Genomic DNA, 70894 nt, shown 5'->3' with positions numbered 1-70894 from the left:
ACCAGGAGACGTCACCTATCGACATGAACAGGACAGATCCTGGTTGATTCAGAGCATAGCGGAGGTCTTCAAGGAGTCTCAAGGGTTTTTTGTGCTGGAGTTACTTACCGAGGTAAGGGACGCAGGAGACATGTTCTCCTACCTCTGCATCTGGTGACTCCCTCCTACATCTCTCTGTATATCGCTGGGTGTCTTAGCCAAGGCTGTGATCTGGAGTGTGAAACATTTCCCAGTGTCCACAGGGAGAGAGCTGCCTCCCTGTAATACAGACAGCTCAGACGCCGGACCTGGTTCTCGGGAGCTCCGTGGAAGATGACCTGGACTCTGATCACTGAGAGCATGGACGCCCCTATCACAGTAATGCACCTTCACTCTCTCAGCCTAGTAGGTCGTTCTGTAAGTTGAACAGTGTCACTATCTTCCCGAGCTATTGTTTCACAGAGGATGTGGACACTTAATTCATTTCAGTGTGGACTGACATGGCCTCTCTATAGATTAGCCTGGTTCTTTATTTGGCCAAAAGAAAACTGTCTCTTCAGTCCTTTTGGTCTCTTCCAAAGTGCTCGTGCAGTTACCCTCTGCCATACGACATTGGGAGACTGATGCTGGACTAGTGCACCCACTGCTGGGGTGTGTGTTTTGTAAGAGGAAGTTGAAAGGTTGAAGAGGGGGCAGAAAACAGCCCCAAGGATGATCCGAGGGCTGGAGAAAATCCCTGGCAGTGGGAGACTGAAAGAGCTTTCCAAAAAGAATCATAGAATCATAGAATATCAGGGTTGGAAGGGACCCCAGAAGGTCATCTAGTCCAACCCCCTGCTCAAAGCAGGACCAATTCCCAGTTAAATCATCCCAGCCAGGGCTTTGTCAAGCCTGACCTTAAAAACCTCTAAGGAAGGAGATTCTACCACCTCCCTAGGTAACGCATTCCAGTGTTTCACCACCCTCTTAGTGAAAAAGTTTTTCCTAATATCCAATCTAAACCTCCCCCACTGCAACTTGAGACCATTACTCCTCGTTCTGTCATCTGCTACCATTGAGAACAGTCTAGAGCCATCCTCTTTGGAACCCCCTTTCAGGTAGTTGAAAGCAGCTATCAAATCCCCCCTCATTCTTCTCTTCTGCAGGCTAAACAATCCCAGCTCCCTCAGCCTCTCCTCATAAGTCATGTGTTCCAGTCCCCTAATCATTTTTGTTGCCCTTCGCTGGACTCTCTCCAATTTATCCACATCCTTCTTGAAGTGTGGGGCCCAAAACTGGACACAGTACTCCAGATGAGGCCTCACCAATGTCGAATAGAGGGGAACGATCACGTCCCTCGATCTGCTCGCTATGCCCCTACTTATACATCCCAAAATGCCATTGGCCTTCTTGGCAACAAGGGCACACTGCTGACTCATATCCAGCTTCTCGTCCACTGTCACCCCTAGGTCCTTTTCTGCAGAACTGCTGCCTAGCCATTCGGTCCCTAGTCTGTAGCTGTGCATTGGGTTCCTCCGTCCTAAGTGCAGGACCCTGCACTTATCCTTATTGAACCTCATCAGATTCCTTTTGGCCCAATCTTCCAATTGGTCTAGGTCCTTCTGTATCCTATCCCTCCCCTCCAGCGTATCTACCACTCCTCCCAGTTTAGTATCATCCGCAAATTTGCTGAGAGTGCAATCCACACCATCCTCCAGATCATTTATGAAGATATTGAATAAAACCGGCCCCAGGACCGACCCTTGGGGCACTCCACTTGATACCGGCTGCCAACTAGACATGGAGCCATTGATCACTACCCGTTGAGCCCGACAATTTAGCCAGCTTTCTATCCACCTTATAGTGCATTCATCCAGCCCATACTTCCTTAACTTGCTGACAAGAATACTATGGGAGACCGTGTCAAAAGCTTTGCTAAAGTCAAGAAACAATACATCCACTGCTTTCCCTTCATCCACAGAACCAGTAATCTCATCATAAAAGGCGATTAGATTAGTCAGGCATGACCTTCCCTTGGTGAATCCATGCTGGCTGTTCCTGATCACTTTCCTCTCATGCAAGTGCTTCAGGATTGATTCTTTGAGGATCTGCTCCATGATTTTTCCAGGGACTGAGGTGAGGCTGACTGGCCTGTAGTTCCCAGGATCTTCCTTCTTCCCTTTTTTAAAGATTGGCACTACATTAGCCTTTTTCCAGTCATCCGGGACTTCCCCGGTTCGCCACGAGTTTTCAAAGATAATGGCCAGTGGCTCTGCAATCACAGCCGCCAATTCCTTCAGCACTCTCGGATGCAACTCGTCCGGCCCCATGGACTTGTGCACGTCCAGCTTTTCTAAATAGTCCCTAACCGCCTCTATCTCCACAGAGGGCTGGCCATCTCTTCCCCATTTTGTGATGCCCAGCGCAGCAGTCTGGGAGCTGACCTTGTTAGTGAAAACAGAGGCAAAAAAAGCATTGAGTACATTTAGCTTTTTCCACATCCTCTGTCACTAGGTTGCCTCCCTCATTCAGTAAGGGGCCCACACATTCCTTGGCTTTCTTCTTGTTGCCAACATACCTGAAGAAACCCTTCTTGTTACTCTTGACATCTCTGGCTAGCTGCAGCTCCAGGTGCGATTTGGCCCTCCTGATAACATTCCTACATGCCCGAGCAATATTTTTATACTCTTCCCTGGTCATATGTCCAACCTTCCACTTCTTGTAAGCTTCTTTTTTATGTTTAAGATCCGCTAGGATTTCACCATTAAGCCAAGTTGGTCGCCTGCCATATTTACTATTCTTTCGACTCATCGGGATGGTTTGTCCCTGTAACCTCAACAGGGATTCCTTGAAATACAGCCAGCTCTCCTGGACTCCTTTCCCCTTCAAGTTAGTCCCCCAGGGGATCCTGGCCATCCGTTCCCTGAGGGAGTCGAAGTCTGCTTTCCTGAAGTCCAGGGTCCGTATCCTGCTGCTTACCTTTGTTCCCTGCGTCAGGATCCTGAACTCAACCAACTCATGGTCACTGCCTCCCAGATTCCCATCCACTTTTGCTTCCCCCACTAATTCTACCCGGTTTGTGAGCAGCAGGTCAAGAAAAGCACCCCCCCTAGTTGGCTCCTCTAGCACTTGCGCCAGGAAATTGTCCCCTACGCTTTCCAAAACCTTCCTGGATTGTCTATGCACCGCTGTATTGCTCCCCCAGCAGATATCAGGAAAATTGAAGTCACCCATGAGAATCAGGGCATGCGATCTAGTAGCTTCCGTGAGCTGCCGGAAGAAAGCCTCATCCACCTCATCCCCCTGGTCCGGTGGTCTATAGCAGACTCCCACCACTACATCACTCTTGTTGCACACACTTCTAAACTTAATCCAGAGACACTCAGGTTTTTCTGCAGTTTCGTACCGGAGCTCTGAGCAGTCATACTGCTCCCTTACATACAGTGCTACTCCCCCACCTTTTCTGCCCTGCCTGTCCTTCCTGAACAGTTTATAACCATCCATGACAGTACTCCAGTCATATGAGTTATCCCACCAAGTCTCTGTTATTCCGATCACGTCATAGTTCCTTGACATCACCAGGACCTCCAGTTCTCCCTGCTTGTTTCCAAGGCTTTGTGCATTTGTATATAAGCACTTGAGATAACCTGTTGATCGCCCCTCATTGCCAGTATGAGGCAGGAGCCCTCCCCTCACAGACATTCCTGCCTGTGCTTCCTCCCGGTATCCCGCTTTCCCACTTACCTCAGGGCTTTGGTCTCCTTCCCCCGGTGAACCTAGTTTAAAGCCCTCCTCACTAGGTTAGCCAGCCTGCTGGCAAAGATGCTCTTCCCTCTCTTCGTAAGATGGAGCCCGTCTCTACCCAGCACTCCTCCTTCATGGAACACCATCCCATGGTCAAAGAAACCAAAGCCTTCTCTCCGACACCATCTGCGTAGCCATTCGTTGACTTCCACGATTCGACGCTCCCTACCTAGGCCTTTTCCTTCCACGGGGAGGATGGACGAGAACACCACTTGAAGAGTGAGAGGTAACAACACTAAAGCAAAAGTGGCCATCTAAATAAACCAGCTTCCTTTTCCCAGCCAAATTATTCAACACCGTGTCTGATCCCCTCTAAAGCCAGGGATTTTCCTTTGAAATGACTCTATCCAACTAAATGGGGAAGGGGATTAAAAAATGTGACTGCCTTGACTTTTTACCTTTCAAACGCTCTAGCTGTTTTCCTTCTGGTGTGTGTGAAACAAAAGGCTGGAAGTTTGGCATTTTATTTAAATGTGGATTGTTGGAGCTCCCTGGCTAGGGCTGTAACAGATCAGATCCTTCCTAGCCAGCCACAGAGGGGACCTGGAACATGCACAGGGCATTGGAGCTAACACCTCAGGCATGGGTGTGTAAGGGGACTGTTGCCCCCTTACTAACATTCAGTGGGGGTGTTTTAGATGCTAGCTCCCAGTACTCAAAGGAGGAGGGGTTGATGGGGAATCAGGACCCTGAGCCTGACAGCCCCCAGGAACAATGGGGAGAGGTCAATGCTCCAGGTCAGCCTGAATGACAGGGCGGGTAGGCTAATCAGAGAGTCAGGAGGCCAGGGAAGTCCCGTCTCCCATGTGAGCTGGAATTGCCTTGTTCAGACAGAGTGGGTCCGAGCTAAGAGAAAGCAGGGGTGCGAGCTGAGCTGGGGAGCAGAGCTGGGGAGCCAGACCCAGAGAGAGCAGACTTGCCCTGGGAGCAGAGCTGCAGCAACCAGAGCCAGAGGGGCCAGAGAAGCAGCCCAGGGAGCTGGAGGCCGAGCAGCAGAGACCGAATGGTGGAGGTGGGGCTGGAGCAGTCCGGAGCTGGGTGCGGTGAGCAGCTGGGGAGACTGAGGGGGACCCTGGGCAGCGGGCCCAGCACAGGGAGATGCCTCAGCGAAGGGGCTCTGCAGGCCGGGATTGGATCGTAACCCCGACAGGGCGGGAGCGACACTGGGCAGAAGGGTCCTACCACTGAGAGCCTGAGAGCGTGTGGCCACCACCAGAGCGAGTGTCCAACCCACAGCATCCCTGCAGCGCGGCCAGGGCCTGAGAAGGAGGCCTGGGACAAGAAACAGACTGTGAATGGCCCTGACGTTCCAGAGACACTGTTTGTGATGTTCCCTGCCACTGTTGCGAATTATACCTGATAGGTCACGCGCCGTTCGAGTCTCGGCTGAGGCACACAAACAAAGTCCACAACTGCAGAGTTCCCAAAGATATTAAGTTTATTATGCTCGAGCAGTCAGCGTTACCTTCTGGGCAGTCAGTCATTGCTTAAAATATCTCCTTTTTATACTAATACCCTCGTTAATGGCAGGCAAACCAGAGGAACTTCCCATATTTTCTTGTATTTGTTTCATAAGCAGCCCAGGTTTCAGTGGCTTCTACCTTATCAGTTAGGTAATTTACATTAACACAGATGCTTTCCAGCTTGCTTTTGGATCCAAAGCTATCCACAGCTTAAAGATGCTTACTTTAAAAAGGGCACAGTAAACTTTACCAGACTTTCGATTGCCTTTTACTTTTAACTCCTGCTGTCAAACACACAGCGACCTGAAAAGGAAGACACCACCTATTGTAGCCCCTTGGAGCCTGATAAGATAGTAATTAAGTCGCACTGTATAATTGCATTCCTTTGGAGAAGGCCCCATTTTCCTCAAAATGGCTGCAAAGAAACCAAGAATTCTTTTTCTTTCTCGTATTTCACAAAGTTCAACTGCTTAATTCCCTCCAGCAAGGACAGAGTTAACTTCTCACTTTCCTTTCTTAAATCACTCACTTATCTCCCAAAAGCACACCCATTCAACTCAGATTTTACCATTCCAAGCATTATTCCGGGATTTACGTTTCTCATTTCTGTAATTATTTACTCCTCTTTTTCCACTATCCCCTCCAAGTTTCTAACCTGTTTTCCAATCTTTCTATCTGTTGCCTGCCCGCTTGAGCGTGATCCTGTTTTTCTCTCTGAACTGTCCCTTCCATGACCCCCAGTTTTGTCCCACTACCAATTTCACAAGGAGGGTGGGCTTCTTAACTAGCCCCCAGCCCTTCTGCTCTCTTCTCTTAAATATTCTCACTCACAAGAGCCACCCAAGTCCTCCCCCATGAGGCTTGTCACCTGGACAGAATGCACGGCCAATTGGTGGTTTAACTATTTAATTTCCTCTTATGGCAGACACACTGCTGTTACGGCATATGCTGAGCACAAATGGTGAAATTTTGTCAAGTCTCTGAAGGACTGGTACTTGCTTAGCCAGTGCTTCCTTTTCTGCCTGGAAGTCCTGTCTAAAGGCTTGCAACTGGTCCTGGGCACAGGTCGGAAAGCCGAGGGTAAGCCGGAGTAGGGGCAGAAGCAGACATAGCACAGAGCGGGGCTGGAGACCCCTGAGATGAATAAGAAAAGGAGGAGGAAAGAGGACGTCCTTTTGCACATGCATAAGCCCAGTTGTTCCATACATACCAATAATCCATCTGGGCTGGAGCTTTGTCCTCCACCGTTTTCCTAAGCGCCGTTAATTTTTCCCCAGCAAAGGACCCATCCGGTGGCCATTCGAGAGGTGTTTGAGTTGTTAGTGCTGGCCACTCAACCTTGCACAAGATTACAGCTTTCTTTTTACCTAACCCATGGGTACCAGAAATATTCCCCCAATTCTCAAGAATTTCAGCCAAAGGGGTCCCCTGACTTACACTCTGCCCAGAACCCATCATGGGCTACCGAAAAGGACACCAAATGTGCCACTTTATCGCCTAAGCGACGGCTCACACTCCCGCTCCTCGGAGTTCTCAAAGGTGAACTCACCCTGTGCCGGCTGGAGCTGTCTGAGAGGAGGAGTGCAGTCTCGCTCTATGGGGCGAGCCTAGAGTCCCATCTGGGTCGCCAAGAACTGTTGCAAATTATACCTGATAGGTCACGTGCAGTTTCAGTCTAGGCTGAGGCACACGAACAAAGTCCACAACTGCAGAGTTCCCAAAGATATTAAGTTTATTACACTCGAGTGTGGTGCGCCCCTGTTAGTCAGAAGAGGACCCCGAATGCAGGTTATACAGAGATTATATACCTTTTAGCAAAGCATGTTGCCCTCATGCATCAGAAACATTAGCCAATAGACAAACCCTGCCCTTCTTTACCACCTATCCCTGCTAGGTACATTCCCTGTGCTAAACCATTACTTCAACTGCACAACAGGCCCTAAAGCAATGCATCAGTAACTTTTCTTGTCAGGATGGGATGCCCACATCACAACACCAGGAGCCAGGGAGTTAGAGACAGACAAAGAACAGAAACCAGGAGTCGAAAGAGGCTGGAGACAAGGGGGAGGCTTTTCACAGGAATGCAGTATCTAAGGAACACTCCTCCTGGTGCATGATGTGCTTGCTTTTAGACAACGGTGGGCCCCAAACCAAAATGGAGTCACGTATGCTAACTTTTCCTTAACAGTCCCCCCTTTTCTTTTGGACGTCAGTCAGCGATATCGGGGCTGAGTAACCGCAATGCAGGGTAAGCAGTTGCCGACAGCACAGACCACACCATTGTAGACATACAAAAAATAACACAAAAGCAATAACCGCCAAAAGAATTAAATACAAAATACACCGTCCCCAAGCCCCCATGTCCGGTAGCCATGAGGTGAGCCAGTTCCAGACCTCCTGGAACCCAGCGCTGGTATTGTCAAGGCTGGCGTGGTGGAATAGGGCTGCCTGCTGCATGAGGATGTGGATGTCAGTTTCCACCCTGTGGTGCTGATTTACAAATACACAACAGCTTGAGTTAACCAGAGCACAAACCCCGCCCTGGTTTGCAAGGAGATAGTCCAGGGTTAGGCGGTTTTGCATTGTAGTTTTGGATAGCTTAGTTACTTCAATTTGAAGGGCAGATAAGGCATCTGCAATGACATTTGCCATTAATTCCAAAGCAGCTGGAATGTTAACGATGGCATTTTCTAGCTCGTTTACTCCTAGCCATGGCAGAAACCAGCGTGCAAAGGAGTGAAAGCCGGTGGGCCGTTGAGAAAGAGGGTTTAAAGGAATACGTCATTGGTTTCTCCAGACTAGATTGCGGATCTCTCCCCGGGTCAGGGTCTGGTGTACTGTCACGGCGGGTACTATGGCCCCTCAGGTACATGGACCGCAGCATCCTAACGGGAGAACCTTATAGGCTGTGTGATTGCATAACCAATGCCAGCCAGACCCCTCAGGGACTGGCCACAGGACCCTGGAGTAGGTGGAGGGGCCTGCCGCACCAGAGCTGATCTGGGTGGTGTCCTTGCACCCCTCAAAATTCCCCACAAAAACTGTATTTTCCCTGCCCTTACGTCGTGACAGCTGCCGCGGCACAGGAGCCAGCAAACAGGGCTGTAAACAGGGGAGTCTGAGGGGCAGTGTGAGGGGGAGTTTGTCTTGTGGTGCTTGTTTGGGGTTTGTTGTTGCTGTGGGGGGTGGGGTTTTGGTGTGGTTTGTGTTTCCCAGATTAACAGGATTTAGGTGGGAAGGCGATGACAGACACAGAGGCAGCAGTGGGAGTGACCCATGTTGTGGAAGACACAGTGGAGATGACTGGCTGTGGAAGCTGCCGTATGTCCACGATCCTGGAGGGGGGACCTTGGTAAGAGTTTTGTCTGAATGAAATGCCGTCTGCTAGAGCTAATGGAGGAAAAGATCCGAGGTTTGGCGATGCAGGTGGAAAGTCTGGTTGAGTTTAGAAAGGGTTTCGAGCAGAGTATGGAGCAAAGACATGAGGTATCTGAAGGGAAAAGCTCAGACTTGCAGATGGAAGCAGGACTGGGGAATTCTGAGGGGAGACTGCTGGGTGAGGAAAGTGGTCAGTGGAAGCATATGACTAAAAGAATCAGGCAGAGGAAAAGACGGGTTAGTGAAGGAGAAATAGAGCTCAAGAATAGGTTTGCAGAGTTGGAAAATGAAGAAGGGGCTCAGCAGGTAATCACTGAAGGTGGAAGGGCAAGGAAGAAGAGAAGAGCGGCTAGTCCTATAGGAAAAGGGGAAGAGTTAATGGAGACTACACCAAATATGAGCCTCAAGAGGATACAGGATGGGTTGAAGAGGATTACAAGGGAGAGTAGGAATGGAAAGAACTTGCAGCCAGAGGGAACAGGGGAGACTGGAGAATAGCACCGTCACCAGGAAAAGGCAGGTCTATGTGATCAGGGACTCTTTACTGAGAAGAATAGACAGGCCTGTAGCCAGAGCTGATCCAGAGAATAGAAGGGTATGCTGTCTTCCAGGTGCTAAGATACGGGATGTAGACCTGAGGTTGAAAAGGATTCTAAAGGGAGCAGGAAAGAATCCCCTAGTTATCCTCCATGTGGGAACAAATGATACAGCTAGATTCTCGCTAGAAAGTATTAAGGGAGACTATGCCAGGCTGGGGAAGACGCTTAAGGAAATTGAGGCTCAGGTGATCTTTAGTGGGATTCTGCCTGTTCCTAGAGAAGGGCAACAAAGGTGTGACAAGATTATGACTATCAACAGATGGCTTAGGCAGTGGTGTTAGAAGGAGGGCTTTGGGATGTATGGCCACTGGGAAGCATTCATGAACAGAGGACAGTTCTCTTGGGATGGCCTTCATCTGAGTAGGGAAGGAAATAGACTTCTAAGATGGAAGCTGGCACAACTGATTAAGAGAGTTTTAAACTAGGAATTTGGGGGAGATGGTTGGGAGATGTCCAGGTAATCTCCACGCCGGATTTTAGCATTGAAGGGGAAGAAAACGAAGTAAGAAAGGATACAGCCGTGGGTAGGAGAATGTATATAAGGAGGAAGGGCAGTGTGGATACCAGTCCAATAGGTTCTACTGGCTGTAGAATGACCGTGCCCAATCGGGTAAGGAATGTGAGTGAGGCCAAACAGCAAAAAATAAGTTGTTTGTACACCAACGCGAGGAGCCTAGGTAACAAAATGGAGGAACTAGAGCTCCTGGTGCAGGAAGTGAAACCAGATATTCTAGGGATAAGAGAGACAGGGTGGAATAGTCGTCATGGCTGGAGTACGGGTATTGAAGGGTTTGTGCTGTTTAGGAAAGACAGAAATAAAGGTAAAGGGGATGGAGTAGCATTGTATATCAATGATGAGGCAGAATGTAAAGAAATAAGAAGCGATGGAATGGATAAGACAGAGTCCGTCTGGGCAAAAATGACATTGGGGAAGAAAACTACTAGATCCTCCCCTGGGATAGTGCTTGGGGTGTGCTATAGACGGCTGGGATCTAATTTGGATATGGATAGAGCCCTTTTTAATGTTTTTAATAAAGTAAATACTAATGGAAACTGCGTGATCATGGGAGACTTTAACTTCCCAGATACAGACTGGAGGACGAGTGCAAGTAATAATTGGGCTCAGATGTTCCTAGATGTGATAGCTGATGGATTCCTTCATCAAATAGTTGCTGAACCGACTAGAGGGGATGTCATTTTAGATTTGGTTTTGGTGAGTAGTGAGGACCTCATGGAAGAAATGGTTGTAGGGGATAATCTTGGCTCAAGTGATCATGAGCTAATTGGGTTCAAACTGAACGGATGGATTAAGAAAAATAAATCTGCAACTCGGGTTTTTGATTTCAAAAGGGCTGACTTTCAAAAATTAAGGAAATTAGTTAAGGAAGTGGATTGGACTGAAGAATTTATAGATCTAAAGGTAGAGGAGGCCTGGGATTATTTTAAATCAAAATTTGCAGAAGCTATCGGAAGCCTGCATCCCAAGAAAGGGGAAAAAATTCATTGGCAGGAGTTGTAGACCAAGCTGGATGAGCAAGCAAGCATCTCAGAGAGGTGATTAAGAAAAAGCAGAAAGCCTACAGGGAGTGGAAGATGGGAGGGATCAGCAAGGAAAGCTACCTTATTGAGGTCAGAACATGTAGGGATAAAGTGAGACAGGCTAAAAGCCATGTAGAGTTGGACCTTGCCAAGGGAATTAAAACCAATAGTAAAAGGTTCTATAGCCATATAAATAAGAAGAAAACCAGGAAAGAAGAAGTGGGACCGCTAAACTCTGAGGATGGAGCGGAGGTCAAGGATAATCTCGGCATGGCCCAACAGCTAAACAAATACTTTGCCTCAGTCTTTAATAAGACGAATGAGGATCTGAGGGATAATGGTAGCATGACAAATGGGAAGGAGGATATGGAGGTAGATATTACCACTTCTGAGGTAGAAGCGAAACTCAAACAGCTTAATGGGACTAAATCGGGGGGCCCAGATAATCTTCATCCAAGAATCTTAAAGGAATTGGCACATGAAATTGCAAGCCCATTAGCAAAAATTTTTAATGAATCTGTAAACTCAGGGGTTGTACCGTATGACTGGAGAATTGCTAACATAGTTCCTATTTTTAAGAAAGGGAAGAAAAGTGATCCAGGTAACTACAGGCCTGTTAGTTTGACATCTGTAGTATGCAAGGTCTTGGAAAAAGTTTTGAAGGAGAAAGTAGTTAAGGACATTGAGGTCAATGGTAAATGGGACAAAATACAACATGGTTTTACAAAAGGTAGATGGTGCCAAACCAACCTGATCTCCTTCTTTGAGAAAGTAACAGATTTTTTAGACAAAGGAAACGCAGTGGATCTAATTGACCTAGATTTCAGTAAGGCGTTTGATACCCTGCCACATGGGGAATTATTTGTTAAATTGGAAAAGATGGGGATCAATATGAAAATTGAAAGCTGGACAAGGAATTGGTTAAAAGGGAGACTACAACGGGTCCTACTGAAAGGTGAACTGTCAGGCTGGAGGGAGGTTACTAGTGGAGTTCCTCAAGGATCGGTTTTGGGACCAATCTTATTTAATCTTTTTATTACTGACCTCGGCACAAAAAGTGGGAGTGTGCTAATAAAATTTGCGGATGATACAAAGCTAGGAAGTATTGCCAATTTAGAGAAGGACCGGGATATCATACAGGAGGATCTGGATGACCTTGTAAACTGGAGTAATAGTAATAGGATGAAATTGAATAGTGAGACATGTAAGGTCATGCACTTAGGGATTAATAAGAAGAATTTCAGTTATAAGCTGGGGACGCATCAATTAAAAGAAATGGAGGAGGAAAAGGACCTTGGAGTATTGGTTGATCATAGGATGACTATGAGCTGCCAATGTGATATGGCCGTGAAAAAAGCTAATGCGGTCTTGGGATGCATCAGGCGAGGTATTTCCAGTAGAGATAAGGAGGTTTTAGTTCCCTTATACAAGGCACTGGTGAGACCTCACCTGGAATACTGTGTGCAGTTCTGGTCTCCCATGTTTAAGAAGGATGAATTCAAACTGGAACAGGTACAGAGACAGGCTACTAGGATGATCCGAGGAATGGAAAACTTGTCTTATGAAAGGAGACTCAAGGAGCTTGGCTTGTTTAGCCCAACTAAAAGAAGGTTGAGGGGAGATAGGATTGCTCTCTATAAATATATCAGAGGGATAAATACCAGAGAGGGAGAGGAATTATTTAAGCTCAGTCCCAATGTGGACACAAGAACAAATGGATATAAACTGGCCACCAGGAAGTTTAGACTTGAAATTAGATGAAGGTTTCTAACCATCAGAGGAGTGAAGTTTTGGAATAGCCTTCCAAGGGAAGCTGTTATAAATATAAATGGAAGGGTAAACCCCTTTAAAATCCCTCCTGGCCAGAGGAAAAATCCTCTCACCTGTAAAGAGTTAAGAAGCTAAAGGTAACCTCACTGGCACCTGACCAAAATGACCAATGAGGAGACAAGATACTTTCAAAAGCTGGGAGGAGGGAGAAAAACAAAGGGTCTATGTCTGTCTGGATGATGCTTTTGCCGGGGACAGAACAGGAATGGAGTCTTAGAACTTAGTCAGTAATCTAGCTAGGTATGTGTTAGATTATGATTCCTTTAAATGGCTGAGAAAAGAGCTGTGCTGAATAGAATGACTATTCCTGTCTGTGTGTCTTTTTTGTAACTTAAGGTTTTGCCCAGAGGGATTCTCTATCGTTTGAATCTAATTACCCTGTAAGGTATTTACCATCCTGATTTTACAGAGGTGATTCCTTTATTTCTATTAAAAGTCTTCTTGTAAGAAAACTGAATGCTTTTTTCATTGTTCTAAGATCCAAGGGTTTGGGTCTGTGATCACCTATGCAAATTGGTGAGGATTTTTACCAAACCTTCCCCAGGAAGTGGGATGCAAGGGTTGGGAGGATTTTGGGGGGAAAGACGTGTCCAAACTACATTTTTTTCAGGAACCCAGATAAAGTTTGGTGGTGGCCGTGGAAGTCCAAGGGTAAAATAGTTTGTACCTTGGGGAAGTTTTAACCTGAGCTGGTAAAAGTAAGCTTAGAAGGTTTTCATGCAGGTCCCCACATCTGTACCCTAGAGTTCAGAGTGGGGAAGGAACCTTGACAGAAACAGTGGGGGCAAAAGATCTATCTGGCTTTAAAATTAAACTCGTTAAGTTTATGGAGGAGATGGTATGATGGGATAACATGGTTTTGGTAATTAAATATTCATGGTAAATAGACCCAATGGCCTGCGATGGAATGTTAGATGGGGTGGGATCTGAGTTGTTACAGAGATTTCTTTCCTGGGTATCTGGCTGGTGAATCTTGCCCATATGCAGGGTTTAGCTGATTGCCATATTTGGGGTAGGGAAGGAATTTTCCTCCAGGGCAGATTGGAAGAGGCCCTGGAGGTTTTTCGCCTTCCTCTAGCATGGGGCACAGGTCACTTGCTGGAGGATTCTCTGCTCCTTGAAGTCCTTAAACTACGCGTTGAGGACTTCAATAGCTCAGATATAGGTGAGAGGTTTTTCGCAAGAGTGGGTGGGTGAGATTCTGTGGCCTCCGTTGTGCAGGAGATCAGACTAGATGATCATAATGGTCCCTTCTGACCTTAGTATCTATGAATCTATGACACACATAAAACATAATTACCCTGGGCCACCATATCAATAGACCATCTTTGGATCATAACGTTCCAGTTGAATGTAGCCTTTGCCCATAGCTTAGCTTGGTGTGTTTGATTAAGAGGGATAGGTACCCCTACCAACGGGACCTATCGTGTGGCCCCCACCACCTAGTGTGTGGCCCCCACCAGAGCAAGTGTCCAACCCACAGCATGCCTGTAGCCCGGCCAGGGCCGGAGAAGAAGGCTCGGGACTTACCAGGAGCAGACTGTGAACTGCCCGGACGTTCCAGAGACACGGTTTGTGATGTTCCCTGCCACAGAGGGGGGTGATGTGTTTCCTTTAACCTTTCCCATTTTCCCTTCTTCTTTTTTAAATTAATTGTTGATGAAATAACTTGCGTTTGCTTTAACTTGTATGTAAGGGTCAGTGGGTCAGAGAAGTGCCCAGTGCAGAGAGAGGGCCCCGGAGTGGGGACACGCTAGCCCCTATCCTAGGTGACCACAGCAGGGTTGGGGGTCAAGCCCCCCAGGAATCCTGGGCCCAGCCTCGTTGGGGTTACGAGGACTCTGCCAGGCAGAAGAGTGGAAGGGGAGTTCTCAAGGGCAGGGAGGCCACTGGGTAAAGGAAGTGGGAGCGAGGACTCAGATCCTTTCGCTAGCCCACTTCGCCTGGGTAGTGCAGAAGCCAGGAAAGTTCCCCACAAGAGCAGGACTATTCCCCTGCTTACAGGTGGGCAGTTCACACCTCTCAGAGTTACTAACGATGGTTAAACCAGTGCAGCCCCCTGAGGGGAAGCTCTTATTCTGGTTTAAGAGCCACGTATTTTGGTTTACCTTCGATCTGCTCCTAATGGATTTAGGGTGAACTGAAAGAAGGCGCGTCCACACAGGGGTCTCCACTGGTTTGACTGAACCGATGCAAGTTTGTGTGTGGACAAGGCTGGAGATGCTGAAATCAGACACTTCATTCAATAACTGATCATTATTGAAACTGTGGTCACGACATTAAGACACCTGTTCCCAGTGACTCTTCATGTTGAATCTCACCCAGGGAATTCAAGGGGTTTGAGAAACAGATTTTGAGGCGGAAGAAAACTTACCAGGGAAATATAAACTGAGGCCCATTTTCCAGAGCTCGCTGAGGAAGCTGCCCTTTCTGAAGGTAAGGGAGCCGCTCGTTTCCAGCCCCGACTCTGCTGGGCCAGACACAGAACTGAGGTGTCTCCAGTCACCCCCGTTATCCCTCACCAGAGCGAGCGCGGGGCCGGAGGCAGGACACACAGCTGCTCCCGCATCAGGGGGACAATGCTGAGAATGGAGGATCCTACGTCCTGCCCTGTGTTGGGTGTCTGGGTTAACAACAAACACCATGTAAAATAGGGAGTTTAGTCTTTAACAAACAAGGGATAGATTGATGCTTGGCGAGCACAGCTGATATGGAAACTTCCCAAACCCACCTCATCTAAACTCTGCTGGTGCCCTCACTCCTGAGCCGCAGCCCCTGCTAGCCCAGCCCTGGGATCTCCTCCCCCATGCATGGCGTGTGCACCCCCCATTCGGGGAAGCTAGCCCCGGCCCCATCTCTTCCACCCAAGGCCCTGCCCCACTCTGCCCCCCACCCACCTGCTCTCACCAGCTGGCCCACTGAAGGAGCCCAGGCCTGAGCCGAGCCCTTGCCGCCCAGAGGAGCTCTATGTCCCGCCATGGCCTGGCCCCGGGGCGACGGTGGGGACCATTAGCGGCGGTTTGGGGAGGCTTAGCCTGCCCCAGCCTCCATTCCCCACCACCCCGGGCCTTCCCACAGCTCTGCTCTGCTGCGGATCAGCAGGTTACCAGTGTGGCAGGGTTCCCTGTTTTGTAATTGTAGTGTTGTTCTCTTCAGTTTTACTTCTCCCTCGGAGGGAAACGCGATGCATTTGTTCAGCAAAAAACACAAATCTGCTGGATAAAACAGATTTTGGACAGGGTTTGAAATTTAAACCGTGACAGGCTGCTTTTCTCATGCTGTCCTGGTATTAACCGATCTACCCTAGTGTGTTTTTGTTTCTTTTTGTTTTGTGTGTGTGCCTAGGCACCGACTCTGTGGGTGCTCTGGGGCAGGAGCACCCACGGGGAAAAATTAGTGAGTGCTCTGCACCCACCAGCAGCCAAGCTTCCTTCCCCACCCCCCCCCGCCCCACCTCACCACCATCCCCGTTTGTCCGCCTACCTCCCAGCGCTTGCTGCCGCAAAACAGCCATTTTGCGGCATAACAAGCTCCGGGAGGGAGGGAGGGAGTGGAGAGGAGCAGGAACGTGGCACGCTCAGGGGAGGAGGCGGGGCCGGGGCGGGGATGTGGGGAAGGGGTTGGAATGGGGGCGGAGCAGGGGTGGGAAGGGGCGGGGCAGGGGTGGAGTCGGGGTGGGGCCGGGAGCAGATGGGGGTCGAGCACGCACCGAAGCCAGCTGAACTCAGCGGCTTTGTGTGTGTGTGTGTGTTTTTCTTTCCTAGGATGCTGGTCAATCTTCTGGCAGGTAAGATGTTTGCTGAAGAATAAGTTTAACAAAGAATTGACTGGACAATGAAGTACTAGTTGATTTACGGAGGGACCAAGGGGCTGCCACCTTCACCCCTCCCTCCCGGGAGATATACTTTGTGTTATTTAATGGGATCTCTTGCTAATGTCTCGTGGCCCAGCATGTTGTGACGGGAGCAGGTAATGTTGCAGGTGATCACATCCAAGCCCCCATTCAGACAACCCCTCGGGCGCAAGCTTCACTTGGAAGTCAGTGGAACTACTCCAGCGCTTACAGTTAAGCATGTGCCTTAGTATTTTGCTGAATCTGGGCCAAAATGTGTCCTGTCTCTGGAAAAGCTGAGGTCATTCACAGTTGCCCATGTTCCCACACTGCTCAGGGCTCATCCCCTCCAGCAGGGGCAGGGGCAGGTGGGCACACACAATAAAGATGTAACCCCCCGCCCTCGCTATGGCAGGAATTGTATCACCCCTGGGAGCTTCAGCCACTAGATGGCGACATTGATCACACAAACGCACACACACGTCTCTTTTCAGCCAGCCAGCCCCCGACTCCAACAACAGCCAGGTCGGCAAGGGCTCATTGGCACTCAGGGACTCATGAAGGAGCGTGCGGATACCCTATTAGCCATGGTGGGGAAATACCCCTGCCCTGCCCTGGGGGATTTCAACACAGCTAGTGACAAACCTCCAGGGGCCCTGCCCCTCGAGCTCTCCTGGCCCCCTCCTTTCCGTACCCTGAGCTGGCTGTGTGAGTTGCAGCTGGTCCGATTTCGTATCTTCACTGTGCCTGGCTGCAGCCCCTCTTCCGACTCCTCCAGAACCTCTTATTGCGGTTCTGGCTGCGCTTTCCCCCCCACTTGTTTGTGTACGCACACCCCATCCCTGGTCCCGCGAAGTCCAGGGACCTCCTCGTTCACCTCCTCTTAGCCATGGCTAAGGTGGCCATTTATAACACCAGGGAGAGGCTGTTGGCTGAGGGGGCCCTGTGTCTGGGGGGCCTGTTTTTTGTTCTTCCATCCGCTCACATATCCGGGCAGAGTTCCTCTGGCCGCATCCGCTGGCTCCTTGGATGCTTTCGAGGAGCAGTGGGTGCTGTCCGGGGCTCTCTGCTCAGTGTCCCCCTCAGGTTCCCTACTTTTGGCCCTATGGCCCCCACGTCTGCTCCTGCTTTTTGCCTTCGTTGTCCCCCAAATCAGTTGAGTCCTGGTTCAGTAGCTCCCCTCTGAGGCTGAGGGAGGGGCTTTTAGCTGTGTCCTGGTTTCTCAATAGGACAAAGCTTCACCTGCAAAACCCAGGCCCTCAGCACCTCCTTTGCCTCCCCAGCCCGTGCACAGGCCGGCTCTGGTCCGACCCCCGTGGCTGGCCACATCCTGAATCTGAATTTTGGGTTACTTGTGAGACTGAGAACATCTGAGCTAAGGGGGCCAGACCCCCAGCTGGTGAGAGTCAAAGGGGCAGATCGCTAGAACGCCTGGGTTCTCTCCCTGGCTTTGGGAGGGGAGTGGGGTCTGGTGGGTTAGAGCAGGGGTGGGTCTGGGACTCCTGGGTTCTCTCCCCTGCTGCACGTAGCCCTGGGACCGGGACCCCCAGGGCTCCTTCTCTGTTTCAGGCCTGCTCCCACTGTGATCTCCAGCATCACCCCATTCCACTCAGTGGGGTCCCTGCTGATCTGCCCATAGCAGAGAACCTGGTAACTGCTGCCTCTCACGCCAGCCTGGGCTGCGAGCGACCCACCGGGGGAGCTGAAGAGCCCTGTGCAGTAAAGCAGGGAATTTCCTTGGTTTTTTACACGAATACCATGTGTGCCTCAGTTTCCCTGTGTGCCGTGTGTGCAATGAGGTGGGAGGGGGTGGTTGTTGCGGAGGACCAGGGGTGACCTTCCCCAGGGGACCCCAGCAGCTGGTGACATGGTGGCTGGGGCAGGAAGGTTGGAAGGCAGCCGACTAGGACCAGTGTAAAGACAAAGGGCAAAGGAGAGAGGACCCCGGTGAGCTGACAGCTGGTTCTAGCCTGAGGGGGAACAAAGGTAGAGTTGCCCAACTTTCTGATGGCAGAAAACTGAAAACCCCTGCACCGCCCCAAAGCTCCGCCCCTGCTCCCACCAATGCCCCGCCATTCTCCAAGGCTCCAGACCCCCTCCCTCCATCGCTCATTCTCCCCCACTCTTGCTCACTCATTCATTTTCACCTGGCTGGGGCAGGGTGTTCGGGTGCGGGAGGGTGTGTGGGGTGTGTGCTCCCGGAGGGGATGCAGGGTGCGGGAGGGGGCTCAGGGCTGGGGCAAGGGGTTGGAGTGTGGGAGGGCTTGGGCTGGGGGTGAAGGCTCTGGGGTGGGGATGAGGGGTTTAGGGTGTGGAACAGGGCTCAAGGCTAGGGCAGGAGGTTGGGGGGGCAGGAGGGGGTTCAGGGCTGGGTCGGGGGGTGGGAGAGTTTAACATCATCACAGGTCAATATTTACTAACACCTGGCCACTAAGTTCCTGGAGTCAGGGTACTGCTGGCCAGGAGCCAACGTGGGGATGTTGGAAATCTGGGACAGGGAGTCAGGGATTACGGGAGGGTGTGACGCTCTGTAGCTGTAAGGAGCACCCTGGAACCACAATATTCACCACTGTGCTATGATTACGATCTGTGTTGTACAAAGTACGCCTGGTGAGGGATAAAACCATAGAGTCTCAGGGTTGGAAGGGACCTCAGGAGGTCATCTAGTCCAACCCCCTGCTCAAAGCACAACCAATCCCCAATTTTTGACCCAGATCCCTAAATGGCCCCCTCAAGGATTGAACTCACAACCCTGGGTTTACCAAACCAAGGCTCAAACCACTGAGTGATCCCTCCCTCATTTTGCATGTCTTGATCTGTTGAACAGTAAGACCCTGTCGGACTGTGTGAGCTGTCACTGGATGGGGAGTTACGAAGTATTGCTCTATGAGTTACTGAAATAAGTGGTGAGGTTGGGAACACCCACAAACAGCCTTTCAGTTCCAACAATGCAGGGACCATCAATAGCCAGAAGGCATTAATGGCTCATTGACACACAATCTGGTTCACCATTGTCCTGTGCGATTTTGGCATCGATGTCAATGTTTGTTCTGCTGGTTCGAAGCTCTGCATGCAACAGACTCTTCTTCCCACACAGCCATCAAATCCAGTGTCTCCTGTATGCTCCATGCTGGAGCGCGTTTGTGGCCCTGGGCAGGCATGGTCAGCTGTGCTGGTGAGCTCTCCACGCTGGTCAAACAGGAAATGAAATTCAGATGTTCCCGGGGCTTTTCCTGTGCACCTGACTGAAGTGCAATGGAGTTGAAAGTGCTGTCCAAAGCAGTCACAGCAGAGCACTCCAGAACATTATACATTTGACCTGACGAAGCATATGTTGACCTAAAGCTGTAGTGTAGACCAGGCCTAAAAGTTTAGGATTTAGGAGGCATGTTTACTTTTCATTTTCTTCAGGTAACTAGCTCTGACTTCTACGCTGACCACTTATCAGCACTTACAATCTGTCAGTCTGTAGTTCATAAACCTGTTTTATATTTTACCTAAAGCAGTGTATTTTGGTTGAAGTTCTTGGGGAATCTCATCTTAGGTTAACAAGGGCTGTTCATAGAACAGAATCATAGAATATCAGGGTTGGAAGGGACCTCAGGGGGTCATCTAGTCCAACCCCCTGCTCAAAGCAGGACCAACCCCAACTAAATCATCCCAGCCAGGGCTTTGTCAAGCCAGGCCTTAAAAATCTCTAAGGAAGGAGATTCCACCACCTCCCTTGGTAACCCATTCCAGTGCTTCCCCACCCTCCTAGTGAAAAAGTGTTTCCTAATATCAAACCTAGACCTCCCCCACTGCAACTTGAGACCATTGCTCCTTGTTCTGTCATCTGCCACCACTGAGAACAACCAAGCTCCATCCTCTTTGGAACCCTTCAGGTAGTTGAAGGCTGCTATGAAATCCCCCCTCACTCTTCTCTTCTGCAGACTAAATAACCCCAGTTCCCTCAGCCTCTCTTCGTAAGTCATGTGCCACAGCCCCCTAATAATTTTTGTTGCCCTCTGCTGGACTCTCTCCAATTTGTCCACTTCTCTTCTCTAGTGGGGGGCCCAAAACTGGATGCAATACTCCAGATGTGGCCTCACCAGTGCTGAAGAGAGGGGAATGATCACTTCCTTCGATCTGCTGGCAGTGCTCCTACTAATACAGCCCAATATGCTGTTAGCCTTCTTGGCAACAAGGGCACACTGCTGACTCATAGCCAGCTTCTCGTCCACTGTCACCCCTAGGTCCTTTTCTGCAGAACTGCTGCCGAGCCATTCGGTCCCCAGCCTGTAGCGGTGCATGGGATTCTTCCATCCTAAGTGCAGGACTCTGCACTTGTCCTTGTTGAACCTCATCAGGTTTCTTTTGGCCCAATCCTAGGTCTAGGTCTTTGTCTAGGTCATTCTGTATCCTATCCTGACTCTCCAGCGTATCTACCTCTCCCCCCAGCTTCGTGTCATCTGGGAACTTGCTGAGGGTACAATCCATCCCATCATCCCCATCATTAATAAAGATGTTGAACAAAACCGGTCCCAGGAACAAGTCTTGAGACACTCTGCTTGATACTGGCTGCCAACTAGACATGGAGCCATTGATGCCTACCCGTTGAGCCCGACAATCTAGCCAGTTTTCTATCCACCTTATAGTCCATTGATCCAATCCATACTTCTGTAACTTGCTGGTAAGAATACTGTGGGAGACCGTATCAAAAGCTTTCTAAAGTCAAGATATATCAAGTCCACCGCTTTCCCCATATCCACAGAGCCAGTTCTCTCATCATTGAAGGCAATCAGGTGGTCAGGCATGACTTGCCCTGGGTGAATCCATGCTGACTCTTCCTGATTACTTTCCTCTCCTCCCAGTGCTTCAAAATGGATTCCTTGAGGACTTGCCCCATGATTTTTCCAGGGACAAAGGTGAGGCTGACTGGCCTGTAGTTCTGCAGATTCTCCTTCTTCCCTTTTTGAAAGATGAGCACGATATTTGCCTTTTTCCAATAGTCCAAGTTGTGCCCTGGAACAACCATTTACAAATGTGGTAGGTACATGCAGTAAACTGGCAACAGAGGTACAAATCTCTGGTCACTTTCCTTTGGAAGATAAGTAGCCTTAATTTGGGTTACCTTAATTCACTTCTAAACTGAAAAACTGCATCTCAGCCCTGGTCTACACTAGGAGTTTAGGTCGAATTTAGCAGTGTTAAATCGATGTAAACCTGCACCTGTCCACACTATGAAGCCCTTTTTTTCAACTTAAAGGACTCTTAAAATCGATTTCCTTACTCCACCCCTGACAAGTGGATTAGTGCTTAGATCAGCCTTGCCGGGTCGAATTTGGGGTACTGTGGACACAATTCGACTTTATTGGCCTCCGGGAGCTATCCCAGAGTGCTGCATTGTGACCGCTCTGGACAGCACTCTCAATTCAGATGCACTGGCCAGGTAGACAGGAAAAGCCCCACAAACTTTTGAATTTCAATTTCCTGTTTGGCCTGCATGGCAAGCTGCAGGTGACCATGCAGAGCTCATCAGCAGAGGTGAGCACGATGGAGTCCCAGAATTGCAAAAGAGCTCCAGCATTGACTGAAAGGGAGGTACGGGATCTGATCACTGTATGGGGAGAGGAATCCGTGCTATCAGAACTTCGTTCCAGTTTTCGAAATGCCAAAACATTTGTCAAAATCTCCCAGGGCATGAAGGACAGAGGCCATAACAGGGACCTGAAGCAGTGCTGCATGAAACTTAAGGAGCTGAGGCAAGCCTACCAGAAAACCAGAGAGGCGAACGGCCACTCCGGGTCAGAGCCCCAAACATGCAGCTTCTATGATGAGCTGCTTGCCATTTTAGGGATTTCAGCCACCCTACCCCAGCCGTGTTGTTTGACTCCTTCAATGGAGATGGAGGCAACACAGAAGCAGAGATGAGGAGGAGGAGGTTGTAGATAGCTCACAGCAAGCAAGAGGAGAAACCGGTTTTCCTGACAGCCAGGAACTGTTTCTCACCCTGGACCTGGAGCCAGTACCCCGCGAACCCACCCAAGGCTGCCTCCCGGACCCGGCAGGCGGAGAAGGGACCTCCAGTGAGTGTACCTTTTAAAAGACTATACATGGTTTAAAAGCAAGCATGTGTAATGATTAATGTGCCCTGGCATTCGCGGCTCTCCTGGATGTACTCCCAAAGCCTTTGCAAAAGGTTTCTGGGGAGGGCAGCCTTATTCCATCCACCATGGTAGGACACTTTACCACTCCAGGCCAGTAGCACGTACTCAGCAATCATTGTACAACAAAGCATTGCAGTGTATGTTTGCTGGTGTTCAAACAACATCCATTCTTTATCTCTCTGTGTTATCCTCAGGAGAGTGATATCATTCATGGTCAGCTGTTTGAAATAGGGTGCTTTTCTTCCGGGAAGACTCAGAGGTGCCCGTTCCTGCTGGGCTCTTTGCCTGTGCCTGAACAGAAATGTTCCCCGCTGTTAGCCATGGGGAGGGGAAAGGCAAAATGCGACCTTGTAACAAAAGCACATGTGCTATGTATGTAATGTTAACAGCAAGGTTTACCGTGAAAGAGTGTAGCCATTGTTCTATAAAATGTGTCTTTTTAAATACCACTGTCCCTTTTTTTTCTCCACCAGCTGCATGTGTTTCAATGATCACAGGATCTTCTCCTTCCCAGAGGCTAGTGAAGATTAGAAAGAGAAAAAAATGCACTCGTGATGAAATGTTCTCTGAGCTCATGCTGTATGCCCACACTGACAGAGCACAGACGAATGCATGGAGGCAGACAATGTCAGAGTGCAGGAAAGCAGAAAATACCGGGAGGAGAGGTGGCGGGCTGAAGAGAGTAAGTGGCGGGCTGAAGGCAGAGCTGAAGCTCAAATGTGGTGGCAGCATGATGAGAGGAGGCAGGATTCAATGCTGAGGCTGCTGGAGGATCAAACCAATATGCTCCAGCATATGGTTGAGCTGCAGCAAAGGCAGCTGGAGCACAGACTGCCGCTACAGCCCCTGTGTAACCAACCACCCTCCTCCCCAAGTTCCATAGCCTCCTCACCCAGACGCCCAAGAATGCCGTGGGGGGGGGCCTCCGGCCACCCAGCCACTCCACCACAGAGGATTGCCCAAGCAACAGAAGGCTGGCATTCAATAAGTTTTAAAGTTGTAAACTTTTAAAGTGCTGTGTGGCCTTGTCCTTCCCTCCTCCACCATCCCTCCTGGTGCTTCTCTCCTCCCCCACCCCTCCTGGGCTACCTTAGTAGTTATCCCCCTATTTGTGTGATGAATGAATAAAAAATGCATGAATGGAAAGCAACAATGACTTTATTGCCTCTGCAAGCGGTGATCGAAGGAAGGAGGGAAGGGTGGTTAGCTTACAGGGAAGTAGAGTGAGCCAAGGGGTGGGGGATTTCATGAAGGAGAAACAAACAGAACTTTCACACCGTAGCCTGTCCAGTCATGAAACTGGTTTTCAAAGCTTCTCTGATGCGTACCGCAACCTTCTGTGCTCTTCTAACCGCCATGGTGTCTGGCTCTGTGAAACCAGCAGCCAGGTGATTTGCCGTAACCTCCCACCCTGCCATAAACGTCTCCCCCTTACTCTCATAGATATTGTGGAGCACACAGCAAGCAGTAATAACAGTGGGAATATTGGTTTTGCTGAGATCTAAGCGAGTCAGTAAACTGCGCCAGCGTGCTTTTAAGCGTCCAGATGCACATTCTACCACCATTCTGCACTTGCTCAGCATGTAGTTGAACAGCTCCTGATTACTGTCCAGGCTGCCTGTGTACGGCTTCATGAGCCATGGCATTAAGGGGTAGGCTGGGTCCCCAAGGACATCTGTAGGCATTTCAACATCCCCAATGGTTATTTTCTGGTCTGGGAAGAAAGTCCCTTCCTGCAGCTTTTGAAACAGACCAGAGTTCCTGAAGATGCAAGCGTCATGTACCTTTCCCGGCCATCCCACGTTGATGTTGGTGAAACGTCCCTTGTGATCCACCAGTGCTTGCAGCACCATTGAAAAGTACCCCTTGCGGTTTATGTGCTCTCCGGCTTGGTGCTCCGGTGCCAAGATAGGGATATGGGTTCCCTCTATGGCCCCACCACAGTTAGGGAATCCCATTGCAGCAAAGCCATCCACTATGACCTGCACATTTCCCAGGGTCACTACCCTTCATATCAGCAGATCTTTGATTGCGTGGGCTACTTGCATCACAGCAGCCCCCACAATAGATTTACCCACTCCAAATTGATTCCCGACTGACCGGTAGCTGTCTGGCGTTGCAAGCTTCCACAGGGCTATTGCAACTCACTTCTTAACTGTGGAGGCTGCTCTCATCTTGGTATTCATGTGCTTCAGGGCAGGGGAAAGCAAGTCACAAAGTTCCATGAAAGTGCCCTTACGCATGCAAAAGTTTCGCAGCCACTGGGAATCGTCCCAGACCTGCAACACTATGCGGTCCCACCAGTCTGTGCTTGTTTCCCGGGCCCAGAATCGGCGTTCCACGGCATGGACCTGCCCCATTAGCACCATGATGTCCACATTGGCAGGACCCATGCTTTGAGAGAAGTCTGTGTCCATGTCCTCATCACTCACGTCACTGCGCTGACGTCGCCTACTCGCCCGGTATTGCTCTGCCAGGTTCAGGTGCTGCATATATTGCTGGATAATGCGTGTGGTGTTTAATGTGCTGCTAATTGCCAAAGTGAGCTGAGCGGGCTCCATGCTTGCCGTGGTATGGCGTCCGCACAGAAAAAAGGTGCGGAACGATTCTCTGCCATTGCTCTGACGGAGGGAGGGGCGACTGACGACATGGCTTACAGGGAATTAAAATCAACAAAGGGGGTGGCTTTACATCAAGGAGTATTTCAGGCAGGACTTCAGGGAGGGACGGAGGGAGCAAATGAGTACAAAACAAATCTGGTCTATTTCTTGTTTTGATCCACTCCATCTATCTTTTACATCTTTGGCTGGCAGCAGACGGTGCAGAAGGACTGCAAGCCATCCACATCTCTTGGCTGCTCGGCAGAAGATGGTAGAATAGGACTGCTAGCCAACCTCATCTCCTGCCTGCCTGGCAAAAGATGGTACAATAGGACTGCTAGCCATCCATATTGCCTGCCTGCTCACCAAAAGATGGTAGAATAGGACTGGTTGCAGGACTAAAGAGAGTGACCTGGTTGAGTCACTTCTAATGTAGTCCCTGCACCCATGTCTGTCCAGGCACTCCTTGGACATGACGATGATGGCTACTAGTCCTATTGTACCATCTGCTGCCACAAGGCAATGGGTTGCTGCTGCTGTCTAGCAATGCAGTCCCACATCTGCCAGCACCCAGGAGACATACGGTGACCGTGAGCTGAGCCTCGGTACGGTGGAAGCACTCCACCCAGTTAATGCACTTAGAGCATTTTGTGTGGGGACACACACAAATCGACTATCTAAAAATGATTTCTAAAAAAACGACTTCTATAAATTCGACCTAATTTCGTAGTGTAGAGATACCCCCAGCGCCAGACAAGGGATCCCTGTGTAAACAGCCCCTGCACTCCTCCCCACAGGGGCTGTATCTGAATGCTGGGCAAAGGGTCCCTGTGTAAACAGCCCTTGGGCTCCATCCCAGAGAGGTCGCAGCTCAGCGCCGGATGAGGGACCCCTGTTTAAACAGGGCAGTAGGAACATGCATGTCGATGAGCCAACTCAGTAAAGCAGCAAGTAAAATGTTAACCAGCACTCGCTCCGAGACCACCCCCAGGCTCCAGCCCGGCTTCTGGCCCTCGAACACCTCCCAGTAGTGCTGCCCCACGCTGAAGCTCTGATGGGCCAGCACGCCTTTCTCCACTTTCAATCGCTGCGGGTTCATGACTCTCAGACACGTCACCTCCTTGCCATCCTTTGAGATCTCCAGTTCGGGGTGAGCCGTGCTGGGGTCCAGGGTCAAACCCTCCTTTACTCCTCAATGCAGAGGGACGGGTGAGGGGGAGGGTTGATTCCATCTCATGTCTCTTCCTGTCTTCACCCCCCTTCTATTTCTTTTTGGAACAAGCCACCCACCTAGGTCAGCCATCCCAATGGATCTCACGCTAAACAGCCCTGGGACAGCAGCAACTGCATCTCAGCACCTGGCGAGGGGTCCCTGTGTGAGGAAGTGAAGATGGGAGCAGTGACCTCCTTTAGCAGGGCCAAAGCTCTCCAGGGAGGGCTCGCTCAGCGTGTTGTTCTCCTGCTCCGGTTTCTCCAGGTCACCCCGCATTCCCCTGCACTCATCGACCAGACGAGGAAACCGCTTCTCCTTCCTGCTCAGGGCTTTCTCCTGTGGCCGCGGCATGCTGGGTGAGCACAAGGTCGCTCACTGTGATCAGCCTGGGGCAGTTCATGAACTCCAGCTTCTTCCTCACCGTCGCATTCTCCTCCCATAGAGTTTAGTTCTCTCCTCTGTCTGCTCCTTCATCACCCGCGGCTCCTGGATCCTCCCAACCTCCTGGGCCACCTCCTCCATCCTCAGCCATCTGGTGATGTTCTCCAGGACTTGCATGGCCCCTGCCAAGGTGCAAGGGGTCCCCTCCATGCTCGTCTCTTTTCACTGGGGCTGGGCTGGAGACAGGCTGCGCTTCCTCCTCTAGCACATGCCCCCAAGCCCCCTGCCCGGCCCTCGCTCCGGCTCAGCTGCTCCAGCATGTCCTGCTCATCGGCGGCAAGGGGAGAGGAGCCTCCACCTCCTCCTGCCCACTCCTCCTTCCACCCGCCCTCCCCCAAAACAGGAAGCACACAGTATACAGCAAGTCGCATCCATACCACGGAGAGCTGGGAATAGAGCCCAGGAGTCTTGGCTCCCACCGTCCCCCCTGTTCTAACCACTAGACTCCACTCCCCTCCCAGAGCCAGGGATAGCACCCAGGAGTCTCAAGTCCCCTGCTCTAACCCTCTAGCCTTTACTAAATTTCTGGCAGTAGGAAAGGGAAGGACAGATGGTGGCTGTTGTGAGGGGCAAGGGGGAAGGAAGAGGATATATTTAGGTATAGATTGCAACCTCTTTGGGTCAGGGCCATCTCTTATATGCATCTGTGTAGCGCCCGGCACGTCCGGGGCCCAGATTTCGGTCAAGGTCTGTGTAGCGCCCGGCACCGTGGGTGCTCTGATATGGGTCAGGTGGTCTGTGCCATTCCCAGCACTGTTTTCAGTGGGGCCTTAGGTTCCACTATAATGCAAAGAAGAAATAACAGCAGAGAGAGACGGATAGAAAAAGAGAAGCAGTTGGAGATGGAGAGATATTGATTGACCAAGTAGAGGGCGCTGGCTCGTGCCCCCAGGCAAGGAATCCCCCTGGCCTGCTGGCTCCTCAGCTGCAATTTGGGGTGGCTTGGAGCAGTGGAAGCTTTCTGGATGAATGAGAAGAGGAATTGGAAGCGGAGAAGAAGGAGGGTGTAATCGCAGCAGGGAGCCCAAATCTGGCCCACACTCCGGTGATCAGTAGGGACCCTGCAGCAGGGGTGTGGAGAGACATCAGGGTATGGGGGGCTGAGTGAGGGATTGGGTCCATCTCTCAGGGTCCCCTGGTGGGTAGCGGTGGGGTTGAGTACAGGGAGGAGCGCAGGACTAACAAAAGCCCATTTGGGACTTTTCCAGAGTGATTTAGGGCTGGCCTTTGGCCAGAACTGGCAGGCTGAGTATGTGATTTTCTCGAAATGGGAGTGAAAGCAGGGGAACTTTTCCAGATATTTACGGTCTGTTACTGGCACAGAGAGCGCACTGATAAAGTTTGTGGACTACACCAAGCTGGGTGGAGTTGCAAGTGCTTTGGAGGATAGGAGGAAAATTCAAAATGATCTGGACAAACTGGAGAAATGGTCTGAAGCCAATAGGATGAAATTAAATAAGGCCAAATGCAAAGTTCCCCACTTAGGAAGGAACAATCCATTGCATGCATACAGAGCGGGCAATGACTGCCTAGGAAGGAGAACTGCGGACAGGGATCTGGGGGTCACAGTGGATCACAAGCTAAATATGAGTCAACAGTGTAACGCTGTTGCAAAAAAAGGCAAACATCCTTCTGGGCTGTATCAGTAGGAGTGTTGTAAGCAGGACACGAGAAGTGATTCTTCCGCTCTGCTCCACGCTGATTAGGCCTCAACTGGAGTATTGTGTCCAGTTCTGGGAGTCACATTTCAGGAAGGATGTGGACAAATCAGAGAAAGTCCCGAAAAGAGCAACAACAATGATTAAAGGTCTAGAAAACATGACCTGTGAGGGAAGATTGAAAACACTGGGTTTGTTTACTCTGGAGAAGAGAAGACTGAGAGGGGACGTGAGAACAGTTTTCAAGTACACAAGAGTTTGTTACAAGGAGGAGGGAGAAAAATTGTTCTCCTTAACCTCTCAGGATAGGACAAGAAGCAATGGCCTTACATTGCAGCAAGGGCGGTTTAGGTTGGTCCTTAGGAAAAACTTTCTATCTGTCCGGGTGGTTAAGCACTGGAATCAATTGCCCAGGGAGGTTGTGGAATCTCCATCATTAAGGATTTTTAAGAGCAGGTTGGACAAACACCTGTCAGGGATGGTCTAGAGAATACTTAGTTCTACCTTGAGGGCAGGGGACTGGACTAGATGACCTCATGAGGTCCCTTCCAGTTCTATGATTCTCCTTCAGCCCTCCCCCTTTCTGATCTGTGCTTCGCTTCTTTATCATCACCACACAGCTCCTCCCCAGCTGAGCTTCACCCTCAATTGAGCCTGGCCCACCCTCCAGGAGCAGCCAGTGTGATGATCAGGGTCCAGACACCCCAGGATAATGTAAAAGTGTCTCAAGGAAGTCTCTTATGAAAGCTGGTGACACAATGGTGATTAATTGTCATGGAGTCCCCGGGGAATGCTCTGGAACTGCTCCCTACAAAGCCAGTCAGGACTCTGGGGGAGTCTCCTCTCGGGGAGCAGACTGTCTGCAGGACACATAGCTCACACAGCTTCCACCTTCCTGGGTCTGACCTCGGAGCATTCAGCATCATCTGCCCCTCCGTACGCTTCCCACAGCGAGTCCACCCAGGCGGGGTCCTGGGGAAACCAGGGGGTCCTGCACCCCAACTCCGCAGTCAGACGTGACTCTCAGCCAGCCAGTAAAACAGAAGGTTTATTAGACGACAGGAACATGGTCTAAAACAGAGCTTGTAGGTGCAGAGAACAGGACCCCTCAGCTGGGTCCATTCTGGGGGGCAGTGAGCCAGACAACCATGTCTGCACTTCACTCCTCTTCCCCAGCCAGCCCCAAACTCACTCCCCCTCCAGCCCCCCCTCCTCTGGGCTTTGTTCTTTCCCAGGCCAGGAGGTCATCGGATTCCTTTGTTCTCCAACCCTTTAGCTCTCACCTTGCAGGAGGGAAGGGCCCAGGCCATCAGTGGCCAGGAAACAGGGTGTCGGCCCTTCTCTGTGTCCAGACCCCTGCACACACCTGCCCTCTAGGGCTCTGCAATGATCATACACCCTTATCCCACCACCGAGAGACTTAAGATCTGCATAGGGGAAACTGAGGCACCCCCACAATATTCAGAGGAAACATTAAGAACAGTCCCGCTCTGTCACATTAATATCACTGTGAAATGTCTGTATTTAAACTACAGGAAGAATTATGGATACTCACTGATATGCTTTAAAGTGTATGTTGAAAGAAAGGGAGAAACAGGTCTCTCTCAGACAAGAGGGAAGGCAGCTATCTACTTGTCTCCAATGTAAATGAAACCTATGGAAGCCCTGTTTACATAGGAATCAGTAGTGGGGTGGGAAGTCAACAGGAAGGGGAGAACAGCAGGGGATCATCCTGACTCTGGGGACAAAACAATGAGTTTTGGGAAACATAAGCAGAAGCAAAAAAACATTTGGCATCTGTTACTGAGGGACCATTAGGTACAACACCCTGCATGCCAATGAAGGTTGGGTCCCCTGGTCTGGAGCACTAGAGATGCTGATACCTTGATGTAAGTTTGGAAATTGCTTAGGCCAAGATTGTAACTTGCTCGAATTAAGTTTTAGTCATTTGCAAGTGTGTCTTGTTTTGATTGTAACCAGACCCAGTCAGCTGGGCTGTCAAAGAAGTATCCGAGATACAGCAGAGAACATGAGTCTTTGTTGGCTGTGGCCATGCACGTTGCTCCATCCACACAGCAGGAAATTTGCCAGGTTGAGTGAGCACTTCTTTGGGAAGCTGTCTCGCCTCGTTCCATCAGACATGGGGGGATATCGCCACCAACAAACGGGTGCTAGATGTCATCACCCACGGCTAGATCATCCAGTTCATCTCGTTCCCCCTTCATCCCTCTTCAGGGGCCCTTCTCCCAGGAGCCTTTTACAAACAGAAATGGCCTCACTGCTCCAGCTGGGAGCCATGGAGGAGCTGGCTCAGGAAATCAGAGGAAGGGGTTTTTACTCCTAGTGTCTCCTCATCTGGAAGAAGAAAGCGGGGGGTGGGAGGCCTTCAAGCCATCCTAGACCTGAGAAGACACAACCAATACATGCACTGCCTCAGGTTCAGGATGGAAACGTTTGCCTCCACCAGTCCGTCTCCCTCCAGGTTGGATCGTGGCTCTCGACTGGCAGACGCCTGCTTTCCTATCCGCCATCCACCCGGCCCACAGCAAGTATCAGATTCATGGGGGCGCATGAGCAGCCAGCCATCCAAGTACAGGTAGCCGTGAAGTCCCAGCTTCCTTAGATGCCCTGCCACCAGGCACTTCGTGAACACCCCTGCTGCCGCGGAGAGTCCAAAGGGCAGTAACCTGTACCGGTAACGGCTGAGCTCCCCTGTGGGTCTTCCTAGTTGCCTTCACGCTGGCATGCAGAGTCAGTGAGATCCAGGCCCTCACGGCTGGGTTGCTCTACACGTCATCCCACAGGACAAGGTGGTGATGAGACCAACTCATCTCCCGGGTGGTCTCAGGATTCCCCTTGAATTCTTCCCAGAGCCGCACCTTTCTCCGCGGGAAAGAAGCTTCACACTCGAGATGTCTCCAGAACCTGCTCTACCCCCCGGACAGTGCGACAGATATTGCAGCCCCAGGCCGTATCTTGGGGAACCACGCTATGAAATCTATGACTGGTTTGTATGATTATCTTCTGCTCCATGGGGGAGGCTAACGGCTCCTCCAGGAACTAACACCAGTGTGGGGTGGTGATTACCCCTGGGATTGTTAACAGCTCCAGAGAGCCACCACCCACCGGAGAGGCTTGTATGGGGTGGCTCAGGCTAGGTTTTCCAGAGACTTTTCCTTCAGGCTTTTGTTATACAAGGCTGAGTTTATCCAGCCTCATGGCCTCTTTCTGATCCAGCAAACGGACAGGACTTTTGGTCCAACGGGCCCGAGTAGTCCGAGGAAGGGTTGGGATTCTAGCCTCCCTGTTGGGGGATTTCCGGTACATTCAGTGTGCCTGTAAATCCATTTATTGTCTCCATGTTTTCTCTGGAGGCTTTTATCCTGAAGAAGTGAGCTTGCTTTGGAGACACCGTTTGGGTCACTGGTCAATCGCTTGTCATGTCTGTGGAGAGTAACCACGGCACAGGTGCTGGCCTGATGGCAGACCGGCTGCTGGGGATATCCCAGTGAACTACAGGGGGCCACAGCCAAAAACCTCCAGTCAGACGGGAGTGGGTCACGGGCCCCTGCCCAGAGAGAGCTGACAGCTGGAGGCCTGAGACCCAAACAGGCATTTCTACAGCAGGCCACGGAGCGGATCAAAGGTGTCTCCAACTGTGACAACTGTACGCTAAGTGACTATTCCTTTTGGTTTTCAGCTCAGAAATTTCAATTTAGATTTTTTTTCCCAAAATGTCAAAATATTCCACAGAAACAATCCCCCGGTTTCTGACCAGCTCCATCAAAAACCCTTTTACCTGCCTAACGCTTTGGAAAATTCTGGCCTTAAGTTTTCCCCTCTCTAGAGTCTAGAGGGAAGAAGAAGGCTGGGCCAAGAAGGAAAACTTAAAGGGGGATTTTTATGGGCAGGGTAGAATTAGTAAAAGTGAAAGTGACACCGGGGAAGAGTTAGCAGCTGGTTACACTAGCCACACTGTGAGATAACAACGTGACTTGAGGCAGAGGGGTGGCTCGTTCTGTGATAGCCAATGGGATTGCAGGGACCTGCATGCTGTACAGCACTCCTGCGCTCTTATTGGCTGGGACGGTATAATTCCAGTCTATATAATTACAGACCGACGGAATATCTACACCAGTGCTTGCCTCAGCCCTTCAGATCTTCCCTCGGCCCTGGGGCTGCGAGTGGCTGGCTCTCGGCGGGTAAGTCAGTCCTGCTCCATGGGGGTTACCAGTCGCTAGATGGGGAGAAGGATAGCTTGGTGGTTTGAGCGTTGGCCTCCTAAACCCACGGTTTTGAGTTCAATCCTTGAGGGGGCCATTTAGCGATCGGGGCAAAAATTGGGGATTGGTCCTGCTTTGAGCAGGGGGTTGCACTAGACACCTCCTGAGGTCGCTTCCAACCCTGAGATTCTATGAGAGAATGGGCCGTGAGGGAGCAGCGTTGGCTAGTGACTATGGCAGGAATGAGAGATCTTGGGTCTCTCTTGGCTTTGACTTTAACTCCCTGGGGAGTTTGGGCAAGTCGCCCTTGGGCCGGGGGGCCGCTGGAAGAAAAGTTTGCCCTCGCGTCTGCACCTTGCCCGCTCCCTGCGCCCCCAGCCAGCCGGGGGCACCCAGCCATGGCCACAGGCAAATGGGGCTTCCCTGGGAGGGGAGCCGTCCCTTCCCCGCTCCCTCCCCTTGTCTGGATTCATCCTGCCGGAGGGTTTTTCCCTCCCATAGAGGACGTTTTGTCTCCCCCCCCACACACACACACTCTGGTCAGCACCCCCTCCTCCCCGCATGAGGACGGATTGATTCCCTTCCCCTGGATCCATCCCCCGACCCTCCCGCTCCCTGGGAATTTCTCCCATCACATCCAGCCCAGTCCCCTGGATCAGCTTCCAGCCAGGAGCCTCCTTCCCCTGGCAGCACTAGGCAGGCAGCCAGCAGCCCAGCGAGCAGGGGCGGAAAGGGAAAGATAAATGTAAGCGGGGGAATAGTCCTGCTGTTGTGGGGAACTTTCCTGGCTTCTGCACTACCCTGGTGAAGTGGGCCAGCGAAAGGATCTGAGTCCTCGCTCCCACTTCCTTTACCCAGAGGCCTCCCTGCCCTTGAGGACTCCCCTTCCACTCTCCTGTCTGGCAGAGTCCTCGTAACCCCAACAAGGCTGGGCCCAGGATTCCTGGGGGGCTCAACCCCCAACCCTGCTGCGGTCACCTAGGATAGAGGCTAGCGTGTCCCCACTCCAGGGCCCTCTCTCTGCACTGGGCACTTCTCTGACCCACTGACCATTACGTACAAGTTAAAGCAAATGCAAGTTATTTAATCAACAATTAATCTTAAAAAGGATAAGGGAAAATGGGAAAGGTTAAAGGACACACATCACCCTGCTCTGTGGCAGGGAACATCACAAACCGTGTCTCTGGAACGTCCGGGCAGTTCACAGTCTGCTCCTGGTAAGTCCCGAGCCTTCTTCTCCGGCCCTGGCCGGGCTACAGGCATGCTGTGGGTTGGACACTTGCTCTGGTGGGGGCCACACGCTCTCCGTGGAAGGACCCTCCTGCCCAGTGTCACCCCCGCCCTGTCGGGGTTAAGATCCAAGCCTGGCCTGCAGAGCCCCTTGGCTGAGGCGTCTCCCTGTGCTGGGCCCGCTGCCCAGGGTCCCCCTCGCTCTCCCCAGCTGCTCACCGCACGCAGCTCCGGACTGCTCCAGCCCCAGCCTCACCACTCGGTCTCTGCTGCTCGGCCTCCAGCTCCCTGGGCTGCTTCTCTGGCCCCTCTGGCTCTGGTTGCTGCAGCTCTGCTCCCAGGGCAAGTCTGCTCTCTCTGGCCTGTGCCTCTGGTCCCTCTGGATCTGGCTCCCCAGCTCTGCTCCCCAGCTTAGCTCAGGCCCCTGCTTTCTCCTTAGCTCAGCCCCACTCTGTCTGACCCAAGCAAATCCAGCTCACACAGAGGACGGGACCTCCCTGGCCTCCTGACTCCCTGATTAGCCTGCCCGCCCTGTCATTCAGGCTGACCTGGAGCATTGGCCTCTCCCCATCGCTCCTGGGGGCTGTCAGGCTCAGGGTCCTGATTCCCCATCAACCCTACCCCCTCTTTAGTACTGGGAGCTAGCAACTAAAACTCCCCCTCTGAATGTTAGTAAGGGGGCAACAGTCCCCTTACATAAAGGAAAATAATGAAGCAGGAAGCTGCCTTTTAAAGCTTTGCTTTCCCTGATTGCAAACCCGGGAGCCAGTCACACTCTCCAGCAGGACATTAAAGACAAACCAAGCCCCCCAAAAAAGGCAGAAGCCCGAAGCCACCCAGCCCGGGAAAGCCCCCAAACTAGCAACGTGCTGCTTAAGGAAATGAAATGGCGATTACACACACACAGAAGCCAGTCTGTGCTTGTTCCCCCCTCGCCTTTGGCCATGTCCCACCAGCTGCTCCCCTCCCACAAACATTGCAGCGTGTGCGAGAGTCCGCGAGATTCAAAGCGGGGTGTGTGTGTGTGGGAAGGTGCAGCCCTGGGGACTGGGAGGAGCTGGAGCACAGACACCTGCTGGGCAGGCGGCTGGGGGGAGAGGATGGGCACCCCCCCCAAACTGACAGAGGCCCCCCAAACACAGACACCTTGCCCTAAAGGCAAGAAGGGGCAGAATGGAGAAAGCAGTGGGTGGGAGGCATTGGGGGTACAGGGGACAGTCAGAGAGCCAAGAGGTAATGATTAAATCCATCAGGGATTAACGTGGATGTGTGTTTTTTAGGAATAAAGCAGAGGCAACAACATCCCCAAATCCGCTTAGTTCTGGTCAGTCAAATTGCCTGGATCAACTTGAGACGTGCCTTGGAACTTGAAATTGGAGATGGCTGCCCCGGTAGGTAGATTTTTCCTCTTTTTGCTCTAAGGATCACGGCATAAGTATCCCCCCCACCCCACTCATCCACTTCTTTTATTAAAGTCGTAATTTGATCACTGGTCAGCGTGAAGGGTGATATTAACTCAAGTGAATAAGGAAGAATAAATTGAATTAGCAATTAAAAAGACATGCATAGTCTGGGGTCACATGTCCCTCAGGCTGGAGAATAGAAAAGCACGTCAGAGAAGTAGCGTAACTCAAGTCGACGTAGCTTAGATCTACTTGCCGTGGGGTCCACACCGCACTGGGCTGATGGGAGAAACTCCCCCATTGACTCCCCTTACTCATCTCGTCCCAGTGGGGTATCAGAGTTGACATCCAAGGGATCAGTGGTCAATTTTGCGGGTCTTCACTAGAAGAAACTCCTGTGACCTCCTGGATAGCACTGGCCAGAGAATGTCCCTGAAGTAATCCCTGTCTTTGAACAGATCTTTGGGAGAAACATCCCATCTAGATTTAAAAGTTGCCCGTCATGGAGAAGCACCCTGCTTCTTCCCCTCTGTCCTTTATCCCCTCCCTCCTCTTCTTTACCTAGCTCCTCTCTCTGAAGTCAAGGAAGTGAATTTGGGAGCCTAAAGAAGGTTAATGAAGCCACTGCTCCATCAGTCCAATTCTGAGGGAAAGTGGCAAATGGTGACCAAGAGCACCCAGAGCTAAGACCTGAACCCTCACAAAAGTGGGACTCACACCCATATGGAAGTCTCCTCATAGGTTTTCAAGGGTCAAGTTTTTTAAAATCCCCCCTCCTGCTTTGAAGCCAGGCTGGCTTAGCCGGTGAGTACGCATGTCAAATCTGCGAGGAATGGATTGCTTTTGGATTCACATCTCCAAATAGCGATCCACCTCAAGTGTTGTGTTCCCTTTGAGGAGAAACTCTATTTTTTTCCCCACTGCATGCATCCGATGAAGTGAGCTGTAGCTCACGAAAGCTTATGCTCAAGTAAATGTGTTAGTCTCTAAGGTGCCACAAGTCATAGAATCATAGAATCATAGAATATCAGGGTTGGAAGGGACCCCAGAAGGTCATCTAGTCCAACCCTCTGCTCGAAGCAGGACCAATTCCCAGTTAAGTCCTCCTGTTCCGTTTATGGATACAGACTAACACGGCCGCTGCTCTGAAATCTATCAAACAACAGTATGAAGCCAGCACATTTGAAATGACGTTTGAAGACAAAACACCCTGTGCATGCGGGTAGGTCAGGAGAATGTTTTCCAAGAAAGCTTTCCGAGTTCCAATCTTTCCAGCTTAAAATGAAGAAAGCTTCAACTCTTTTTACAAAAGCACTCAAAGCTTTGTATGCCGTCTCCCGTCTTGTAGCAAAACCCAAGAAGCCGTACGCAATTGCAGAACATCTAATTCTGCTTGTCACTGTGGTTCTTGCAGAAAACACTCTTGATAAAAAAGCAGCCGATACTCTCAGGAAAGTACCGTTACCAAGTGACACCGTGTGTCATAGAATTGAAGAAATGGCTGAGGACATTGTCTCTCAACTTGTAGAGAAACTTAAAATGCCAAAAAAATTTGCCCTTCAGCTTGATGAGCCCCCAGATATTAGTAGAGAAGCTCCACTGATTGCCACTGATATCAACGAGCACATACTGTTTTGCAAAAGTATAAAGGCAAACTCAACCGCAGAGGCCATTTTTAAAATAATTGAGTTTTCTTTCTTCTGAACATGATTTGAGTTGGAATTTATGCAAATTTGTCTGCACTGATGGGGCTGCTGCAATGACCGGGAGAGTGAACGGACTTGTAGCTAGGATCAGGAAAGAAAATCCTTACAGTGCACCCACTGCAAGGATCATACATGGAAGATGAGTTCTGAGCTTCCAGAAGTTTTGAATGATTCTGTCAAAATTGCCTGCTTCATCAATCCAGGCCACGCCATGCTCACCTGTTTCACATTCTTTGCAAAGAGATCGGGTCAGAACCTCAGCAACTGGTGCTTCACACAGAGTTTTGCTGGCCGTCAAGAGGGAACGTACTTGACAGATTGTTTGAATCATGCACAGAAGCTCACGTTTCTTTCTGATCATTCATCCCCTCTTGCCTCTGGTGTTTGACAGCACTGTGTGCTTAGCTCAACTCGCCGAGCTCACCGATATATTTAGCAGGCTGAATGACCTAAATTTGTCCATGCAAGGACGTGACACTAACATTCTGAATCTCTATGACCAAGTGAATACTTTTATCAAGAAAAATGAATTCTGCAAGTCCAAATATGGAGACAAAGACTTTACCTGTTTTCCACTGCTTCATGCATATGTCACTGATGTTAGCATAGGGGAAAATGAGCAGAGGAAAATTAAAGAAATAAAAGTAGATCTTTTTTTGGCTCACTTGACATCTGAGTTCAAGTCATATTTACCCAACATTCAACGCAGCTCCGCTCAACTCGACAGGGTAGGAAACCCATTCCTTTTGTCAGATGTGACCAGCACCTCTCTGCCAGTCAGCAAGGAGCTTCTTGAGCTGTCCTCAGGCTGTGGTCTGCAAAGGAAGTTTAGTGACTCCACGCTAACTCAGTTCCGGTGTTTAGTGCAGAAAGAGTATGCTCACCTTGGGAACCTTGGGCTAACAAGTGAAAAACAGGCTTACGTAAGTACAACATTTATATTCCAATCGATTTATTTTATAATTATATGGCAAAAATGAGAAAGTCAGCCATTTCTCAGTAACGGGGTGCTGTGACACTTTTGTATTTTTCTGTCTGATTTTGTCAGAAAGTAGTTTTCAAATGAGGTGAAACTTGGCAGTCGGCAAGACAAATCAGCCTCCTGAAAGGTGTCCAGTAGTCTGGAATGATTGAGAACCACTGATCTGGGTGCCTTCATGTGAATAGAGGACCATCAAGGTTTAACGACCCTCCTGTGTCACCATGCCTTGGAATTTCCCTCTGAGATGGAGGTAGAAGGACAGTAGGGAAGGCACAGACCAGGCTTACAATCAAAATGGAGATGGTAGCTGGATACATGCACACAGGGAGCTCCGAACGTCAATCCAAACTCATGAACTGTACATAGGTTCCGCAAATCATCACAGTCCCCCCTTCTCCCTTTGCCCACATGCCCTTGCCCATAGCTCTGGCTCATTTTAAGGTCCAGATACTGAAGTTTAGATCAAGCCCCGGTGCAACTTGATCACAGTTGGAACCTGAGTTAGTACATGAAGATGGTGAAAGATCTGCATCTCTACCATCTGCTGTGTAAAGAACCAGACGTCTCAGAGTCATCTCCTGCTTTGGCGAGCTCCAGGACCGTTTCAGCTGTTCCTTCGCTCGCTGAACTGCGTTCTGATATTCTTCAATTCCCTGTTGACAAGGAAATGAGACAGAACCACTTGATCCTATTTTCCTTTAGCCACAAATTCAATACGCCCAAGATCAATTTCCCTTCCTTGCTGGGAACAGGCTGTACAGGTCTGAGCCCCTTTAGACCAGTCTAGGGCATCCATAGTTAACACATCACAATTTTTGTGCCTAGAGAGGAGCACAGCAGCAATATGAGCTCGGTCACCTCCGTCCAGCCCTGATTTTACCGAGGCTGTCAGAGCATGCTTTGCTGTGACCTCTCACACCTTTCCCAATGGGGATGGGCGTTCCCTCATTTTGTCATGTTTGGGTCGGTGGTCGTTGTAGCTGAAACACCTTAAAACATCAGCCACACTATCAGAGGCTCGTTCACCTGCACATCCACCAATGTGATATATGCCATCATGTGCCAGCAATGCCCCTCTGCCATGTACATTGGTCAAACTGGACAGTCTCTACGTAAAAGAATAAATGGACACAAATCAGATGTCAAGAATTATAACATTCATAAACCAGTCGGAGAACACTTCAATCTCTCTGGTCACGCAATCACAGACATGAAGGTCGCTATCTTAAAACAAAAAAACTTCAAATCCAGACTCCAGCGAGAAACTGCTGAATTGGAATTCATTTGCAAATTGGATACTATTAATTTAGGCTTAAATAGAGACTTGGAGTGGCTAAGTCATTATGCAAGGTAGCCTATTTCCCCTTGTTTTTTCCTACCCCCCCCCCCCCAGATGTTCTGGTTTAACTTGGATTTTAACTTGAAGAGTGGTCAGTTTGGATGAGCTATTACCAGCAGGAGAGTGAGTTTGTGTGTGTATGGGGGTGGGGGGGATGTGAGAACCTGGATTTATGCAGGAAATAGCCCAGCTTGATTGTCATGCACATTGTGTAAAGAGTTGTCACTTTGGATGGGCTATCACCAGCAGGAGAGTGAATTTGTGTGGGGGGGTGGAGGGTGAGAAAACCTGGATTTGTGCTGGAAATCACTTTAGATAAGCTATTACCAGCAGGACAGTGGGGTGGGAATAGGTATTGTTTCATATTCTCTGTGTATATATAAAGCCTGCTGCAGTTTCCACGATATGCATCTGAGGAAGTGAGCTGTAGCTCACGAAAGCTTATGCTCTAATAAATTGGTTAGTCTCTAAGGTGCCACAAGTCCTCCTTTTCTTTTTGCGAATACAGACTAACACGGCTGTTACTCTGAAACCTTAAAACTACTGTAGGACAGAGTATAGGGTAACAGACCAGGGCTCAGGCCACATGGGGTCTGTTCCCAACTCTGCTACTGACTATTTCTGTTGCCTTGGCCAAGTCATTTCCCCTCCCTGGTCCTTTGTTTCCCCTCCCACTCTTTGTCTGCCATTTCTACTTGCTGTGAGCTCTTCGGGACAGTGACAGCTTCTCACTGAGTATCTGGGCAGCACCTGGCAGCCCAGGTCAGTGTAGCACCCAGTGCAACGGGCTGCAGTCTTGCTCAGGAGGTCTGTGCAACACCTAGTGTGATGGGGCCCCTATCTCAGTCAAGGAGGGTCTGTGGAGTGCCAGGGTCCCCGATTTGCTCGGGGCAGGGGGGGGGTCTGTGAAGTGCCCTGCCTTATGGAGGGCCCCAGTGTTGGTCAGGGTCTTTGTATAAAGCAATGGTGCCTGGAGAGACTTTCAACTGCCCTTCTGCTCTCCCACCAGAGCATTAAAATGTGGCCAAGGAAAAAAGCTACCGAGACTGGCCACAAGGACGTCATGGTACCAGGTGAGTGAGGACGACTAGCCAGAGACCAGCATCTGATCCTGCACAGAACCAGCCAAGGGGGGAGCAGGGGCAAGAATGGAGGAACTGGAGGGGAAAGTGGGGGGAGATAGAGAAGAGGAGGAGGGGGAGCTGGGGAACGTGAGGAGGGGGGAGCTAAAGGGGACAGAAGCCAGGCCTCAGCCCCCCCAACAGGTCACAGCTCCCCCCACCCTTGGAGTGGTGCAGGGGGAAATCTGGGGGGTTAGGCCTATAGGATCATCAGGGGTCTCCCGTGGGCTAGTTTGCGCTCCCAGGATAAGCGGGGTGAGTGTGGGCAGCGACTCAGTTTCCCCCCTGCCCTTCAGTGCAGTCCTGGCTGTCACTGGGCAGGGGAAGCGGTCCTGCTGAAATGACCCCCCCGCTGGCCGGAGCGCTGGGTAGAACAATCCTTAGGGTCTCTCGTCCCACAGGTCCCCAAAACACGTCCCAGACTGGTTATAACTTTGTGTTAGCAGGAGGGGCGCGCGTAAGACACAGGAGATAACTGTCCCACTCTACTCGGCGCTGGGGAGGCCCCGGCTGGAGAACTGTGTCCAGTCCTGGGTGCCGCGCTTTAGCAGAGATGTGGGCAAACTGGAGAGAGTTCAGAGGAGAGCAGCAAAACTGATGAGAGATTCAGAAACGCTGACCTGTGAGGCAAGGTTAGAATAACTGGGCATGTTTCGTCTGGAGAGAAGTCGGAGCGGGGACCGGATAACAGTCTTCAGATATGTTACGGGCTGTTATACAGAGGACGGGGATCCATTGTTCTCCATGGCCACAGAAGGCAGGACAAGACGTAATGGGCTTAATTGGCACCGAGGGCAATTTAGGTTAGCTATTAGGGGAAAGTTTCTCACTCTAAGAGCGGTTAAGCTCTGGAACTGGCTTCCAAAGGAGGTCGTGGGATGCCCGTGACGTAAGTTCCCTCTAAGCTGCATGGCCGTGCAGCAGGCTATCAAGGGCCGCACACGGGGGGAGAGGTACCTCTCCCCCGTCCCTGGGCTGCTGCAGTGAGAGAGCCCTGGGGGGAGTCCTCTCTCCTTGGGGCAGCCTTGGGGCAGCCGGCACCCCAAACCCCTCATGTCCGCCCCCCCCCAGAGCCCAGCACCACAACCCTCTGCCCCAGCCCTGAGCCCCCTCCCGCACCCTGAACCCCTCATCCCCGGCTTCACCCCAGACCCCACATCCCCAGCCAGAGCCCTCACCCCCCCACCCCAACCCTCTGCCCCGGTCCAGAGCCCCCTCCCACACTCCAAACCCCTCTGCCCCACCCCCACCGTCCATCACCTCCATATTGGTGCACATACAATTCATTCTGCACATGGACGTAGAAAATTAGAGGGAACATTGCCTGTCACTAGAGGTTTTTAGGAACAGGCTTCACAAACCCCTGTCAGGGCTGGTCTAGGGTTCCCTGTCCCTGTCCCTGTGCAGAGGGCTGGTTTAGGTGACCTCCCGAGGTCCCTTCCCTCCCTACATTTCTAGGATTCTGTGATTCTATAACAGGGATCCGTCAGCTGGCACTGAGATGCAGCCACCTCTGGGATGGGGCAGCTGTATATACACCCCACTGCCAGCCGCACAGCACCCTCTAGCGCGGTGTGACTGGGGTGTTGGGGCCAGCACCGACTGAAAGGGGAGAGCAGCCCTCACTGAGCCCCCTGCCGGGCTCCCTGCAGCACCACACCCCTACTGCCCTGCTGAGTCCAATGGCAGAGTCCCTCCCAGTGCTTTCCAGGGAGATCTCCCCTCCAAACTGCGACCCGGCCCACAAAAATCAATAGCAGGCGATGGCTGCGATGGAAACAGCCATAAACCTGCAGAATAAAACCTTTCCTCTGACCCCTTCTGCCTTTCCCAGTGGAGAAGGAGGATCTAACCCTGGACCCAGACACGGCCCATCCCGAGCTGGAGATCTCAGCGGACGGGAAGGAGGTGAAATGCGGGAGTTTCAGGAACGTCAGCTCCAGTCCCAGCCAATTCGACACGGCCAACTGCGTGGTGGCCCGGCAGAGCTTCAGCGTGGGGCAGCACTACTGGGAGGTGTTCGTGGGCCAGAAACCGCGCTGGAACCTGGGCATCGTCTCGGAGGAAGCGGAGAGACGGGGCAGATTGATCCAGAAGACCTCAGGGTCTGGTGAGGTCTTTGCCGAGGGCTACTGGCTGATTGGCTACAACAAGGAGAAGGCCGGGAAGCCATACTGGGCATTTGACACCAACCAGATGCCCTTTGACTGTAGCCCCCACCCTGAGACCATCGGGGTCTATCTTGATTGCACGAGCGGGGAAGTGACCTTCTACAACCCCGATGACCCCGATAATTTGGTCCCCCTGTACTCCTTCTACAATGCTGCCTTCAAGAACGCCCCCGTCTACCCCATCTTCGACCCCTGCTGGCATGACAATGGGGGCAACGCCCAGCCCCTTAAAATCCTGTGAGCGGCTGATTTACTAGTGGGGGTGGGGACCAAAGCCATCCCAGCCTTGGGGCTACCAGCATATACCGCGGGCTAGCCAGCTTCACAGCACTGTTCTGAGAGCCACACTAACCTCACCCAGCGACAAGGCAAAGCCGGCACGGTCAGCTGAGACAGGCCGGGGGGGTTGGGATGGGGCTGAAAAAGCAGCGAGCTCAGACCATGAGATACTCACTCACTACAGTATATTCACCCTCCTTCCCAGAGCTATTGGAGGGGGTTTCCCTTCAGCAACACTCCACCCCCACCAAGGCCCTTCCTCCAATGCGTTTGTCCTGAGAAGGGTAAAAAATGTTTCTTACTATCACAGTATCTAGGTTACCCCTTCCAGAGCCAGGGAAGGACCCCAGGAGGCTTGGCTCCCAGCCTCCCACCCCCGCTCTAACCACTAGATCCCACTCCCCTCCAGCATTGGGGAGAGAATCCAGGAATGGATCCAGATTGCACCTGGTGTTGTCATTCTCACCTGAGCAAAGTGCACCTAAAATGCCATCCAGAGCATAAATGAAGGGACAAGCTCGTGGGGAGGGGTGAATTCTGCTCTCAGACAGGCCGATAGATGTCACGAGTTACCCCATCAGGGACCTCACGGGTGAGTCTGCTCAGCGCAATTGAGGAGTAACTGTTGGCCTCCCTGCAATGTAAAGCCAGCGTAAGAGCGAGGACAGTGAGATTCGGTGTTGACACTGGATTTGATTTACACTGATCCAGAATGCGCTGGCTGCTGTATCCCTTTCTACCGCTGTCTGCAATCTGCTGTTGCCTCTCGCTGCTCCAGCCCAGGGCTTGTGCTTCTCTGAGGATTTTATTTTACTTTGCTCAATAAAGAAAAATATTTGCCATAATTCCCCAGAATCCTGAGTTGTGACTCAGTTTCTCCGTCCAGATCCCTGGGAATCTGGAGCCTGCTGAGACCTGTCCTCGGGTTAACCCTTGTGCTGCTGCAGATGTATACTGTGATGGGGTCCCCCGGGCACAACTTGGAACTGGGGTACCACTTTGCCCTCTTAACTCTCCACCCTGGGCTGTCTCTCACAGTGCTTTGCTAGTGACAAGGAGCAAACCCCTCTGGGCACTGTGATCACTCAGCCATCAGCATTGGAGCCCCACACCCAGCGGAGTTGCATGAAGGCTCCTGAGCCACTCACGAATCACACAGAGAAAGGCACCAGCCAATTCCCCCAGCTCCACAGCCTTGCGCCCCAGAGCTGCACCATCTTCCCCAGTCCATCCCTCCCTCCATGTGGAGAGGACACGAACTAGCCTTTGTAGCCTGCAGGGCCATTCCTAGCTATTCTGGGGTCCTACGCAGCCCCCGCCCCCATGGGCATGGGGGGGGGTGAGGAACGGGCCCCAGGCCTCCGCAGTGGGGTGGGGGAGCAGGCCCCAGGCTTCTCCCTGGGCCTGTCCACAGCATGCAAAACTGGAACCAAAATCCAGCGCTACTGAAGCATCATCCGCCCCTCTCTGGGCTTGATCCCCTTGTCCCACGGGGGCTCCTCTTCCAGAAAACCAACAGCCAGGAGTGGAGCCTATCCCTGGTGCCGGTGCCTCCCAGCGGCGTTAGCTCCGCTCATAGATTTCAAGGCCCGAAGGGACAACTCTGGTGGTCTAGTCCAGGGCTCTCAAACATGTGGCCCATGGAGTTCTTTGCTGCAGTCGCTAAGCTCCACGCTTCCCCCCACATCCACGTGCTGCTCCCTGCTCCTCTGTCTACCTCCAGGGAAGATATTGGGGGGTCTGAAGAGGACGTTGAGGAGATATTGGGGGTCTCTGATGGGGGATGTCAGGGGGTTTCTGGGGTCGGATATTGGGGATCTCTGAGGGGGGAGGTTGGGGAGATATTGGGGGTCTCTGAGGGGGGATATTGGGGTTGCTGAGGAGGGAGGTTGGGGGTCTCTGAGGGGGGAGATTAGGGGTGCTCTGAGGGGGGATGTTGGAGAGATATTGGAGGTCTGAGGGGGGTATTCGGATCTCTGAGGGGGGAGATTGGGAAGATATTGGGGGCCTCTGAGGGGGGTGTCGCAGTTCCCTGAGGTGGGAGGTTGGAGAGATATTGGGGATTTCTGAGGGGGGACATCAGAGGGTTTCTGAGGTCAGATATTGGGGATCTCTGAGGGGGGAGGCTGGGAAGATATTGGGGGCCTCTGAGGGGAGAGGTTGGGAAGATATTGGGGGTCTCTGAGGGGGAGGTTGGGGAGATATTGGTGGGCTCTGAGGAGGGATGTTGAGGGTCTCTGAGGGAGAGTTTGGGGAGATATTGGTGGGCTCTGAGGAGGATATCAGGGGGCTGTTGGGGGGGTTTCTTAGGGGCAACTGAGGAGGTTTTCATGGAGACCTTTGCCCAGGGTAGGGGAGGGTCGGGGTATCACAACACAGGTGGGGTGTAGATGGGGGCAGGGAAGGGACCCGATGCGGGGAGGGCTGTGTCTGCGATTTGGAAGAAAGGGGGGAGTTTTACTTGTCCCCACACACTCCCTCCGCCTCCCTCTTCTGTTCCCCACCAGAGCTGGGTGAGTTCATTCTCACAGACACTGGTGTCATTTACGAGTGGTTATTAATTAGATTTGTGAGGAAGCGGAGGGGGAGAGGGAGGGGGTAATAGCAGCAGGGAGCCCAGATCTGGCCCACGCTCTGGTGATCAGTAGGGACCCGGCAGGGGGCTACGGAGAGACATCAGGGTGAGGGGGGCTGAGTGAGGGATTGGGCCCAGCTCCCAGGGTCCCTGGGTGGGTAGCAGTGGGGTGGGGTAGCGGGAGGCACTAACAAAAGCCCCTCTGGGATCTTTTCCAAAGTGATTTGCAGCTGGCGTTTGGCCAGAACTGGCAGGCTAAACACGGGATTTCCTCGAAAGCAGGGAAATTTTCCAGATATTTATAGTCTGTTACTGGCACAGAGAGCGCACTGATAAAGTTTGTGGATGACACCAAGCGGGGAGGGGTTGCAAGTGCTTTGGAGGACAGGATGAAAATTCAAAAACGATCTGGAAAAACGGGAGAAATGGTCGGAGGTAAATAGGGTGAAATTCAATAAGGACAAATGCAAAGTCCCCCACTTAAGAAGGAACAATCTGTTGCACGCATACAAAATGGGCAAGGACGGCCTAGGAAGGAGAGCTGCGGACAGGGATCTGCGGGTCAGAGTGGATCACAAGCTAAATATGAGTCAACAGGGTAACGCTGTTGCAAAAAAAGGCAACATCCTTCTGGGATGTGTTATGAGCAGGACGCCAGAAGTAATTCTTCCTCTTTACTCCGCTCTGATACGGGATCAGCTGGAGTATCTGGTCCGGTTCTGGGCACCACGTTTCAGGAAGGATGTGGACAAATTGGAGAAAGTCCGGAGCAGAGCAGCAGAAATGATTCAAGGTCTAGAAACCATGAGCTGGGAGGGAAGATTGAAAACACAGGGTTTGTTTAGTCTGGAGAAGAGAAGACGGAGAGGGGACGTGAGAACAGGTTTCCAGTAGGTAAAAGGTTGTTCCAAGGAGGTGGGAGAAGAATTGTTCTCGTTAACCTCTCAGGATAGGACAAGAAGCCATGGGCTTACATTGCAGCAAGGGAGGTTGTGGAATCTCCACCGCTGGGGATTTTTAAGAGCAGGTTGGACAAACCCCTGTCAGGGACGGTCTAGAGCAGGAGTTGGCAATCTATGGCACGCAGGCCAAACACGGCACGTGAGCCAATTGTTAATGGCACGCTGCTGCCTGCCAGACCCACTACAAATCCTACCTGGCCCGGCCCGCTCTTCTCCGCCCCCTGCTCTCTCCTTGCAGGGCAGGCAAGCTTCCCCCTCCCCCGCCTCTTCCCCCAGTGTGCTGGGTTCCTGCCCCTCCTCCGCTCCCTCCCTGCGGCCCATCAGCGATGGCCCTTGCTACGGAGGGGGGGGGAAGGAAAAGTGAGGCGGCAGCATGCTCTCTGCTCTGGGGACCTTGGGGAAGGGGGTGGAATCGGCATATCCCCTCCAGCCCCCTGCCTTGAGCCGCTCAGGGCAGGGGGCTGGGAGCACCCCCACCCTCACCCTCACCCCCCCTCACGCAACCCCCAGCCCCCACCCCTGCACCCCCCACACACACCCCCAGCCCCCCACACCCCATTCCCTGACTCTTGTACCACCCACATCCCCACTCCCACCCTGAGCACCAAACGGGAGCTCCTGCACACACACCCCACATTCCCACCTGCACCCCTCGCACCAAATGGGAGCTGCCCGCGGTACGCACTCCACACCCAAACCTCCTTCCCTGGCCAGACCCTGCACCCCAACCCCCAGCCTGCTCCTTCACCCCCAGCCCTGTGCTCAGTGCAGAGAGAGAGGAAGAGAATGGGCTCGAACCGGGGAGAAGGTAGGTACCCGCTCTATGTGGGCAGGGCCAGGACTCCAGATTGGCAGCGGGCTGAGCAGGGCTGGCAGCCAGGACCCTGGCTGGCAAGAGCCAGCCGACGGACCCCCAGACTGGCAGCGGACTCAGCCCGCCGCTGGCCCGGGGTCCCGGCTGCCGGCCCCGCTCAGCCTGCCACCGGCCTAGGTGAACTGAACCCCAGGCTGGCAGCGGGCCGGCGGCATAAGATCAGCATTTTAATTTAATTTTAAATGAAGCTTCTTAAACATTTTGAAAACCTTGTTTACTTTACATATGACAATAGTTTAGCTCTATAATATATAGACTTACAGAGAGAGACCTTCTAAGAAACGTTAAAATGTACCACTGGCACGCAAAACCTTACATTAGAGTGAATCAGTGAAAACTCGGCGCCCCACTTCTGAAAGGTTGCCGACCCCTGGTCTAGATAATACTTAGTCCTGCCATGAGTGCAGGGAACTGGACTAGGTGACCTCTCAAGGTCCCTTCCAGGCCTGTGATTCTCAAAAGCCCAAGCCCACTACTTCCAGCCTGCTGTCAAGCCCACTACACACTCAGCCTGCTGGCTGTCGGCCTTATATACTGGTTGCTCTCTCAAGGTCAGCTCCTCTCAGCCAATCAGCTTTTCCAGCTCCTTCCCATGACATCATTCCTATTGTTAGGTAAGCTCCTCTCCTGGCGCCATCTTGGATTCTAGACCTTTCTAAGCTCCTCCCCCGACACCACCAGGTTTGCTAGAACTTTCCATCACCTAAGTTATCCCTGTCTGCACCATTTTGATCCGCATTGTTGGATTTTTTAAATTTAAACTATCATTAATTCCTACTTAATTAGAGCCTTAATCTGAAACTGATTCCTGTTTTATGCAAACCAAAGCATCCTGATACTGTCACACCTCAATTATATCAACTGGGAGAAATGAATTTTGCCGAGGTTTTTCTGTAAGCTTCTATTAAGGTGCTGCAAAGTATCTCAGAGCATTCAAAGCAAAAATCTCTCGCTACACGGCGAGCTCTCCACAGGCCACTGTCAGAGACAGGATCCTGGGCCAGATGTTCCCAGATCTGACCCAGTCCGGCAGCTCTGGCGCTCTGAGAAGCGCTGTTTGTGGGGCAGCACCGAGGGGTTCAAACGCCGAACCAGGCCGTGGAAGCCAGCAGGTGAGTTCCAGGGCACAAGGAGGGAGACAGAAAGGAAAGTCGGCTCTGGTGGGCTGTGCCCCGGGAAGGCTGGAGTGTCTGTGGGGTGGGGCGGGGTGGAGCACATGGACTAGCTGGAGGCAGGGGGTGGCGGGGCAGAGCCCCTCCCCCAGATGTGGGCCTGCTGCAGGGGGAAGGGGCTCTCCAGGCCCACCTGCAGCACCGGAAGCTGAGAGAGGTGTGGTGGTGAGAACACCCAGCCCCATGGAGATGACACAGCCTGACACTCTGGCTCTGAGACATGTGACCTGCCCCTTTCATCTCAGGGGTGTTCCTGCCCCCTGTCCCTGTGTTGCCAGAGCTTGTGGGCCTGTGCCGTGCACCGAGCGTGCCTGCTCTCAGCTCCCCACCCAGCCTTGGCACAGCTCAGTGCCCTGAGCCACTCACTGTCTGCAAACCCTCCGGCCTGCACCCAGGCCTGTGCCCACTTCCCGTTCTCTAGCCTGTCAGTTTGCCTTGAGCTAAGCTGGCGTCACCATCGGTACCCTGGATAGCGTCGCTTCCCAAAGGGGCAGTGGGGGCCGGACGCCGGCTGAGATCAATCCTGGGCAGGGGAGACCAGGCTGGGCAGGATCAGAGCCATGTGTGAGCCCCAGGGCTCATAACACCCTGATGTTAGGTGTATTTCTGGGGGCGAGCTTGCTCAGGGGATCCCAATCTGGACACTAACCCTCGCCCGGATCCCCGCGAGGCACAGTGTTACAATGCTGGTTGTGGTCTGGTTCTGTCTTCTGGGTTTTCAAACTTCTGGGGTCACGTTTTCATGGTTTTCTTCCCAGCCACCTGGGCTACCAAATGAGTTTAAAAAACAACTGAAATTCTCCCCTAATCCCGGGACTCCAGGAGTTGGGAGGTTTTATGTTGACGCTTGTGATAAAAACCACAAGTGTTGGTGTCACGCCCCACGCTGAGCACACACCTCGTTCAACACGGCTGCCTCTGGGTCACTTGAACAGTCCTCCTGCCCCTCTGCGCTTCGTCTGGGTTGGTTGGGACAGCTGCCTGGGGATCCCGGCTGCTTTTCTAAACTCTGTGCCTTGGGCCCTGCAGATCTCTTCACCAATTGACTCCTGGGGTTGAAAACCCACCCCACTTAGATTAAACCAGATTCAACGCAGCAGCTTGTGATGATCCTTCTGTGTGTAACTCCCAGTCGGGAAACTTCATCTTCTAAGAGCCCAGCCGGGCTTCCCTTCTGGATCCCGGGCCTGATCCCAGAACAACACCCCGGGCTGCTTTAGCGCCTCCAACGGCAGGGTGGCCTGTCCTGTCTCCACAGCTTCCAAGGCGGCCTGCGAGCGCCAAGCTCCTCCCGTTAACTGGGGGGAGGAGCCGCTGCCGGAAACTGAAAGCGGCGGTGGCTGTAGCCGCACAGTTGCTGGGCCCTGCTCCGAGCCGTGGGGCTGCAGGGAGAGGCGAGGGCGGCGGGATGGCCGGGGAAGGTTTCCTGCAGCGGTTTTACAACGCCAGCGTGTTCGTGCGAGGGGACGATGAAGACTTTTGCGCATGGAGGAGCTACGAGGTGGTGGAAAAGACGGTGGCCAAGCTCGTGGAGTGGCTGTATCAGAGCAGCACCAGGCTGTACCCCAAGGGAGCCCAGCCCACGAGGAGCCACCAGCAGGGGCTGCACCTCCAGATCCGCGCCGGGGAGAGCGCCAGCAACTTCAACTTCCTCATCCCGCTGCGCTTCCCCCCCGAGCTCCGGCTGCGGGGCCACAGCATGCTCCGGGCCCCAGCGCCCTTGGCCGGCGGCTCCCCACCTACGTCTGCGGGGCCCAAAGGGTGTTGCTGTTCCGCTGCGGGAGCAGGTTGGTGGTGGATCTGGACACCCTGAGAGCGGACGGGGCGACCGCCTACTGCGATGAGCCGGCCCCGCATACAGGGAACCCCGGGGCAGGAGTGAGGGACCGGTTCCAGGTGAGGTGAACCCACCCCTGCTAGCCCGGCCCTGGGCTCACCCCCCGCCGGCTCCCCGCTAGCGCGGCCCTGCCTCCTGCAGCCCTGCCGGTGCCCCTCACTCCCGACCCGCAGCCCCTGCCAGCCCAGCCCTGCCGGTGCCCCTCACTCCCGACCTGCTAGCCCAGCCCTGCCCCCCCCACAGCCCTGCCGGTGCCCCTCACTCCCGACCTGCAGCCCCCTGCTAGCCCAGCCCTGCCCCCACAGCCCTGCCGGTGCCCCTCACTTCCGACCTGCAGCCCCCCGCTAGCCCAGCCCTGACCCCCCCCCCCCAGCCCTGCCGGTGCCCCTCATTCCCGACCCGCAGCCTCAATGGCATTCCAGATGAACTATTTCAATTAGAAGACAAATAGAAACAATAACGTGCTAACGTATTTTGGAGGCCCCAGGCCAGAATTGTAAACCTTGGGGTTGATGATACTGCAGGCAGGTCTCTTAGTTACCATCCAAAGCAGGAATCTCGCTGCATTTTAACCTTCCGGCAGGATTAATTTGTTGTGCCCTGTGATTTGGGGCTTTGTCCTACATTCGATCCCTGATGGCTTGTGAGGTAGGTGGAGAAAAGATCTGATGGATTTTCCCCTCCTTTCCCAGGAAAGCATCGACAATCACCACTTGGATCCTGTCCGCATCCTGCAGGACTTCCACAGATATGTGCAAAATGCTCTGACTGCAGGTAATTTGGGGGGGGCGGGAGCAGAAGGGTGGATATGTGGGAGCCAGGGTCTGGAGGGCCAGGAATGTGGAGTCAGCAGAGGAGTTGGGGTACCGGGAGGGTGAATTTGGGGGTGGGCATCAGATCGTAGGGGGTGAGAGGGTGGATTGGACATTGAGGTGGGATTGGGGGGTATGGGAGGGTGGGGAAGGGACCAGAAAGCTAGGAAGATGAATTTGAGGAGTGGGGTCAGGCTTGGGGTTATGGGGAGGGATCAGCTGTTAGAGGAACCATCTGGGTAATTGCTCATAACACTTTTGTTTTCAATTTTCTCTCTCTTCAGATGAAAACAGCCACCCCAGAGACAACGGTGAGTATGAAATAAATGGCGGGATATTGTCAAATAACTGTGGGCCATGTGTATTAAAGAGTGCCAAATACTAGAGCAGATTGACCAGGTACTGATCTCAGCTCCCTGGGGTCAATCCGGAGTCACTCCCTAACTACAGTGGGGTGACTCCAGACATCGTGCTGACTCCGTGGGTGCTCCGGAGCTGGATCATCCACAGGGAAAAATTGGTGGGTGCAGAACACCCACCGGCAGCTCCCCGCCCCAGCTCACCTCCGCTCCGCCTCCTCCCGCAGCGCGCCGCGTTCCCCCCTCCCTCCCAGGCTTGCTGCGTGCGTGAAACAGCTGCTTCCCGGCACAAACCCTGGGACGGAGGTGGGAGAAGCAGGAGCCAGCAGCGCGCTGGGGGAGGAGGCGGGGCCAGGGATGTGGGAGGGGTCCAATAGGGGCAGGGAGGGGTGGAGTTTGGGCCAGGACTTTGGGGCGGGGGTGGGGGCATGGCTGGGGGGGTGCGAACAGGAGGACTTGTGGCACCTTAGAGACTAACCAATGTATTTGAGCATAAGCTTTCGTGAGCTACAGCTCACTTCATCGGATCAAATACATTGGTTAGTCTCTAAGGAGCCACAAGTCCTCCTTTTCTTTGTATCTGCAGCACATGTTGTTCCTGGGTTAGACGCTGAAGGTGAATGAGGATGTGATGTTGGGGTGCTCCAGTTTTGGGGGTACCCTTGCTCAGCCCTGATGGAGAGAGCTGTCAAGGCTTCCTTTTTGATGGTCCAGTAGTTTACTGCCCGAGGGAACAGCTTTCTGTAGAGAGTTGGGTGTCCCTCGTCATCCACCTTCTGGGGTAGCCCTGCCCCAAAGCCCATCTGCAAGATGCCCATCTGTAAGGTGAACTGCTTTGAGAAACCAGGGTAGAAGAGGACCCGGCTTGTGGGTTAGATGGTTCTTTAAGGCTTTGAACCTACTGTCCCCAGCTTCCATCCATTTGATCTTTTGGGGCAAGTGTCCTTCACCAGGCTGGTAAGAGGGGCTGCTGTTGTGGCAAAGTCCAGTACAGCCCGCCCGTAACAGCTGGCCAAGCCCCGAACTCCACCAACAATGGGGTCTACCAGTACAGGTCGACGGTGGTCTAAGGTCCAGCAGTCCACAGCCAGTCCAGCAGCTCCTGCACCCCGGGCTTGGGTAACCTGGGTATTGCTTGGACTTTCCTAATGTCTATGCAAAATCAAATCGACCGGTCTGTCTTTGGCACCAGCTCAGTCGTACTCCTCCACCCGCTGCGGGGATTCCTTGATGACTCCTAGGGCTAGCATAGACTGCAGCTCTTTGTATACCATTTTGCACATCCTCCTTGTCCGGAGCCGGGGGCTCTCCTGGACTTTGTGCCCCAGCTCGGTCTGTATGAAGTTGTAGATCAAATGCATCTGCCTTGGGTGTGCTGAGAACACCGAGGAAAACGTCTGAACTAGCTGTAGCTTCTGTGCCCATTGTTCAGGTTGGAGCTGGGTTTGAATTGGGTGCAGATCTTGAGATGTCATAGCTTGAGGGCCTAGCTCCAGCTCGGGGAACAGAAGGATACGAGCAGGACCTTCTTGATCTCTCCAGGCCTCTTAGGAGGGTGACGGGATATATCCGCATCTCTTTACGCTTCCCAGACAGACAAATCTCAAAGTCAACCAGCCCTACCCTTCTTATTGCCTCACATGGTCCTTGCCATCTGGCCAGCTGACTCGGAGCTTGGTAGTAACAATAATATACTGTCCCAGGCTTGTGTCATCGGGGTTCTTGATTGTAGGTGTGTTCCTGGCAATGCTGAGCTGTAGTGAGGTTCTCCTTTGCAACCCCCTAGCACTCTTAGCCTCTCCCGTAGCTGGAGCACATGCTGCAAGGAGCCTGTCGCTCTGGGTTCCCAACATTCTTCCAAGGATTCCCAAAGGAGGCCCAGAATCCCCTGGTGTGGTCTCCCATACAGCAGCTCAAATGGCAAAAACCCTGTGGAGGCTTGAGGGACCTCCCATACAGGGGTAGCATTCGGTCCCAGTGGCAGAGGTTAGAGGCTGCAAACTTTTTCAGCACCATCTTCATGGTCCCTTTGAACCACTCCACTAACCCGTCAGTCTGCTGGTGGTAGACTGATGTCTTGAGGGATTTGACCTTTAGCAGCTCATGCAATTCCTGCATCAGTCTTGATGTGAAATTGGACCCCCAGTCCACCAGAATTTCTCTAGGTATCCTGACCCCAGTGAAGACCTTCATGAGTTTGGTCGCAATGGTGGGTGTGTTTGTCATGCAGTGGCTGGGGGGGCGGGGGGAGAATAGCCTCAGGTGTACCGTGTCCTGTAATCCTCTGTCACCAATACGTGCCAAGAACCCAGCGGGTTTTTCTCGAGTGGCCCTATTAAGTCCAGGCCTGTTCATTCAAAGGGTACCCCCAGCACCAGCAGGGGGACCAGGGGAGACTTTGGGGTTCTCTTGGACCCCCCCAGGTGACAGTCGGTATCCCAGGCCAGTGAAATCTGAGGCTCATCCTTTCCAGTGTTTTCTCCCTCCCCAAGTACCCACCTCATGGCACCAATTGAACTGGGTGTAAGACTCATTTGCAGATCTCTTGGGGACCTGAAGCTGAACCCTATTTCCCTGGTTTGGGGGTACACTGTCACCTGGTGAGGTTGTTCGTTTCTGCATTCAAAGGGTCGATCTCTTCGCCATTAGCCATAGCTCTGTGTTCAAATTCCCAACTCAGGGTCTGGTCTTCATGTTCTCTTGGAAATCCACTTTTGCATTGGCCACTTGATACTTATTACCTCGGGTGACTGGCGGTTGGTGGGGTGCTGGGTCGAGCTTCCTGGCTGCAGGGAGGTTCCATCTTCTGTGTCTTCTATCTCTCCAGCTCCAACGAGTTCCCCTGGTTTGGTTGTTTCCATTGTCCCTAGACCAGGACTGGATCCCTCCAGCTGGTCTCCATCCCACGGTCCCAGGATCTCCCCGAAATGCTTCAGATCCTGACCTGAGATTACAGGGTAAACCAAAGTGGGTGACAACCCCATACAGCAAGATTCCATGTTGTTCCCTGCCATCAGCTGCACTTCTTCCATGGGAGAGGGCCAGACGTCCTATGGATGCTTTGCCAGCAGATCGTGGCGCCAGGTGGATCACGGGCCTGCACTAAGTTCTTCCACACTGATGTCTGATTGCATCCTGAGTCCTTAGGCCTGTCACTTTGGCCCCAGTGACCCTCACCGGTACTGTCATTTTGGCCAGGCCCTGTGTCAAGGTTCCCTCCCTACTCTGAACTCTGGGGTACAGATCTGGGACCCACATGAAAGACCCCCTAAGCTCACTTCTACCAGCTTCAATTAAAAACTTCCCCCAAGGCACAAATTTCTTTCCTTGTCCTTGGACGGTATTGCTGCCACCATCAAGTGATTTAAACAAACATTCAGGGAGGGCCACTGGGAGCCCTACCCCCCCAAAATATCCCCCCAAACTCCTACACCCCCTTTCCAGGGGAGGCTTGAGAATAATATCCTCACCAATTGGTACTAGTGAGCACAGATCAACCCCCCTGGGTTTTTAAGACCCTGAAAATCAATCAGGCTCTAAAAGAAGAATTGTATTTAAAAAAAAGTAAAAGAATCACCTCTGTAAAATCAGGATGGAAGGTAAATTTACAAGGTGATAAAAAGATTTAAAACACAGAGGATTCCTCTCTAGGAATAACTTCAAAGTTACAGAAAACAGGAATAAACCTCCCTCTTAGCATAGGGAAAATTCACAAGCTAAAACAAAAGATAATCTGACGCCTTCCCTGGCTTACTTACAATTTTTGTAATCCTAGGTGCTTATTTTAGGCAGAGTTTTAAGAGATGGGTTTTCCTGCCCTGGTCCCTCTCTGGCTCCGAGAGAACACACAAACAAAGAGCACAAACCAAACCTCCCCCCGCCCCACCCCAGGATTTGAAAGTATCTTCTTTCCCCATTGGTCCTTCTGGTCAGGTGCCAACTAGATTATTTGAGTTTCTTAACCCCTTACAGGTAAATGATTCTGTGCCTCTGGCCAGGAGGGATATATGTTACTGCATACATAAAGGTTATTACCCTTCCCTTTATATTTATGACACCCTGTTTGTGAGCTCTCACATTGGCTGTCCAGGCTTGTCCATTGCTGCAATCCATGAAGGCCCAGTCACACCACAAGTGCCCCCTCTGGCTACACTCAGAGCACTGGGGGTCCTTCTTTGGAAGTGTTTACCAGTCCAGGGATCTGCAGGTTTTAGCTCCTGGACAGAGTTCAGTAACCCACCCCAACCAGCCAGCACACAATCTCTGGCCCAGAGGTGCTGATAACTTTTATGAAGTGGAGACAGTTGTCACAGAGAGATGCCTGGGTTTGTCAGAACTGTCACAGCGGAGGCTTAAATATGGATTTAGGTACCAAACTTTAGGCAGTCAGCTTTGGAAACTTTTAACTTGACCTTATAAAATAGGAGCAAACAATAATGGGCCAAAAGAAATCTTTGGTAATGCTGATCCCACAATTTCCTTCCCTTCTCTCTCCTCCTAGACCCAGCGTTCCAAGCAAGAATGATCAAACCTAGAGTGCCTCAGATTCATAAATCAATAAAAGGTAAGTTGGACATTTAAGAACATAAGAACAGCCATACTGGATCAGAGCAAAGGTCCATCCAGCCCAGTACCCTGTCTGCCGACAGTGGCCAATGCCAGGTGCCCCAGAGGGAATGAACAGAACAGGGCAATTATCAAGTGATCCTTCCCCTGTCACCCAGAACCAGCTTCTGGCAAACAGAGGCTAGGGACGCCATCCTGGCTAATAGCCATTGATGGACCTATCCTCCATTAATTTATCTAGTACTTTTTTGAACCCTGTTATGGTGTTGGCCTTCACAACATCCTCTGGCAAGGAGTTCATCAGGTTGACTGTGCATTGTATGAAGAAGTACTTCCTTTTGTTTGTTTTAAACCTGCTGTCTATTAATTTCATTTGGTGACCCCTAGTTCTTGTATTATGAGAAGTAGTAAATAACACTTCCTTATCTATTTTCTCTATACCAGTCATGATTTTGTAGACCTCAATCAGATCCCCCCTTAGCCGTCCCTTTTCCAAGCTGAAAGGTCCCAGTCTTATTAATCTCTCCTAATACAGAAGACATTCCATACCCCAGTCATTTTCTGAACTTTTTCCAATTCCAATATATCTTTTCTGAGATGGGGTGACCACTTCTGCACACAGTATTCAAGATGTGGGAAAACCATGGATTTATATAAAGGCAATATGATGTTTTCTGTCTTATTATCTTTCCCTTTCCTAACAACTCCCAACATTCTTTAGCATTTATTTTCTTTTGGGCCATTTCTTTACAACACAGAAAACAATCATAGATCTATTGTCTGGAAATATTACACTTGTGTGTAAGATATAAGAGGTAATTGTTCTGCTCTCCTGAGCAGAGATGAGGTCTGAGCTGTAGTTCTAGAAAACAAGACCTTTCATAGATTCCAAGGCCAGGAGGGACACTTGTGCTGTTAATAAATTGCATAGTCAGTTGCTTGACCACACTTTGATTTGATATTTCATGATGAAATATACCCGAGAACAAATAGCCAAGGCAGCTTTATTAATATGGTACAAGAAGAAGGTTCTGTATCTTACCAATTTCTGAAGAGCCGTCCTGTGCAGCGATGTTACATTGGGGTTCATTAAACAACAAACTAGTGAAAGAGAAAGGAATAAAACCTGTAATAAACCAAACTAGAGAGCGTCTGCGGAGAACTGCTGAACAGGGCTACATGGGGTTCTCAACCCCAGCTTCCAGGGCACAGCTCAAAATTCCTATATTCATAAACTGTCCCTTTTGAGGGAGCATCTCTAAATCTTCCACAAACATGTCTCTACAGCTTCCATCTTAAAGAAAAATGAATGAACTCTTACCTACAGATATATATAAAAAGCTAACGTCTATCTATCAGCACATGCATTAAATTCTCCACCCACCTAGTAGATTTCCATAAACCCAATGTGTCAGCTACCTAGCAAGGAAAGGTTGCCAGCACATCACTCTGGAGTGAGTTTTTACCACTCACTTTCCTCAACTTCCCCTTCTCCAGAAAGATTAGTAAGAATTTGTGAGTCAGAACATTTAATCTCCTGCTCTGATCTTCTCAGTACCAGCCTTTCACTGGAGTCTGAGTTGTTCTCGTGTTCCTTTGACAGTTTCTCCTTTGTGTGTGGATAATAAAGGATCAGTCGGATGGGAAATGCCAGCGTCCACATCTACTGCCAATGTGTTGGAATTTTCTGGGATTACTCGTAGATCCCTTCAATTTCATCAAAATGTGTCTCCCTGGTCTACCTTAGACCGGGAATGCAGCTGTTCTTTAATGGTGCCCCTTTGGCCCCAAGTATCAGAGGTGGGATCCCTCAGGCACACTCTATCATCTGGGTTAGAGATGGGAGATCATGGGCCCTTTTCTCAATATAAAGTTTCTGCTTCCGCTTCTGATTGTCTTTCATCTTCCATATGGTTTCATTGGTATGAGATTTCAGCAAGTTATCAGTGATTGGTAAATTCTTCCCATTACCAGCTGAGCTGGAGAAAAGCCATTCTCCGAGGGTGTACTTTGGTAAACAGTAATGCTTTATACAAGTCACCCCAAATGTCAAATTCTTTACTGTCCGTACAGACCTTTCCACAAATCCATCAGATTGGGGGTAATTTGGACTTGATTTTTTGTGATGAAAATCCCAATCCAGGGCAAATTGCCTAAAATCTGCACTGGAAAATGGCAGCCCATTATCGCTGAAGACTTCATCTGGAATTCTGTATCTGGAGAAGACTCCCTTCATGCCGGCTATCACTGACTACTATTAGTACTATGCAGCGTGCAAATTTCTAGATTTAGAGACTAATCATAGACTCATAGAATATCAGGGTTGGGAAGGACCTTGGGAGGTCCAACCCCCTGCTCAAAGCAGGACCAACCCCAACTATATCATCCCAGCCAGGGCTTTGTCAAGCCAGGCCTTAAAAACCTCTAAGGAAGGAGATTCCACCACCTCCCTAGGTAACGCATTCCAGTGCTTCACCATCCTCCTAGTGAAATAGTGTTTCCTAATATCCAACTGGACTAATAATAATAATCTGTGACTATTGAATAATCCTTTGATTGCCAGGTAACGCAGTCAATGCTGACCTTCTCATAAGGCCTTTGTGGACCTGGATGAGGTCTCAGCAGCTCTGCTTGTTGGCTTGGCTTGTATTTCAGGCATGAAAAGCCGTTTCTTACCATGTTAGTAATGTCGTGAGTGATCTTCAGCCTATACCACACCTCTCATGCTCGTTGTTTGCGCTTTTTAATTCCTAAATGTCCCTCCGGGATCTTCCGTAGCTTTACTTTTCGGAGGATCATTGGAATTACAACCTTACTGCGCTGAAAAATCACCCCCTCTATCACAGTAAGTTCATGTCGGCTGTTCCAATAGTCTCTTATACTGGAACAGCAACTGCTTATTTCTTCTGGCCACCCTTTAATGATCGCTTCTTTAAGGGTCCCCGACGATTCATCTTACTTCATTTCCTCTCTCATTTGTTGCAGTTTCCTGTTAGCTACTGGAGTTGCCTTTACAATCAGATCTACATAGGCTTATGTCCCTGTCTCTAAAGTCTTCTCTGGTTTCGTGGGAGCCACTGCTCTGGAAAGCGCATCTGCCGTGAACAGGAATTTCCCGGGTGTGTAGGTCACAACCAAATCATACGTTTGCAGCTTTATCCTCATTCTCTGAATCCTTAAGGTTCAGTCGTTTAGCAGTTTGCTAAATAACGCTACCAGGGGCTTGTGATCTATTTCAACTTCCACTGTCTGACCATAAATATACTGACTGAATCTCTCACAGGCAAACAATATTCCTAAAAGCTCCTCTCAATCTCTGTGTATCTGGTTTCTGCCTCAGTCAGGGATTTGGATGCATATGCCACTGGCTGCCAACAATCCTCATTCTGCTGTAAAATCACTGCTCCTAACCCAGACTGTGAAGCATCTGCGGAGATTTCAGTCGGCCTTCCTGGTGCATAGAACTTCAACACTGGCTCTTGGATCCGTTGTTGCTGTTTTAAACTTTCCCATGATTCCTTCTGTTCTGCGCCCCAGGACCATTCATTTGTATACTCTGGGAGTTTTCGCAGAGCTAATGAACCATTTCCAGGAACTGTTGGAAATCTTCCTTTGACTGCAGCTGGGGCATCATTTCTTCCTCTTAGCTAGTTTTACACCTTTGTTGGAAATAATGTCTCCAACAAAAGTCTGTTCTGTAACCCCGAAAACACCTTTCTCCCTATCGAGTTTGAAGTTTGCAGTTCTAGCTGCATCCAGGACTTCCCGAAGTCTACAATCATGCTCCTTTTCCTTTGGGCCCCAGATGATTATGTCCTCCACTGAGGTATCATCATCGTTAGTATGTTCGTGGACCATATGCATGGTTTTGCAGCACACGTCTGGTGGTGAAGCTCTGCTGAAGGGTAAAGTGCAAGAATCTGTATCTTCCCAACAAGCAGGGAATTACCTGTGCATAGTTTTGAGCTTTCTTCAGTTAATTTTAGCTGCCAAAAACCTGAGGATGCATCCAATTACTTAAATATTAAGCATTTGCAAATTGAGCCATAATCTCTTCTCTGGCTGGTAGTTTGAAATGGTCTCTCCCTAGAGCCTTAGTGAGGTCTCTGGGATCTAAGCACATGCGTAGCTGGATGTTATTTTTCTCCACAATGACTAGGGAGCTGACCCATTTTGTTGGCTCCTCAATTTTTTGTGTTACTTGCATTGCTTCCATCCTTGTGAGTTCAGCCTTGAGTTGATCACAGAGTGCAAATGGCACCCTTCTATATGACTGGGTAACTGGAAGGACCTGCTTGTTTATCTGGATTATCTGTTCACTCTGCGAGCAACTCAACCCTGGAAACAGGTCATGATATTCCCGAAAGAGTCTCCTAGTCAGGTTCAGTATGATCTTGCAGTGAGAGCACCGGTTTTACCAGCCTGAGTTTCTCACATGCAGCCAGGCCTAAGATTGGTGTCACCCCCTTTGGCACTGCAATGAATGGGAGCCTGAACATGGTGTTTTTAGGTTGATGCTAGCAAGGCACACAGCCCCTCCCCGCCCTTCACTGGTATATTTGTTCCAGAATAACCAGGTACTTTGATTTTGGTTGGTCCCAGTTTGGGTCTTATTTTCAGTTTCTCATAATCTTGTTCAGACAGCGTATTAACCTGAGTCCCTGTGCCCACTTTCAGTGGGATAATTGCTCCATTCACTGTCACAGGCTGTCGTATGCAGTCCCTCTCATTGGGCTTGCTAGATCCCAGAACGTCTGTGAAAAACTCCTCAACCCAGACTGTCTTGAACTGAGTGCACTTGACTGTTCTGCATTTGGGATCTGCGGCATTTTGCAAAAGGATTATTTTCCCCACGTTTACGACGGAGTTTCCGAAAGGCAACGCACTGTTTGGGGCCACGCTATGATCCACACCTTCCACATCACCATCTGTACCCAGCCTTCCTCCTAGCAGTGGTCTTCATAGCGAGTGGTTCCACAATTTGATTTGACCTAGTCTGTCTATATTCTTTCACAGTACTTGGGTAACCCCTTCTTGTGGATTCAGCTCTTTGGCTTGTGCTTTCACAGTTTCTGTTGTCCTGAATATCTGGGGAGCTTTTTCTAAAGTTAGTCTCCTTTATGGAGCAGTCCCTCTCTTAACACGTTGTCTTTAATGCCCCAAATGATTCTATCTCTGACCAGAGAATCTGCCAGCTCACCAAAGTCACAGGTGTTACTGAGTTTCCTTAATTTTTTGACATATTCCTCTGTGGCATCACTAGTTTTCTGCGCACGTGTAAAAAAAATTCTCTCTCTCAAAGGTCTCATTACTTTCGGCATGCAATGTTCCTCAAATGTAGTCAGTGTTGGACTTAATTTCTTGCTTTCACCTTCTTCAAAGTTAAAGTCGTTATAACTATCCAATGCTTTCTCCCCAACAACATGCAAAAAGATAGATGATTTCACAGGATCACGTTTCTCCTCCACCCCTCTGGTTGCTGAATACAATTCAGATCTCTGCTTGATTTTTTCCCCCTCGTTCTCTGCAACATTTCCTGACAATGGCAGACTGGATGGAAGTTGCAACACATCCATTTTTAGCCTTGTTTCCCCTTCATAAAGTAGTCAAGCTACTACTAGATTCATAAAATACAAACACAAGCCTTTGTTCGTCTCTGTTTGCTGCTTCACATGTACTGATCTGGGGGGTCATTAAACCAGTGGTTCTCAACCAGGGGTACACATACTCCTGGGGATACACAGAGGTCTCCCGAGGGGTACCTCAATTCATCTAGATATTTGCCTAGTTTTACAACAGGCTACATAAAATGCACTAGCAAAGTCAGTCCAAACTAAAATTCCCTACAGACAATGACTTGTTTATACTGCTCTATAAACCATACACTGAAACGTCAGGACAATATTTATATTCCAATTGATTTAGTTTAAAATTCTGTGGTAAAAATGAGAAATTAGTCAGCGATTTGTCAGTAACAGTGTGGCTGCGACACTTCTGTATTTTTGTGTCTGATTTTGTAAGTCGTTTTTCAGAGAGGTGAAACTTGGGGGTAGGCAAGACAACTCTGCCACCGAGGGGTACAGCAGTGTGGAAAGGCTTAGAGCCAGTGCATGAAACAACCATCCAGTGAATGAGAAAGGAATAAAACTTTTAATAAAACCAACTGGAGACCAGGTGTGGTGAACTGCTGTACGCAGCTAACCTGTGTTCTCCACCCCAACTTCCAGGGCACATCTCTAAATTCCTAGACTCTTAATACACCAGTCGCTTGTTTGCTCTACCAGGCAGGACAGGTTATAGCTTAGCACGTGTTTGCAAGTTGTATTGTAGCCTAGGGCCCGGCCTAGGGTGAATCATGACCAGGGACCAGCATCTGTGGAGTGTCTACACTAGGGTTTACACTCATTGGCTGTGCAAATGCCACATCCGATCTGTGCCGATCTCCCCATCTCATAGAGAGAATCACACTGCAGCCTTGGGACCCCAAATGCCCGGCTGTGCAGCTGATTTTCCGGCTGGGCGAGGAGGAGCTAGTCTCTGTGGATCTGGTCCCTGCTGTCCAGGATAAGGTGGTGTTGTCTGAAGACTGGCAGACAAACGACCTGGCCAGACTGTCCGACTGGTGGGACAAGGAGCTGGGCAACAGCCAGGAAAGATTCCACCAGAAGAGAGAGGAAGTTGGGAGAGTCAGTGCTGACATAGTGGCCAAAGATGGTTTCTGGAGGTAAAAAAGATCCACCGCTGAAAGGAACTGAAATGTTCCCTTGGTCCTGAATCAACATTTTTATTTCCCAGAGAGAGATTTTCATTTTGACTCGAACTGAAATGTTCAGCTTTTGAAAACTTAAAAAAAATTTGAATTTCTGAAATGTTGAATTTGTTTGTTTTTTTTCATCCTCTGTCCCCTTTTTTGGCCAGTGAATCCAATAGAAGGATGGGTTCCAGGCTGGTTTCCTCCCCATCTATTCCTTTTCCTTCTTTTTCCACTCTTGAACTCTGGAAAAGTTAGTGGCAAAGGGAAAAAATGAAACTTGGGCCTTGTCTACATGGGAAACCTTCTTTGGTTTAAGCCACGGCTTGAATTTAAGCCAGTCTAGTTATACTGGGATAGCCCTGGTGTGGACACTCATTCCCGTTCAGGAGTGCCTTGGTTTGGTTTTGGTGAGTGGGAACTGGCAGTCTGCACCTGGCACTGAAATGCGTCTGCCTCTGGACTAGGGTTAGGGGTGTAGGGGCTGTTTATACAGAGATCCCTCGCTCACTGAAATTCAATGAGGTTGCTCTTTCCCTCGGTTCCAGGTTCTCTTTTGCTAATGCCGAGACAGCTTTTCTCCGGGACATCGACAGTGATGGGGGGCAGTGATGGAAAGCTCTGAGACTCCTGAAGGTCATAAACAAGGAGTGCTGGGTCCCAGAATATGGCAAGATATTGACGTCTTACCACCTGAAGGTGACTCTCCGAGCATGCCTGGGTGGGACCATCTGCTGTAAGGGGATGGTTGTGTGTGTGTGTGTGGGGGGGGAATAATTCAAGCATAGGTAGCTGTCTGTCTGGACTCAGGCTCTGGTCTGAGATGTTGTGAGTTGTGTCAGATCCCAGGCAGTGCAATCCGTGTTGAGTGTAGGCGTCTTCTCTGCTTTTGCTGGAGGACTCACAGAGACCTGGCGATATTGTATAATTCTAATCTATTTTTGACTCTGATCCAATCTCATGATTCAGGGCTTAGGCTAATCATCTGTGGAGATCAGGAAGGGAATTTTTGTTCCCCCAGTGCCCAACTGGCCAGGCTCATTCTGGGTTTCTTTCAACTTCCCCTGAAGCACTGGGGACCTGCTACAGCTGGAGATGGGAAGCCAGACGGGGTGGGCTGGTGCTCTGAGCTGGTCCAGAGACTCCTCTTTTAGGTGCCTGGCTGATGGGTCTGACTCACATGCTCAAGGTTGCCAGATTTGGGGCTGCTCAGGGATTTCTTCAGGTCAGCCTGGAAGACCTTTAGCTCAGACACTTTTTCTCTGCAGTGTCGCTCAAGTGTCTGAGTTCAAGAACTGCTCAATCCCCCATCTCTAACTTGGTCACCCATAAAAATATTCAGGGGAGACAAAATCAGAACTGCTGATGGGGGGAGGGGAGTGTGAACCCAACAAAAATCTTTAAAGGAAACTACCAAAAAGACTGGGCCAGATTCCCAGCTGATGTCACTCGGCCTTAGCTCCATTGGAGTCAATGGGGCCAGATCCCAGATGGGGTCACTCGGCCGTAGCTCCACTGGGGTCAATGGGGCCAGACCCCCAGCTGTAGTCACTCGGATGTTGCACAACTGGGGTCAATGGGGTCAGATCCCAGCTGGGTTCAATAGGCTATAGTGGGGTCAGAATCCAAGCTGGTGTCAAGAACTCGAGGAGTTACACAGATTTCCTTCATCTTGGCTATGTAAGTTTCCTCTCTCTCTGTGCAGACCGTTCTTCTGTGGGCCCAAGATATTCACCCAGAGACGGAGAAATGGGAGACCCTGGAGTCGTCCCTGAAGACCCTCCTGAGCCTCCTACGTCACTGCGTGAACAAGATAAAGCTCCCCCACTATTTCCTGTGTGACTTTAACCTCTTCAACAAGCGCTACAGGGAAGGTAACGGGTTCTATGAGTGCCTGGCCTTACAGGTCCTCAACAAGGAGGGGGAGCTGTTGGAGGTGAATCCAGCAGACTATATATCCCTGAGAGTCCCCAAGAAGCATTCTGAGAGTCCTGGGGTCTTCAGCAGAGCAGAGACATCTCTCCAGGGATTTAATTCGAGCCACCTGAAGAAGCTGAAGGAGTTGGAGGAGAAACAGCTGTATGAGAGGGAAGAGGAAGAGCCGGGTAACAAAAATGTAATGGCCTAGCCAGTCCAAGGGAGGGAACACGTTGAGCCCTGAAGGATTTAACAGAGGAGCAGATCCCAGCTATAGGATTATGCCGGGAAGCAGCCACAGCCATAGCTAAGAATGAGAAACGTGTCATTTGAGTAGCTGTAAAATACTCATGCATCACCAGTTTGACTTGAAAATTGCTGAGCTCCATGGGGGCCAGGGTTGGAGTTAGTGCTGAAAATGTCATGGTTTTTCCCTCAAATATATAGCCCCTCCCCCACTGCCCTCACTTTAAAATTTCTCCCATTCTTATCATGGGTCTGTCTAGGTGAAGCTGGGCAAAATATTCAGGACATAGTGGATGTGACATGAACTGATATTCAGTAATTAAAAAGTTACTGGGTTGTGGGATTCTGGCTCTTGAGATTGACACGCACCAGCCATGATCATCTGTGCCACCTACAGAGCCCACTCAGGGCTGGTGTAGCTGGGAGTTCCCCCCACACACAGCCAACACCCCATACTCTCCCATCGGGGGCACTGTGGGGAGAGGATCACGAAGTCGTGGGGGCGATGCTCTGGAATTGCCCCACATGAAGCCAGTCAGGGTCCTGGGGCAACGTGCCTACTTTCGGTGAGCGCACTGTCACCAGGGTAAGGAGCTTACACAGCTTCGTCCTTCCTGAGTTTGACCTTGGAGCATCCAGCATCCCCGTCCACACCGTGCGCTTCCCACAGCCAGTCTGCCCAGGTGGGACTCCTGGGGAAGCCAGGGGGCCCTGCACCCCAACTCCGCAGTCAGACGTGACTGAACCAGCATTGTAAAACGGAAAGTGTGTTAGACGAGAGGAACATAGAGTAGAACAGGACACGGTTAGCACAGAAATCAGTGATTTTCAGCCTAATCCATCCCGGAAGGAGGGGAGCCCAGAGCCAGGGCTCTGGCCCTCCCCTGCACTCCAAGCTAGCTGAGACTGACCCGCTTTCAGCTGCCTGACCCCTGCCTCTGCCCATTGCTCCTCGTCCTGTCTTTGTCTGCTTCCTGGACAAACGGTTTTCACCTGGTCACATCCCCCTCCTAGGCTCCAGTTAGGAAGGGGACAGCCATAGCATAGGTGCAGCCAGTGGGAGCAGCCCCCGCAAAAGTCACACTCCCTTATTACCACACTCTAGACATTGGTGTAATACCGAGGGAAACTGAGGCACACACAGTATTCATGCAAAACAGTAAGACTCACATAGGCTCACATACAACATAACAAGGTGAAAAAAAACCCACTTCATCACATCCCCCCCCTTCGAGACCGAACTGAGTGGGGTCACTTTAACCAGTGACCTGGGGAGGTTCGGGACCCCCTCTCCGGGACAAAGCATCAGCTATAACATTGGCACTCCCCTTAACATGGGCCACCTCCATCTCATGCTACTGGAGGGACAGACTCCACCTCAGGGGCTTAGTATTGGCCCCTTTCATCTGGTGCAGCCACGGCAGGGCGAGTGGTCAGTATACACAGTGAAGTGCCTCCTGAATAGATCTGGGTATGGCCTCCTAAGAGCCCAGCCCAGGCATAGCCCGGGGCAGCAGCTTCCTGCTCAGGTACAGGATGGGGTGTTTCTCCTCCTTTCCATTAGTGTACATTGACACCGCACCCAGCCCTGTGTCTGGCGCGTCAATGAACACCATCGAGTGCTTGTCAAAGTTTGGGTTTCCCAGCACAGGGCCCTTGACCAGAGCCTCCTTCAGCTTGCAAAAAGAAAAGGAGTACTTGTGGCACCTTAGAGACTAACCAATTTATTAGAGCATAAGCTTTCGTGAGCTACAGCTCACTTCATCAGATGCATATCGTGGAAACTTGCAGAGACCCCTCTGGCACTGTCCAGTCCAGACCAGCTTGTCTGGCTCACCCTTCTTACATAGCTCCGTGATGGAAGCTGACACGGAGTTAAAGTGGGGCACAAACCTCCGGTAGTGCCTTGCCATCCTGATAAAGGCCTGGACCTGTTTCTTAGTCTGAGGAGCAGGCCAGACTCTGATCGTCCCTACCTTGGCTGGCTCTGGATTTAGACAGCCACTCCCCACCTTGTGGCCCAGGTACGACACCTCGGCCATCCCCACCTGGCACTTGCCAGCTTTTACAGTTGGCTCTGCATCCTGGAGGTGACCCGGCCCCCTCTTTCCTGGGACACATGGTCCTCCCAGGTCTGGCTAACAAACCACATATCATCAGTGTATGCTACGGTAAAGTTCTCCATACCATTCAGTAACTGATCCACCTGGCGCTGGTAGGTGACTGGCACCTCCTTGAGGCCAAAAAGTAGAACCAGGAATTGGACATATATAGATTCACTGACAAACACCTTTGTTAAGATTGTCCAGGGATAGCTCATGCCCTTCCAGAACTGAGTTCATCAAAACTCAAACTTGTGCAAGCCAGAAAATATGGAGTTCAGGTAAATGCCCAGCACAACCTTAACTCTGCCCCACCCACCCCCCGGAGCTTGCAATAGCCACTGGGAGTTATCCACATGCCCCACAGCTGTGTTCACTGTGATAGGTGGCACTGTACTGAATGGGGGAGGGAGCAGATGGAGCTGCTTGGCAGAGCTGTGATTGGGATATGAGACCTTGGGGGCCCTGCCTCTCTGAGGAGATCTGAGCCGCCCCCCACCCCCGTGCGATCAAAAGAAAGAGGGGCATGCAGACCTTGGGAGATCCAGTACCCCTTGTTTCAGAGCGGCGTTGTGCAGGCTGGGTCACGAGCAGGGCACAGGGGGTGTCTTGCCATGGGGACTGTCAGCAGTGAGGTAAGTGATGAGCGAGGTCTGTGGGTTTAATGAAGGAGGAGTTAAAGCATCGTCATGCATACAGGGGAAGGGGCTATAAAAGGGATTTTGTACAATGAGCAGCTGTGCTGTCCTTTCTGTGGAAAAGGCTCCGTGTCTGAGTGTAGGGCGGCCGTAGGGAGCTCCTGCTCCGTACAGGTCAAAGGCACGGTGTAAGTGTGGGCATTAGGGGCATATTGGGGCATCGCTCAAAGAGGGCAGAGTTAAGGTTGTGTTGGGCATTTACCATAACACTGTATTCCTTGAGGTTCCAAAGCTCGAGTGTTGCTGAGCTCAACGTTCCAGAAGGGCACGAGCTAGCCCCGGGCAACCTTTACTCTGCGTTCACGACGGTTTTTGTCAGTGAATTTCCTAATTTTTTTGAACAGAAAGAAAATGTTGTTGCCAGGAGCTAGTGCTCATTGAGGCAGCTGCAGGTCTCATGTCAGTGAGCAGTTCAGATGCTCCTGTGAATAACACCTAGCTCTTACACAGCGCTTTTCACCAGTAGCTCTCAAGGAGGAAAACATCATTATCCCCATTGTACAGATGGGGAAACTGAGGTGTGAGGTGACTTGGCTAAAGTCATCCCACAGGCCCAGGGCAGAGCCAGGAATAGAGATCAGTTTTCTGAGTCCCAGTCCACTGCTTTCTCCACTAGGCCAGATGGTCGCTATGTGATTTTTAACTGTCCCCCCTACCTCCTGCACACTGTTCTCATGGGATAATGGCCGTGCGTTGCAATGTTTGCAGTGTGTAGATGCGAACAGGGCTGATGAGGGAAACCTCATCCATGATCTAGTTCCCAAAAGCTTGACGGTTTTATTATGTCGGTGCTACGGTGCCGTGAAGCATGTGAGAGAAGACTGCTGTTTCTCTCTCCTCCCCCACCACTCCAACATCTAGGCCCCCCCTAATATTTCCAGCTCCCCTTCCCATTCAGCCATCAGCATTTAACACTCCAAGGCTCAGCAAATCACAGGCAGAATCTGTGAACTTGAAGCCAGGTTGTTTTTGGCTGGATCTCGGGAACCCGTTGGTCAAATGGCCCCACGTCTGGATCCCCGACCGCAGCCCGTGCCGCCATGGGACCCACCCAGTGCCCAGGCAGTCTGAGCAGGGGCATGGAGTTTAGGCACTGAGAACAATCGAGCTTTAATTAGAGCTGGACTGGCCACAAACGACAGCAGAGGGTTCGGCTATAACAGGCACCAACCCTGACATCTCAGAGCACCTCACAATAGTCAATGGGTTTATCCTCATGATGCCTCGGGGAGGCCAGGCAGGGCTCGAGTCCCCACTGTACACATGGGGAAACTGAGGCAGAGAGGGTCCACGTGACATGATCAAGGTCACACAGAGAGTCTGTGGCAGAGCCAGGAACTGAACCTAGGAGTCCTCTGAGTCCCACAGCGACCCACTGCCCCATCCAGCTTACCTGCCTCCACGTCTGTTCCTGGGCTCGGGGCATTTCTCCCCACGGTTTGTTCATGTGCAGCGACGGGGGCTACAGTCTGTGTGAGGGTGTGTGTGTGTCTGTGCAGCACCTGGCGCAACGGGGGCCCCAATCTCAGGGTCCTTGAGTCGATGTCCCGGCGGGCTGTGGCGCTGGGGTAGATGGTTACTGGACAGAGACAATCACCACAGTATCCCCCTGAGAGACCCCCAATATCTCCCCAACCTCCCCCCTCAGAGACCCCCTGACATCCCCCCTCAGAGACCCCAATATCCCCCTAACCTTCTCCCTCAGAGACCCCCTATATCTCCCCTCAGAGACCCCCAACCTCCCTCCTCAGAGACCCCAACATCCCCCAACCTCCCTCCTCAGAGACCCCCAATATCTCCCCAACCTCCCCTCTCAGAGACCCCCAGACATCCCCCATCAGAGACCCCCAATTTCTCCCCAACCTCCCCCCTCAGAGACCCCAATATCCCCCAACCTCCCTCCTCAGAGACCCCCAATATCTCCCCAACCTCCCCTCTCAGAGACCCCCAGACATCCCCCATCAGAGACGCCCAATATCCCCCAACCTCCCTTCTCAGAGACCACCAACCTCCCTTCTCAGAGACCCCAGTATCCCCCTAACCTTCCCCCTCAGAGACCCCCAATATCCCCCAACCTCCCTCCTCAGAGACCCCCATATCTCCCCTCAGAGACCCCCAACCTCCCTCCTCAGATACCCCCAATATCTCCCCAACCTCCCCACTCAGAGACCCCCAGACATCCCCCATCAGAGACCCCCAATATCCCCCAATATTCCCCAACCTCCCTCCTCAGAGACCCCAATATCCCCCCAACCTCCCCTCTCAGAAACCCCTTGACATCCCCCATCAGAGACCCCCAATTTCTCCCCAAGATCCCCCTCAGAAACCCCCAACCTCCCTCATCAGAGACCCCAATATCCCCCAACTCCCCCTCAGAGACCCCAATACCTCCCCTCAGAGACCCCCGATATCTCCCCAACCTCCCCCTCAGAAACCCCCTGACGTTCCCCCTCAGAGACCCCCAGCGTGCCACCAACATGATTTCCTCAGAGCCCACCCCGACATCCCCCTCAGGCCCCTCCCCCCAGTGACCGTTGCGGCCGTTACTCCCCCTCCCCCTCCCCCGCCCTGTGCTGGAGCCGCCTCCTCCCCGCCCTTCACAGCTGCGCTGCAGCGGGGGAGGGGAGTCATGGCGCCAACCGTCGCTGGGGGGAGGGGGATGTCGGGGGTCTCTAAGGGGGGAGGTTGGGGAGATATTGGGGGTCTCTGAAGGGGATTTGGGGGAGATGGGAGATATTGGGGTCTCTGAAGGGAATATTCGGGTCTGGAGAAGATATTGGGGATATATTGGGGTCCCTGAGGGGATATTGGGGGGATACTGGGGGTCTCTGAGGCGGATGTTGCGGGGTCCCCGTGAGGATATTGGGGTGTCTGAGTTGGATGTCGGGAGGTGAACAGGGAGGAGGTTGTGTGGTCCTTGAGGAGGGATATTGGGGGGGGGTTGGGGATGAAACTGGAAGGTCTCTCAGGGATATTTGGACATGTCTTTGAGGGGGGAAATTGGTGGGTTTCTGTGTGGGTTATTGGGGGGATATTGGGGCATTTCTGAGGGGGCATTGGGATTCTTGGGGGATACCGGGGGGAGGGTCCCTGTGGGTATATTGG

At 51.4% G+C, this 70894-nt stretch overlaps 1 protein-coding gene, 1 long non-coding RNA gene and 1 pseudogene across 3 annotated transcripts; 2 read left to right on the top strand and 1 right to left on the bottom strand.

Moving 5' to 3' along the window:
- The first annotated feature begins 37768 nt into the window (after nucleotides 1–37768).
- On the top strand, nucleotides 37769–42880 carry LOC311521772 (tripartite motif-containing protein 72 pseudogene; annotated as a pseudogene). The gene is made up of 3 exons (XR_014714684.1): nucleotides 37769–37949; nucleotides 40357–40420; nucleotides 42303–42880. The product of XR_014714684.1 is annotated as a tripartite motif-containing protein 72 pseudogene (transcript).
- LOC311523014 lies at nucleotides 38002–70281 on the bottom strand. The gene is made up of 3 exons (XR_014712242.1): nucleotides 70267–70281; nucleotides 69183–69368; nucleotides 38002–38661 (listed from the first exon to the last, which is right to left on the bottom strand). It is a non-coding gene; the product is annotated as an uncharacterized lncRNA (long non-coding RNA).
- On the top strand, nucleotides 49808–51239 carry LOC311521850 (uncharacterized protein). The gene is made up of 2 exons (XM_084630530.1): nucleotides 49808–50397; nucleotides 51031–51239. The coding sequence occupies exon 1, from the start codon at nucleotides 49910–49912 to the stop codon at nucleotides 50312–50314; it is 405 nt and encodes a 134-aa protein (XP_084486656.1). The 5' UTR covers nucleotides 49808–49909; the 3' UTR covers nucleotides 50315–50397; nucleotides 51031–51239.
- Nucleotides 70282–70894: the final 613 nt, after the last annotated feature.

Source organism: Lepidochelys olivacea (genome assembly GCF_965140295.1).
Source record: "Lepidochelys olivacea isolate rLepOli2 genome assembly, chromosome: 6".
Lineage (NCBI taxonomy): Eukaryota > Metazoa > Chordata > Testudines > Cheloniidae > Lepidochelys > Lepidochelys olivacea.
Note: the sequence above shows the minus strand (reverse complement) of the source record. Positions and strands in the feature narration are given on the sequence as shown.

Coding starts and splice junctions, on each gene's coding strand:
- LOC311521850 (XM_084630530.1), top strand. CDS start 49,910: ATGGCCGGGGAAGGTTTCCTGCAGCGGTTTTACAACGCCAGCGTGTTC.